The 60,588-nt window shown below is 46.0% G+C and overlaps 1 protein-coding gene and 1 long non-coding RNA gene across 4 annotated transcripts; both read right to left on the bottom strand.

The window, feature by feature from the left end:
- Positions 1-3,173: 3,173 nt before the first annotated feature.
- LOC142921858 (cordon-bleu protein-like 1) lies at positions 3,174-28,343 on the bottom strand. Its single transcript, XM_076063193.1, has 7 exons — positions 27,943-28,343; positions 19,930-20,104; positions 14,528-14,744; positions 9,220-9,451; positions 4,730-4,818; positions 3,830-4,172; positions 3,174-3,178 (listed from the first exon to the last, which is right to left on the bottom strand). The coding sequence occupies exons 2-7, from the start codon at positions 20,091-20,093 to the stop codon at positions 3,174-3,176; spliced, it is 1,050 nt and encodes a 349-aa protein (XP_075919308.1). The 5' UTR covers positions 20,094-20,104; positions 27,943-28,343.
- Positions 28,344-36,676: 8,333 nt separating this feature from the next.
- LOC142921764 (uncharacterized) lies at positions 36,677-41,873 on the bottom strand. Of its 3 annotated transcripts, none has more exons than XR_012939650.1 (6): positions 41,650-41,873; positions 41,229-41,275; positions 39,304-39,443; positions 39,083-39,160; positions 38,605-38,697; positions 36,677-37,587 (listed from the first exon to the last, which is right to left on the bottom strand). It is a non-coding gene; the product is annotated as an uncharacterized LOC142921764 (long non-coding RNA). The 3 variants fall into 3 exon arrangements; XR_012939649.1 differs by lacking the exon at positions 36,677-37,587 and adding an exon at positions 37,612-37,938; XR_012939651.1 differs by lacking the exons at positions 36,677-37,587; positions 41,229-41,275 and adding an exon at positions 37,612-37,938 and having other exon boundaries at positions 41,650-41,872.
- Between the last annotated feature and the right edge of the window lie 18,715 nt (positions 41,874-60,588).

Genomic DNA, 60,588 nt, shown 5'->3' with positions numbered 1-60,588 from the left:
AATTTCAACATACATAGATTAAATATTGTTTGGATTCAAACAGAACGTCACGTTAATGTCAATCACGTCTGGCTACGTACGGTGTGAAATAATTGCAACATACATACATTAAATATTGTTTGGATTCAAACAGAACGTCACGTTAATGTCAATCACGTCTGGCTATGTACGGTGTGAAATAATTTCTACATACATACGTTAAATATTGTTTGGATTCAAACAGAACGTCACGTTAATGTCAAACATACAATGCTTGACCTGTTTGTCCATTGGAAATCCAAATTCCAGTTTTACAAAACATCATCAACAACCAAACAATAAGGTAATGGTGTCGTTTAGAACATAGGTAGCCAATGAAATAAAAAAATAGAGCACTTGGTGGAGTATCCAAGAGCTTTCATTCCGAAATCTATAACGTACACTCACACTACCACTTTAAACGAGTTGAATATGTTACGTTACAAGCACCACAACTGCCCTTTAAACAAAGATTCACAGCTCAAACACAGGTTGAAAACATAACATACGTACGTGTTCAACATATGTATGAGCAGTTGTGTAAGATGATATACCTTATGAGATTCCACAAGAGATGTTTGACAGCCAGTTATATGTGCCAGCCAAATAAAAGATTTAAAAAAAATCCAATTGGTTGTCCTTGTTAAAGAGCCGCTGAGCTCAATTGGCTTTGCCAGCTGGAATAAAGTTAGTCTGAAATTGCATGGAACATATGTAAATTAATAATAATATGTAAATCACTAATTCGAATGTTTTTTTTGTTGGTATTTTGGCAGGCTGTTTGCTCCACAGCCTGTCAACATTTTCGTGGAAAAATGAGGACCGGGAAGGTTAAAGGACTTTCAAAAGATCCTTCAATTAATCCACACACTTTCAAAGGAAATGGTGCCCCTGCTGCAAGGTTATGCAGTTGTTTTACCTTGTAAGCATTATTCTGCAGTATGAAAGTCAATTTTATATCTGAATTATGCCCTAAAAAAACTCTTAATAAATAACATATTTTATCAAAGTAGCGTAATAATTAGCCAATTGTCGGAACACGATTACAATTTTGATCACAAGATATCTAAATGAACAACCATTTAAAGAAACAGTTTATTGGATTAAAATTACTTCTGGCCTCCATACTGCTTATACAGAGCCATCTATTCCAATGAAGCCGTGCATTTTACAATATTTACCTTCTTCATTTTCATCCTTTAACGGTAAGCGCCCAGAACTTTGAGCGGAGGCTGAGAAACACAAAACAACATTTCCATACATGTGAATGCCATTCATTAGCATCAGCACATTTGACTTACCCATAACCGGTCAAGTGAATTCTTTAAGGTTCAAACAGCAGCTGGCTGTTAATATAAAACATGTTCGTCACATGCATGCACGCACACACACATACACATAAGTACTCACATACACTCACTCACAATCACATATATACATATACACACTATGTACATGCTCACTGGACCAACTTGCTCACTGATTGGATGACTGTTGGATTGTGATGCCACCTGACTAACAAGAACACAACTGACAGCATGCAACTCCCATCACAACACATTGCACGGTACGATGCCATAGTGCGGCACATTTCTGTGTAATCTATCACAACAAGACAAGATTTCATCCATATAGTAATAGGTTTTACCCTTTTAACTGGCACAAAAAACTGACACCTTTATTCAACGCATCATGTTTGCAATAACCACAACACAAGCAGTCAAAATGCAAACAAAAAGACAACTCTGATAATATCAGAGTTGTCTTTTTGTTTGTTGTGGTTATTGCAAACACGATGCCTTGAATAAAGGTTTCAGTTTTTTGTGCCAGTTAAAAGGGTAAAACCTATTTCTTGTTACTGGCAAAGGAGGTCTCATAATGTAAAATATTTCATCCCTTTTACTGGCCATCTGTGAAAATGAGCTTCACAGTTCATCAGATTTCTCCAGTCTAAATAAAGATTCTGATGGCACCCCAAAATTGCAAAATGTCTCTCTTCACAATAATAAAAAAAATAATTTCGTTTGGTCGATGAACAATTCATCCCGGCCAAATCTCTTAAACATAATTCACTATTGCTTCGCGAGGACATTAAACCCCGGAAACATTACTGGGTTAGGCACTTTAACATTCCACGACTTCAACCCTTCATTAAGCGTAACAATGATGATACATTCTGTGTTGATGTCCTCAAAAATAAGTCGACAATTAAATATTTCACCTTGTCATCATATTACAAACGGTGCTTTGACTGACGACAGACATCGTGGGGCTCATAGACTCTTTGTGTTTCTTCGGTAAAGTCACGACGTAGGTAAAATAAAATAAATAAAACAACTACATTAAATCACGACGTTTCGGGGGCAACACCAAGCTTCCGTCTTCATGGGGAAACCGTCACGGCAAAATTGCTGCATCAACTCGATACATAAATTCAGGTGGAAACCGTCACGGCAACATTGCCGCATCAACTTGATACAGAAATTCAGGTGGAAACTATCACGGTAATATTGCTGCATCAACTTGATACAGAAATTCAGGTGGAAATCGTCACGGCAACATTGCTGCATCAACTTGATACAGAAATTCAGGTGGACACAGGTCACGGCAAAATTGCTGCATCAACTCGATACAGAAATTCAGGTGGAAACCGTCACGGTAAAATTGCTGCATCAACTTGATACAGAAATTCAGGTGGAAACCATCACGGTAAAATTTCTGCCTCAACTTCATACAGAAATTCAGGTGGAAATCGTCACGGTAAAATTGCTTGATACAGCTGTGACGGTTTCCACCTGAAGAAGGGAGCTTGGTGTTGCCACCGAAACGTCGTGATTTAATTTAGTTGTTTTATCATTTATTTGTTTTTTAACTATGTCGTTACTTTGCTGAAAAAAACACAGAGTGTGGTGAATCCTTGCAGTCAAGAAAGCTTCAAATCTGGAAATAGTGGGGCTCACAAGGTAAATGTGTAGCAGCAGAGGTCTTGTTGAAAGAAGACAGTTGAAGCCAAACAAAACCGCATGCACGATTGGAACGTGTTCGCTTACCGTCTCCCCTGTGTAAACATGATGTTGACAAATCGGCTAGGTGATGATACTGTGTAGGAACCTCCTGGTTACTACACCACCAGCCCACAGGAGATTATTATTGTGTCAGTCTGTCGCGCATCCAAACATGGGAGGGGTGGGGCTGGGTGGGGAGGGGAGGGTGGGGAGGGGCTGGTGGGGAGGGGCTGGGTGGGGAGGGGAGGGTGGGGAGGGGCTGGGTGGGGAGGGGCTGCGTGGGGGGTGGGGCTGGCTGGGGAGGGGCTGGTCACCCCGTGGTGCCCTTATAAAACTCAACGTTTAACCTACTCACGCCGGCTTGTGCCTGCCCTCAAAGTCGGGCATATTTACGGAACACACCACGTGGTGGTGCCGCCGTTGACCCTGGCCATTGACCGAGCAACCCAACAACGTTCCTACCAGCTCCTCCCTCCGCAGGAGAATGTGTTTAAGTTTAGGTATTGTGCCTAAGCAGTTCACTGCACTAAAAGCAATGGAATTTCACTTTTTGCTCCCCGAGATGCTTGCAGGTTGTTACCAAGACGAAACGAACAGAAGCTTTTTTTAGACATACTTTTTCGCTTAAATCAAAACGTTTGCCCGATGGCACAGCTTAAATTCCCGCATTTTGAACAGGGCCAAAAAGAGCCGCTCCGTCGTAAAAAAAAAAAATCGGCCTTGAATCGATAGAACTATAAAGGGCACTTGATAAAAATAAAAAAAATGGAAAATGTGAGCACGTGAGAGCCCTCTCTCTCTCTCACGTGCGGAGCTGCTCCGCCTTCGACGCTCGTTCTCCACGCCGGGCTGCACAGGAGGAGTGGATCCAGGCTGCGAGAACAACAACAACGCCGCCGGCCGCGCCTGTTCTGGGGCAGATCTCGGAAGCGGAGGCGGCGGCTCGGGGCCGGCAGCCTGCGTACCCCGGGCGGTGGTGGATGGGGGGGGAGGAGGAGGAGGAGGCGCACGGGGCTTGGTGCGACGCCGCAGCGTGCCGAGCGGCGACGTGGCTCCAGCGGCCCGGGTCGAAGGCGAGGCCAACGGTGCGTGAGGGGGTGACCGGCTTCTTCCGGTCTCCTGTGCGAGGCGCGGCTGGCCTGGAGGGCTCTGAGCAGGAAACACAAGGTTTACATCGTTAGACCTCCTTTGCCAGTAGCCAAAATGTAATAATAATAGGGGGTTTTTCAACCTTTTTTCTGGCAACAAAACTGAAACCTTTTACATTATGAGACCTCCTTTGCCAGAAACAAGATATAGGAATAGGTTTTACCCTTTTAGTACGCCTTTTGGCGTCTTCTGGTCCAACACCAGTGGAGACTAGGCTCTAAGAAAAGCCGTCTCGGGTGTGGACCAATCAAATTCAAGGACAGTGCCAATATTATTATTATTTTCAGAGTTGTCTCTTTTGTTTGCATTTTGACTGCTTGTGTTGTGGTTATTGCAAACATGATGCCTTGAATAAAGGTGTCAGTTTTTGTGCCAGTCAAAAGGGTAAAACCTATTACTATATCTTGTTACAAACATGTCTCCGTGTATCTACACATGACACTCCTCTCGACAAGAGAATAACACACCGTTTAATGAAGTCACAAGAGAACACCACGGCAAGAAAAACCACTGCTCAATTTCAAATACGCAGGGGTGCAAGTGTGTCACGTACTGACCTTCTTTATCTTTGGCCGCAAAAAGCTCCAAAGCCCTTTGTGTTTTTTCTCCGGGAGGTCTGCGTTGTCGTTCAGGTCATGGCCCAGCTCTGTAACGCAAAGAGAGCCACTCAATACATCCACAGGGTACTCTTTGGTTCTATTCGCTAAAGTCACGTAACAAGCAAAAAAATTAAAAATTCTCACAACGTTTCGGCCACAACGCAAGCGGCCTTCATCAGGTGAAGGGACCGTGCTGTCACGAGGACAGCGTTGGAGTGAAAACAGCCAAGCCCAGGTCGCGTACTTTAAGCTGTGTGGGAGGCTGTTTTCACTCCAATGCTGTCCTCATGACAGCACGGTCCCTTCACCTGATGAAGGCCACTTGTGTTGTGGCCGAAACGTCGTGAGAATTTTTCAATTTTTATTTTGTTGTTGTTTGTGACGTGACTTTACCGAATAGAACCAAAGAGTATGGATCATTGCAGTCGCGAAAGCTTCAAATCTAGAACATCCACAGGTGAAGGTTTCCATTACCTGAGCGTTAATGTGCATATAGCAACAGGGATGACACGCAGCGAATTCGCTTCACAGTGAACGGTCCGTAGTTTTTGCAGATGCAACACAAAGTTAAATTATCATTAGACCTCCTTTGCCAGTTCCAAAATGTAATAATAATAATAGGGTTTTTCCCCTTTTTGATGGCAACAAAACTGAAACCTTTTTACAAGGATTCATGTCTACTGCATTAACCACAATACCTGTGCACCAATCAGTTTCAAGCACAATGCACCATATATTATCATAGTATGTTTTTTGTTTGCATTTTGACTGCAGGTATTGTGGTTAATGCAGTAGGCATGAATCCTTGTTTAAAAGGTTTCAGTTTTGTTGCCAGAAAAAAGGGGAAAACCCAACTATTATTAAAGTTAAATTAATTAAGCCTTTCAATACGTGGTCTATTTTTTTATTAATTGTACGACGCTTGAAACCCAAGAAACTTCAAATTGCAAAAGGTGTACTATTTTCACGCACGTACCAAAATTATCAAGGTGTTTATTAAATGTTGATATAAACATGCATATTACACCATACTTGTGTATATAGATTTTTTTAGGTACACCTCTACGGAGCGTTCACATTGTTCATTGTAACAATACTTCTCCACTAGATGGCAGGATTGTAAAAAAATTAAAATATTTTACACTTAAATTTCGATTTAAAGCTTTCGTGACTGCAGTGATTCATATTCTTGGCTCTTTCGGTAAAGTCACGTTGAAGGGAAACAATAAAATAATAAAAATATATATCAAACAATAAAAATTCTCACGTTTTCACAACTGATGATGACCGTTTGTGTTATGGTCGAAACGTTGTGAGAATTTTTATTGTTTTATATATTTTATTATTTTATTGTTTCCCTTCAACGTGACTTTACCGAAAGAGCTAAGCTTATATATTTTACACTTCTTCAATTTCCCACCGGGTGGCGCTGGTGGCACACAAAATGCAGCAAAGCGCGCAGCAGAGAACGGCGCTGGTTGTGCCAAGGGGTTGAAACTTGCAGCCCGTCACGGTAACCATGGAGCTGTCCAAGCACGGACATTCTAAGCCTCCCAAGCCATTATTAATGCGGCCAAGAAGTCAGTTCACCCACATGGTGGCCGCACACGGGACGTGTGAACATTCCGTGCTCGATTCCAGCAGCCAGCAAGCCCAAACATGCAGCTCATAAACTCGCACGCACGCACGCACAAACAAATAACACGAACAATCCTCTGCATTAGTAATAGGTTTTACCCTTTTGACTGGCACAAAAACTGACACCTTTATTCAAGGCATCGTGTTTGCAATAACCACAACACAAGCAGTCAAAATGCAAACAAAAAAGACAACTCTGATAATAATATTGGCACTGTCCTTGAATTTGATTGGTCCACACCCGAGACGGCTTTTCTTAGAGCCTAATCTCCACTGGCGTTGGACCAGAAGACGCCAAAAGGCGTACAACTCAAAAACAGCGCACCATCAGAGTATTGAGGGCTCGGGGTGAGCATTTACATTATGAGACCTCCTTTGCCAGTAACAAGATATAGTAATAGGTTTTACCTTTTTAACTGGCACAAAAACTGACACCTTTATTCAAGGCATCGTGTTTGCAATAACCACAACACAAGCAGTCAAAATGCAAACAAAAAGACAACTCTGATAATAATATTGGCACTGTCCTTGAATTTGATTGGTCCACACGCGAGACGGCTTTTCTTAGAGCCTAGTCTCCATTGGTGTTGGACCAGAAGACGCCAAAAGGCGTGCAACTCAAAAACAGCGCACCATCAGAGTATCGAGGGCTCGGGGTGAGCATTTACATTATGAGACCTCCTTTGCTATGCATGGGTAGCCAAAAGAACGACAGAGAAATCCAATCACGGCGGCTTTAGGTTCGAAGCCAATTCATGCGCTTTGCCTACTGACACAAATTAGCACGAGGCAGAGGCGACTAAATTTCGATTTGAAGCCTTCGTGACTGCAAGGATTCATCTTCTTTGGTTCTTTCGGTAAAGTCACCATCAATAAAATTCTCACGACGTTTCGGCCATTCTACGTGGTGGTGGTGACTTTACCGAAGGAACCAAAGAAGATGAATCCTTGCAGTCACAAAAGCTTTAAATCGAAATTTAACCTCTACGGGGAGGGATTTCACACAACCTTAAGCACCTGAAGACGGCCTCTTGCGTTGTGGCCGAAACGTCGTGAGAATTTTATCGTGTTATTTTATTATCTTATTATTCTCATTCTACATGGTGGTGACTTTACCGAAAGAACCAGAGGCGACTAGACCGAGAGTGAGCAGACTGAGAGAGTTTGCCGGGCGGACTGATTTCAAGCAATGCTCACATCAGCATCTAACTAGAGATATTTGAGCAGGTGCCACGTGCACTATTTACTTTAAAAATGCTAGCAGTTATGAACACTGTCACAAAAGTAGGCACAGCAACTAGAATATACTTGTAAGAGACCTCTACATGGATAGCAAGGCTATTTATTATAGTGGAGGGGGGGGGGGTATCAAAACTGAAAGTCAGATGACCAGGGCATATTTCCAGGACGCTGACAAGTAAAATACCTTGAAACCCAAAAGATATACCGATGTCTGAAAACTTTAGAGGTGAAAAAATGAGTAGAATATCAAAAAATTAAAACTTCAGAAGGTGCACACGGTTTGAACCATCACCACATGGGGGTCCGCGATTCCAAATGAACTGTAATAATGATAAAAGTACGTGAAAGGAAGACAAGTGTCATTGCATTTGGAATCTCAGAAAAAAACCATAAACAGACCATAGACTATTCTTAGCTCTTTCGGTAAAGTCACGTTGAAGGGAAACAATAAGATAATAAAATATATTTTGTTTAAAATATATTTTATTGTTTCCCTTCAACGTGACTTTACCGAAAGAGCTAAGAATATGAATTACTGCAGTCACGAAAGCTTTAAATCAAAATTTAGACAATAGACTGTACATCAGAACGATTGAAATGAGAACAGAATTATTTCCAGGTATATCAGGGTAGTGTGGAAGGCATCAAAATGAAATGTAAAAAAAAATGTATTGCATGATGATATAAGAAACATTTTTACGCGTTATATGTAGGCCTGTAATGTACAAAATATAGTCGCACATGAACACATACACACATATATACAGACGTCTAAAACAAATTGTTATCTTAAAAGTCATACCGATAAAATAAACAATTCTAGGTCAAATTTCGATTTAAAGCTTTCGTGACTGCAAGGATGCATCTTCTTTGGTTCTTTCGGTAAAGTCACCACGTAGAATGAGAATAAAATAATCAATTAATAAAACACAATTAAATTCTTACGACGTTTCGGCCACAACACAAGTGGCCCTCTTCAGGTGAAAGGAACAGACCTGTCGTCTGACCTTTATTGTGTTATTTTATTTTATTAATTTATTATTTTATTCTCATTCTACGTGGTGACTTTACCGAAAGAACCAAAGAAGATGAATTCTAGGTCAATAACCAGGAGGTTCTATTGACAAGTCTAAAAGAAACTGCAGGGAAGGTAGGCTTTAAGCCAGCCTTATAAAGGACCGCCATGATAAAACGAATTTTTTATTCTTTGGTTCTTTCGGTAAAGTCACCACCACGTAGAATGAGAATAAAATAATAAATTGATCAAATAAAATAACAAAATAAAATTCTCACGACGTTTCGGCCACAACACAAGCGGCTCCAGCGCTGTCCTCCAGACAGTCTCGTCCCTTCACCTGATGAAGGCCGCTTGTGTTGTGGCCGAAACGTCATGAAAATTTTATTGTGTTATTTAATTTTATTAATTTATTATTTTATTCTCATTCTACGTGGCGGTGACTTTACCAAAAGAACCAAAGAAGGATGAATCCTTGCAGTCACGAAAGCTTCAAATCGAAACGAATTTTTTGTTCTTTTCCATCAGCTCAAAAGTAACGTTAAAACAAAACCTCTGCTCCTGTCGACGGCGTACACCTCCTTGACGCCGAGCTCGGACAGCGAGCACGACGTATCGAGCAGCTCCGTCTCGCTGGCGTCCCCGAACAGCGCCGTGTGGTGGACGTCAAGCTCGCACTCGTTGCAGATGTCGGGCAGCAGCGCTTGCAGGGCCACGCGCGGGCTCGCCAGAACTACGGTCTTCTTACGCGCTCGCGAGTAGTTCACCGTCAGCCGCACCGTTTGCTGAAAAACAAATTAAGTGATGTAATACTCTTTGCTTCTATTCGGTAAAGTCACGTAGGTAAAAAAAATCACGACGTTTCGGCCACAACAACACAAGTGGCCTTCATCAGGTGAAGGGACCGTGCTGTCACGAGGACAGCGTTGGAGTGAAAACAGCCAAGCCCAGGTCGCGTCCTTTAAGCTGTGTGGGAGGAAGCAAAACGCTTTGACAAAGGAATTAGTATAAACATGAGCACGATGTACGTAGGAGGTGCATGGGCCATGACCTGAGCTTGGCTGTTTTCACTCCAACGCTGTCCTCATGACAGCACGGTCCCTTCACCTGATGAAGGCCGCTTGTGTTGTGGCCGAAACGTCGTGATTTTTGTTATTTTATTTTTTACCTACGTGACTTTACCCAATAGAACCAAAGAGTATGGATCCTTGCAGTCACGAAAGCTTCAAATCTAGAATTAAGAGATTTAAGTAGAGGATCGACGAATTGAACGCTGTCGTTAACAAATCCCCTCTTCGTTTACCCTCTTAGGATCCAGCTGTCAACGTTCATCAAATTTCTCCATTTAAAAATGAAATACTGGGCTAGGCTGTGGATTAAGGGGGACTAAAACTGGGTTACACTTGGTCTGAATTACAGTATAAAACCTCACGATGTGCTGTAGTGGAGGTTCAATGGGACAGGAAGCCCACCTCTTCACACAAATAACAATGTTATTGTATTTGTCTCTCAGCCAATGGGGCCTCTGCCTTTGCAGGAAAACTCTGCACCAGTTTCGACCTTGTGGATTGCCCTTTTAAACAAATGCTGTTTCCAGCTGTTGAGAACAGCAGCACCATTAAAGCTATGGTGGATTTAGCAGCAGAAAACAGAAAAACTATACACAAACTCAAGTTTGTGGTGGAGGATCATGGGTAATGAATACATAATACACAGACTGTAAAATTATGTTTTGTCTTTCTGTTCCCCCCCTTGTACTGTGACTCTGTACTGGGCTCATGCTCAGTCCCAACAAAAACCTTTTTGTAATGATGTTTCATCCATTCTGCCTATGGACCTTCCAGACCAATATTTTCCAGCAGTGCAGACAAAGCATGATTTCAGAAAGTAAGCTGGTTTCGAATTTCTGGATCACATCACCAGTATATAACCTGCTTAACAAATGATGCTGTGTAATATTCCATATATCCTGGATGACAGGATGCATGCATTTGTACCCCTGGGGAGAGCCTCTAACTAAGCAAATTCATCGTGTAACTTGTATGATTCACGATAAAGGTTTTTGGGTGAGATCGCGTTATTTATAAATGTGTCGTAAAACCCTCCACCACCCAACATGGCCAAAGCAGTAAACATGTGTCACGTTCACAAAAGACAAAATATTCTAGATTTGAAGCTTTCGTGACTGCAAGGATCCATACTCTTTGGTTCTATTCGGTAAAGTCACGTAGTAGGTAAAAAAATAAAACAACAAAAATCACGACGTTTCGGCCACAACACAAGCAGCCTTCATCAGGTGAAGGGACCAGCCTGTCTAGAGGACAGCGCTGGAGTGAAACACAGCCAAACTTAAAGGTCGTAGTCTGAGCGTGGCTGTGTTTCACTCCAGCGCTGTCCTCGAGACAGGCTGGTCCCTTCACCTGATGAAGGCCGCTTGTGTTGTGGCCGAAACGTCGTGAGAATTTTATTGTTTTATTTTTTTACCTACGTGGTGACTTTACCGAATAGAACCAAAGAGTAAAAGACAATTAGTTCACTACTTTAGCCCATTTGCGCGTAGAAGAGTGAATCCACAACATAATTTACAACATTGTGAATACGACGTTTCGCTGGTGATTAGATCCAGCATCATCGGGCAATTCGCCAGAATGGTGAAGCCCTCTCCGCTTGCTCCCGGTCTTAAATAGAGCAGCAGTAGGGTGACGTCATCATTTAACTCATATCAGGCGCAGCGATTAGAGGTGGATAGGGGGAGGGTATTGTAATTATATAATAGATTGGTAATTATTCAATTGTTATTAATTACTAGTAGTTTCCCCTATAAGGAATTGTAGTTGCAATATATTTAATTTAACAATAAGGGTTACGACACGTTTATAAATAACGCGATCCAACCCAAAAGCCTTTATTATGAATGATATTGGTCGCGAAAGCCTACGTGTTAAACTTGTAAGATGAAAATAAATGCACCAAAGGTTATCGGTCTGTATCCAGCTATATGCCTCTGTGTCTAGTATACAATAAACAACCATCACAAGATAAAATCTAAGACGTTTTGTCATTTGGTAGAATATCAACTAATGTACCATGGCCTCTGGTACAATTGGGCTTTCACAACATTTACATACTCGCTAAACATTCTAAACTAGCCCCTGATCCTGGTGTACAATGCAAAGCCACCACAGGAGAGAAGATCAAGGCCTTGTTCACTGATCCCCAGGATTAAAGCACCTGCAGTTGCTAAGCATGCTTAAATTACATTTCAGACTAAACAATGCAGAGTAGAATTGGAAATACGTAATAGATTTGGATATCATGGAAAACACATGTCTCTAATTACCAATATCTATCCATATCTCTGTTTAAGAGCATTTCATTATTGTAATTTAATTGTACTTGTGTTGGTGTCAATAAAGTAGGAAATATGGAAACAGTTGCATAAAACTATGACAGTATAGGCTGACCTGGCTATAAATCAAAAGTAAACGCATCTATGCCTCTATGTAAGGAACGAGACAGGAAGACTTCTCCACAAATCTGGATGTCGCCTGATGAAGCTGGTTGTAATTACTGGCAAAACGTCGTACTCAGATTGTAAATGTTGTGGCTTGGCTCCCCAACACACCGGTGTGCTGTACTAGTACACTACACTATAAACTACACTATACACTACACTACTATACACTACACTATACACTACTAGACACTACACTATACACTACTATACACTACACTATACACTACACTACACTATACACTACACTATACACTGCTATACACTACACTATACACTACTATACACTACACTATACACTACTATACACTACACTATACACTACACACGAGTGCTGTACTAGTGACGAATCGTCCACGTTCTGTTTACGCGACAGCCCTTACTAGTTGGCTGTGTCGGGTGGTGGCGGGTTTTCACGACACAACATTTATATATTTATACGCGATCTAACCCAAAAACCTCTATGATGGATATTGGTCGCGAAAGCCTGCTACGTGTTAAACTGACCAACTCCAACTCTGCCTGACCACCACAGTCCTACTCAAATAGTCACACAAAGTGGCTGCATCTTAGCCCTTCGTATTATTCATAAGACTGCCGGTCTCCTTTTACCAATTGAAATCTTACTCCAACCATTCACATATTTCGAAGAGGAAATTTGACTTCCTCATTACTACCAAGTAACGAGGCAGTCAAATTTAAAAGATTTAACAACAAAAAGCATCGTACGCTTTTCGAAGCAGACTTCAACTTTGCACAGAAGAACGGAACGGTCCAACTCTATCTTCTCAATAAAGCCAAGTATGGCGCGTAAATACTTTGATCTAAAAGCAATCCATCCTTTTCACTGAATGCAAGTGATAAATATAATCACAGCCGGTGAAGTGACGAGAGGGAAATATTTTCCTTTAAAATTAATTAGGTTGCAATGTTTATACAAGTTGCTTAAAAGTAAAACATTTTTAAAATAAGAATGTTTGCATAGCATATTCCACCCATGGATAAGTATTATCATCATCATCCGCATCATCATTCAGTATAAATTTTCTACTGGATGAATGCTAAGTATAGCCTGGTAAAAACATGATCTGCAGGCGAACTGAGCCAAAGCAAAATGTAGTTACTCTTTGTTTTTTTATCAGTAAAGTCACGTATAAATAATAAATAATAAAATAACATAATAGCGTACGACGTTTCGGTTGCAACACAAGCAGCCATCATCAGGTACAGAAGAGCTAAGTTTACGAGAGAGAGGGGAGACACAACCTCAGATGTATACACAGACACCCAAGTAGGGGGGAACTAACACAGATACAACAGGGGACACAGAGAGAGAAGCATACCAGACAAACAGGGTTTAGCAACATTTGGAAACCATATAAAGCAACACAGTCGGTCGGTCAAAACACAATCAACGCGTAGTCCGGTTGATCACGCTATTTCAAAGATTGATAAATTGCAAGTTGTAAACTGGCGGGTAACACCAACCGGTGCATCCAGTGAGGCATGATGTGATAATGGCATTTCATCATGTTTCATTAGTCAAGATACCAAAATCCAACCAAATCCAGTCTCACAAATATTTCCATTCATAAGTAGATTTGACCCGAAGGGGTCAAGGTTTCCCGATGATAACTCATCGCGTGACGGTGTAGTCGGCAGCATGCGTGCAAGGTTCAGAAATGAATCCGGCACATTATCACAAAGGTCAAATCGGAGAGCCATGTATATAACATGGTAATCCACAGATGGACCCTAATACAAAACTGTACAAAATCCTTTTACCTGTAACAACACGTGAGACTTTCTACAAAGTGTCAACAAGCACGACACGGCCGAGGAAATGTGTGAAAGACGCCTAATGCAGAAGCTAACCAATTGAGGCAATGACGTCTAAAATGTACTTAAGGAGAATTTAACTAAAATTGTGTACTGACAATGTACACACATGCTGTGTTAACACACACCCATAGCCACACCTAGCTCAAAGTGTAGTTTCAAACTCTTATAATTCATCTAATAATAGTTATTTGCATGTACGCATGAACCGGGCCACTTTGCTTACACGTCCATTTTTCTAGTCAGCTTTGTCACTCCGAGATCTCTACGCAGGTTTCAGCGTGTTTCGACTGTACAAAGTCTTGTCTACGATGAGGCCGCGTCAGCGAATCAACGCTTTACCTCCGGGACAACGGGCTGCATCGGCTTCCTGAGTCGGTCATCAGTGGCGGGCCGAGGCTTTTTAGGAGGAAGGCCGTCACTCCAAGATCTCTACGCAGGTTCCAGCGTGTTTCGACTGTCAAAGTCTTACCTACGACGAGGCCGCGTCAGCGAATCAACGCTTTACCTCCGGGACAACGGGCTGCATCGGCTTCTCCAGTCGGTCATCGCCGGCGGGTCGAGGTTTGAGGAGGGCTGTCCCAGCACCGAGGGCCCCCAGCGGTGTGCTGGGCCCGTACTGTAGAGGCGATGCATCGTCCCTCGATAGCAGCTCCAGGGTGTGGCCGTCAGGGCTCAACCGGTAGGGACCGCAGAGTTCAACCAGGAGGTCCGTCACCGTCCTGCTGCTCACACAGCAACACGTGGGCAGCAGCAGCAGCTCCAAGTCAACGTCAAAGTGTGAGTCGTGCGTAAGGACATTTGTTGTTCCCGACTGAGGCCCGACTCGTAATTTAGAAACCAGAAAATTGTTCAAAAGATGCAGCGTGATATTCTTACAGCATGGCTATGAACGCTCGCGGATGCGTTTGTGTCATGTTTACATTCGATGTGTGGAGTGTAATTTAAATTACTGTTTACGGGGCCGTAGCAATGAGTATGGAATGTAAGTAAAAAATTGTACACAATGCATCTTCAAAACACTCACCATCCTAACGTATTACAAGGAGGGGGATCAATCATACGTCTTGCTCACACTCATGGATTTCAAACACGGCTTAACAAGTTAAAACGTGTTGCATGGATACAAAATATACTTTTAATGTTGTATTCAAAATGACCGTAAATGTTTTCCAAGAAATAAAATGGCGTGTTTATTATATCCATAGCGATTATTTGCGCATTTAACAAATCCCAAAAAAAATAACACACCGGCAGATGCAATCACCCAAAAGATGACCACATTACAGACAACTGGAAATAGCTCATTATAAAATTGCTTGCAAAGAGGGCAATTTGACCTCGCGGCCATGAAGATTTATGCTTCGTGAAAATAACACATTTATTTTAATGCATTTAAAACCCGCTGTGTGAGCACAGAAACATTCCACGTGGAGCCAGTTTTACCTGGGATCATTCGCCCACCCACGCAGCACGTCCACCACTCTCATTAAACTCCACTCACCACTCTTATTAAACTCCACTCACCACTCTTATTAAACTCCACTCACCACTCTTATTAAGCTCCACTCACCACTCTTATTAAACTCCACTCACCACTCTCATTAAACTCCACTCACCACTCTCATTAAACTCCACTCACCACTCTTATTAAACTCCACTCACCACTCTTATTAAACTACACTCACCACTCTTATTAAACTCCACTCACCACTCTTATTAAACTCCACTCACCACTCTTATTAAACTCCACTCACCACTCTTATTAAACTCCACTCACCACTCTCATTAAACTCCACTCACCACTCTTATTAAACTCCACTCACCACTCTTATTAAACTCCACTCACCACTCTTATTAAACTCCACTCACCGCTCTTATTAAACTCCACTCACCACTCTCATTAAACTCCACTCACCACTCTCATTAAACTCCACTCACCACTCTTATTAAACTCCACTCACCACTCTTATTAAACTACACTCACCACTCTTATTAAACTCCACTCACCACTCTTATTAAACTCCACTCACCACTCTTATTAAACTCCACTCACCACTCTTATTAAACTCCACTCACCACTCTCATTAAACTCCACACACCACTCTCATTAAACTCCACTCACCACTCTTATTAAACTCCACTCACCACTCTTATTAAACTCCACTCACCACTCTTATTAAACTCCACTCACCACTCTTATTAAACTCCACTCACCACTCTTATTAAACTCCACTCACCACTCTTATTAAACTCCACTCACCACTCTCATTAAACTCCACTCACCACTCTTATTAAACTCCACTCACCACTCTTATTAAACTCCACTCACCACTCTTATTAAACTCCACTCACCACTCTCATTAAACTCCACTCACCACTCTCATTAAACTCCACTCACCACTCTTATTAAACTCCACTCACCACTCTTATTAAACTACACTCACCACTCTTATTAAACTCCACTCACCACTCTTATTAAACTCCACTCACCACTCTTATTAAACTCCACTCACCACTCTTATTAAACTCCACTCACCACTCTCATTAAACTCCACACACCACTCTCATTAAACTCCACTCACCACTCTTATTAAACTCCACTCACCACTCTTATTAAACTCCACTCACCACTCTTATTAAACTCCACTCACCACTCTCATTAAACTCCACTCACCACTCTTATTAAACTCCACTCACCACTCTTATTAAACTCCACTCACCACTCTCATTAAACTCCACTCACCACTCTTATTAAACTCCACTCACCACTCTTATTAAACTCCACTCACCACTCTCATTAAACTCCACTCACCACTCTTATTAAACTCCACTCACCACTCTTATTAAACTCCACTCACCACTCTTATTAAACTCCACTCACCACTCTTATTAAACTCCACTCACTACTCTTATTAAACTCCACTCACCACTCTTATTAAACTCCACTCACCACTCTTATTAAACTCCACTCACCACTCTTATTAAACTCCACTCACCACTCTTATTAAACTCCACTCACCACTCTTATTAAACTCCACTCACTACTCTTATTAAACTCCACTCACCACTCTTATTAAACTCCACTCACCACTCTCATTAAACTCCACTCACCACTCTCATTAAACTCCACTCACCACTCTCATTAAACTCCACTCTCACGCCTTTCCAAATTGACATTTCAATGCTTGTGTAGCACCACAGATGGTACTACGGTACCACGTAGTGTAACACCACAGATGGTACTACGTAGTGTAACACCACATATGGTACTACGTAGTGTAACACCACAGATGGTACTACGTAGTGTAACACCACAGATGGTACTACTAGTGTAACACCACAGATAGTACTACTAGTGTAACACCACAGATGGTACTACGTAGTGTAACACCACAGATGGTACTACGTAGTGTAACACCACAGGTGGTACTACTAGTGTAACACCACAGATGGTACTACGTAGTGTAACACCACAGATAGTACTACTAGTGTAACACCACAGATAGTACTACTAGTGTAACACCACAGATAGTACTACTAGTGTAACACCACAGATAGTACTACTAGTGTAACACCACAGATGGTACTACGTAGTGTAACACCACAGATGGTACTACGTAGTGTAACACCACAGATGGTACTACGTGGTGTAACACCACAGATGGTAATACGGTACCACGTAGTGTAACACCACAGATGGTACCTCGTAGTGTAACACCACAGATGGTACTACGGTACCTCGTAGTGTAACACCACAGATGGTACTACGGTACCACATAGTGTAACACCACAGATGGTACTAGGGTACCTCGTAGTGTAACATCACAGATGGTACTACGTAGTGTAACACCACAGATGGTACCTCGTAGTGTAACACCACAGATAGTACTACGGTACCACGTAGTGTAACACCACAGATGGTACTACGGTACCAAGTAGTGTAACACCACAGATGGTACTACGGTCCCACGCAGTGTAACACCACAGATGGTACTACGGTACCACGTAATGTAACACCACAGATGGTACTACGGTACCTCGTACCGTCGGGGTGAAGGGCTACGGGGCTTCTAGGATCCCAGACAGCTGAGCCCCTCACTGGGCAAGGGGCATCAAAGGGGACCTCCCCCAGCCGATCTGGGACCAGTTGAAGACCGAAGCCGAAGACCGGTAGCAGCCAGACAGGACCCTGGGGCCCCTTGCAAGGGCCCTGGGGACGCCGTGCGGGCCGGTGGTGAGACTCTGGGCCGGTGGTGGGACTCTGGGCCGGTGGTGGACTCTGGGCCGGTGGTGGGACTCTGGGCCGGTGGTGGGACTCTGGGCCGCTGGTGGGACTCTGGGGCCAGTGGTGGGACTCTGGGCCGGTGGTGGGACTCTGGGGCCAGTGGTGGGACTCTGGGCCAGTGGTGGGACTCTGGGCCAGTGGTGGGACTCTGGGCCAGTGGTGGGACTCTGGGCCGGTGGTGGGACTCTGGGGCCGGTGGTGGGACTTTGGGCCGGTGGTGGGACTCTGGGCCAGTGGTGGGACTTTGGGCCGGTGGTGGGACTCTGGGGCCGGTGGTGGGACTCTGGGCCAGTGGTGGTGGGACTCTGGGCCAGTGGTGGGACTCTGGGCCGGTGGTGGTGGGACTCTGGGGCACTGGTAGTGGGACTCTGGGCCAGTGGTGGGACTCTGGGGCCAGTGGTGGGACTCTGGGCCAGTGGTGGGACTCTGGGCCGGTGGTGGGACTCTGGGGCTAGTGGTGGGACTCTGGGCCAGTGGTGGACTCTGAGGCCAGTGGTGGGACTCTGGGCCAGTGGTGGGACTCTGGGGCCGCTGGTGGGACTCTGGGGCCAGTGGTTGGACTCTGGGGCCAGTGGTGGGACTCTGGGCCAGTGGTGGGACTCTGAGGTCAGTGGTGGGACTCTGGGGCCGCTGGTGGGACTCTGGGCCTGTGGTAGGACTCTGGGGCCAGTGGTGGGACTCTGGGACTCCCCGGCCCTACGCCCTTATAAGGGCGAGGTCAGAGGAAGCCAGAGTGTAGACCCTGGGTCGGGGTCAGGGGTCAGCCCCCCCTTAGGGTGATCACAGCGGAGGAGCCGAGAGCGTTGCCAGCGTCACGGCACGCCGGGAGTAGGCCGTGTCCCTAGGGCTGTAGCAGCCCATCAGGACTGTCGGGGAGCGCTGTGTTGTAATAAAGGAGTTGTCTATACGAAGGTGTGTCTACGGAACCCATTACGCCTGTGCCAAACTTGGGCGGCCATAAAATGCTTACCCATCCATCGCTTGATCCCCGCAGGAATGGAATGAGTGTGCGTGTGTGTGTAGCGGTTAGCGCTACGCTGCGCTATGAACCTGGCGACCCGGGTTTGATTCCCGCTCACGGCCAACACCGGTGACAATTATCTGAACGGGTCCCGGGCCTCCCCTAGGTCGACTCAGCCTCAAATGAGTACCTGGTGCGGTGGATAAAAACATTGCCACTGGGGAGACAAAGGCGGTCGGGCGTGGTGCTGGCCACCCACCCCCTCGTGTACCGTTCCGGCCTTCATAAGTGCTCACTAACAGCACTTGCCCAACAGTCTGTTAAGGCTACACGGGGGATCTTTGTCTTTGTGTGCTGCTCGCTAACAGCACTTGCCCCTACAGTCTGTTACAGGCTACACGGGGGATCTTTGTCTTTGTGTGCTGCTCGCTAACAGCACTTGCCCCTAAAGCCTGTTACAGGCTACACGGGGGATCTTTGTCTTTGTGTGTGCTCGCTAACAGCACTTGCCCCTACAGTCTGTTACAGGCTACACGGTGGGGGATCTTTGTCTTTGTGTGTGCTCGCTAACAGCACTTGCCCCTACAACTCTGTTACAGGCTACACGGGGGATCTTTGTCTGTTTATCTTTGTGTAAATAATCCAAGTGCACGACAGGCACCTCCCGTCGACTCGGGCCACGTGGTGCACCCCGCCCGGCAGGATGACGTTGAGCTCCACATTGTCCACTGGGGGGCCGTCGCCACCGTCCGGTGGGTCTAAGCTGGGGGTCCCAGTCTGGGACTGGGACCGCATCAGCGGTGGTACCGGCGCACGGGGCTTCATCTTCCTGGCTGCTGCGGAACGACAACAAAATAAAGAGCAGTGGGACGTTGCGCTGCTAGGCCGTTTTAAGGATTTATATTGTTACATCAACAAGGGGGGTTGGGTGTGCAGTCAGGGTTGATGCAGGTACATTCGTTAGGTCAAGGCGAAGCCACTCATTCTCCAACGTCGGTGGACTGGCGTTTTGTTAGGAACAACGAATGATCGGCCACTTAAGAGATCACAAGGCAATGGGGATCAATGCGTCAACATTCAACCCTGACTTAAAACTGCAATTAATCAAGTGATAGGCGTGTGACCGCCCTTACACACATCACTTTCAGATCTCGCATGGCCACGTGCACCTATATTCACAAATTGAAAGGAAATTAATGTATTCATTTAGTGGTTAGCAGCAGTAATGGATGATCATGATGCTTTAAATAAATAAAACATTTCATAAAAACGAAGCAGATGGAACCATTATATTACAAACACAGTAGCTCCATGTGATGCTTATGTAAAACGCAATATCTACGTAAATGCAATTGCCAGTTCAACGTAACACGTTTGCTACTTTGTTGCATGCAATTTCACGTTCACTTAAAATTGGGCAGTGCTCTTTGAATACATCTTGCACTGACTGTGCAAGCCCTGTACCGCCATGAAATTACTACACAGAGAAGTGATATTAAATCACTCTTGACAACAGGATGTTGATGAGTGATTAGCACGTGATGAGTCATTCATTGATCCGTTCATTTTTTTTTAAATCATCTATCAGTATGGTGGGGGGGGGGGGTGTGGTCACTCCGTCAAGTAACCAGTTAACATTATCAAGACACACCTTAGTACATGACTTAAGTGAGTTTAGGGGTGTGATCAGTACGTACGATATAATTTTTGTTTGGGTGAATAATTATCCCGAATGTTTACGATCTGACCACTTACTGCATTCTTGGCGTAATGCAGTAAGAGTGTGAGTGTGTGTATGTGTGTGTATGTATGTGTGTGTCCGGCAAAACAACCCCCTACCTCCTCGCGGTGCCGGACGGGCAACTCTGTCGTGGACAGCGCTGTGGGGGGAGATCCAATTTTGATTGGCTCCTCCCCTCATGGCATATGTGTCCACCACAGGGGCTAAACGGGGGCTCTGGACGGGTGCGAGGGGCTGGTAACCCCTCCACCTTCAATTAATTACCACGAAACCACGAATTAAACTGAAATATGTAACAACTAAGCTTGTGCCGGAGGCCCCGGGGGGCCAGGCGTCTATGACGTCTCCTGGCCAAACCCCAATTGGCGGAGCCAGGAGATTGAATACCTACCCTCGGGGCTACTCCAGAAACAACGAAAAGCCACTACGGGTGGCCACGTGGAATGTTCGAACGCTCACTGCAGAGGAGAGGCTGCCACTCCTCTGTCGGGAGCTGGACCGGTACCGCCTGGATCTATGCGGCATTCAGGAGGTCCGGTGGACCGGCTCTGGCTCCTGCCACCATGAGGGGTGGACAGTCCTCTACTCGGGGCAGCAGACTGCCAAACAACAGGGTGTGGCTCTTCTTTTGAACAAAAGAATGAAGGGGGCGTGGGAGCGTGGCGGTGAGGTGTGGGAAGCTGTAAGCCCCAGGCTACTTTGCGCTCGCCTTCCCATCAACCGGAGGCGAGGAATGGTGGTCGTGGTTACTTATGCCCCCACCGAAGATGAACATCCGTGGAGGGATGCAGGCAAAGCCGATGAGTCAGATGCCTTCTATGACCTCCTGTCACAGGTGCTGGCTAAAGTGGCCCCTCGGGATAGAGTCATCATGTTGGGTGACTTCAATGCCCGAGTTGGTCATGATACTGGCACCTGGTCTGGAGTGATTGGAGGGCATGGGCCAGATCAGCTCAATAACAACGGTAGGAGGCTGCTAGATTTTTGTGCAGCCCATGGGCTTGTAATTACCAACACGCTGTTCCGGCATCGGCGCATCCACACAACATCATGGATGCATGCCAGGTCCAAGCAAGAACATCTGCTGGACTACATAGTGACGGACCAGCGAATGCGAGCCCATGTCCTTGACACCAGGACCTACCGTGGAGCTGATCTGCCCTCTGACCATCGACTAGTCATCTGTAAGATGCGCCTGCCATTCTTCCACTCCGGTGGTGGGTGTACACCCAGGACCCCATTCCAACCTAAAGTGGCCTGGTCTCAGTTATCTGATGAAAGTTGCAAGCGAGAATTTCATCATCGCTTGCGGCTGGGATTGGCATCGTCCCCGACTCCTCCTGATATCGAGGGTAAATGGGCGAGGTTTAGGACTGTGACTCATGCAGCTGCAATGGCTGCTCTGGGTACGTGGTCCAGACCTCCCCAGACACCCTGGATGACAGAGGAGTTGTTCAGGATGGTTGAGAAAAAGCGACAGGCCCACTGTCATCGGCTACAGAATCCCACGTCAGAGAATGAGGAGGCTTACCGCAGCCTTCGCTCAGAGGTTCGGAGAGCCGTGAGGCGCTGCAAGGATGGGTGGTGGTCGCGGGTTGCTGAGGAGATGGAGTCTGCCTCAGTGGCCCGTGATCACAAATCTCTATTTAACTCCATCAAAAAAGTAACCTGCAGCGCCACACCTATTACCATCATTAGGGGAAAAAACGGTGATCCAATTTCCGACCCCCAGGAACAGGTTCGCAGATTTGCTGAGCATTTCTGTGAGGTCCTGGGGGAGGGAAAATCCCTCAGCCAGGAAAACATCGTGGCACAAAGTGAGGATGACCCTGCTGAGGCTGCGGTGCCTCAAATATTGGATGAAGTCACCCCCTGTGAGTGGCTGGCTGAGGTGCCATCTGCTGAGGAAGTATTGAAGGCGATCCGGAGTCTGAGACCAGGAAAGGCAGCGGGCAGAGATGATCTCCCAAGCGAAATGCTGAGGGAGGGTGGCGTTTGTGCACAGACTGCCCTATATGACATCATAACAACAGTCTGGACCACTGGACGGGTTCCGCAGGATTGGAAGGATGCCCTGGTGGTCCCCCTTTTTAAGAAGGGGGACCGCACAGACTGTAACAACTACAGGGGCATCTCACTCCTCAGTGTGCCGGGAAAGGTCCTGGCAAGGATTATTCAGCATCGCCTTGCCAGGCACGCTGAGGAGAGGCTTGCGGAGCCCCAATGCGGTTTCAGGAAAGGGCGGTCCTGCACAGATGCCATATTTTCTGTCCGTCTGCTACAGCAGAGGTGTAGGGAATTCCAACAAGACCTACATCTCTGCTTTATTGACCTGGTCAAGGCCTATGATACCATCAGTAGGCCTGGGCTCTGGGTCGTTCTTCGTGCTTTTGGAGTACCTGACCCTCTGCTCACGATCATTAAGGACCTTCATGATGGTGAGCGGGCCCGGGTAAAACTACGTGGCCGGGAGTCAGAGCCATTCCCTGTACATCTTGGGGTGCGACAGGGATGTCCTCTGGCTCCCACATTATTTAACATCTATTTTGACCACGTAGTTCGTGAAGCCTTCAATAGCTGTACCGGGGGAATCTCCATATGGTACAGATATAATGGGAGGCTAATCGATGCCCGGGTGCGGTCAAGGGATGGCTCCCTATTGCTCAACCACGTTATGTATGCTGATGATTTGGTAATAGCTGCTCAGTCAGAGGAGGAGTTGGAGACGCTGCTGCTGAGACTGGAGCGTGCCACTAAGAGGTGGGGCCTTACCATCAGCCCCACCAAAACTAAGCACCTGCCTGGGTATTTTGTACCATCGGACACTCCACCCCCACAACTCCCAATCGGTGATGGGGCAGTTGTGGAGAGAGTGGAGAGTTTCCCATACCTGGGCAGTGTGCTTATGACTGGCTCCAGTTTAACATCAGAGGTCTCACTCCGAATCAGTCGAGCGGCAATATCTTTTCATCGGTTGCGTAACGCTGTGTGGAAGCTACCTGGTCTGTCGCTCCGCACTAAGCTTCAGGTCTTCTCGGCCACGGTCATTCCCTCCCTTCTCTACGCTTGCGAGACGTGGACCCCCCTGGTGGAACATCTTCGCCGGTTAGAAACATTTAGGCTGGCCTGCCTACGATCCATCCTGGGTTTAACCAGACTGGATTGTGTGAGGAGCTCACAAATCCTTGAAAGATCTGGGCAGGGTCCCATCGGTGAGCTCCTCCGGCAGGCAAGGCTGCGATGGCTGGGTCATGTAGCCCGCATGCCCAGCCACCGCATGCCGAAACAGCTTTTGTTTGGCCGGATTGAGGGGGCTGGGCGGGCGCGGCACGGGCTAGAGAAGAGATGGAGTGATGTGGTACAGGAGGACGTGGAGCTGAGTGGACTTGCCGATGACTGGTACCAGCGGTGTCAAGATCGGCCTCTGTGGAGGAGGCTCGTGAAGGATGCTACTGGGCAGTTGGAGGCAGTCGCCCTCCAACAACAACGGAGGGCGGAGGAGCGACGCTCACAACAGCGAACGGAGCGCCGGGTGGCTAAAGCACAGCAGGTTGGCACAGTAGGGGGCACAGGTGGTGCATCAGCCAATCATCTCAGTCAGTCGACCCGTGGCACCTGGGTCTGCCCCGTGACCTCCTGCCAGCGGGCGTTCGACACTTCACGTGGCCTCAGGGTGCACATAGCCTGGCACAAGCGTCGTGGTGACGTCACCGCCACTTAGTGGCGAATGGCGGTTGTTGTTGTATGTGTGTATGTGAGTGTGTATGTGTGTATGTGAGTGTGTATATGAGTGTGTATGTGAGTGTGTATGTGAGCGTGTATGTGTATATGAGTGTGTATATGAGTGTGTATGTGAGTGTGTATGTGAGTGTGTATGTGAGTGTGTATGTGAGTGTGTGTATGTGTGTGAGTATGTATATGAGTGTGTATGTGAGTGTGTGTGTATGTGAGTGTGTATGTGAGTGTGTATGTGTGTATACAGTCTGTTAAGGTAATATGGGGGATCTTTGTCGTTGTTGTGTATATGAGTGTGTATGTGTATGTATGTGAGTGTGTATGTGTATGTGAGTGTGTGTGTATGTATATGAGTGTGTATATGAGTGTGTATGTGAGTGTGTATGTGTGTATGTATGTGAGTGTGTATGTGAGCGTGTATGTGTATATGAGTGTGTATATGAGTGTGTATGTGAGTGTGTATGTGAGTGTGTATGTGAGTGTGTATGTGTGTATGTGAGTGTGTATGTGAGTGTGTATGTGAGTGTGTATGTGAGTGTGTATATGAGTGTGAATGTGAGTGTGTATGTGAGTGTGTATGTGAGTGTGTGTGTATATGAGTGTGAATGTGAGTGTGTATGTAAGTGTGTATGTGAGTGTGTATGTGTGTGTGTATATGAGTGTGTATGTGAGTGTGTATGTGTATGTGAGTGTGTACATGAGTGTGTATGTGTGTGTGTATGTCAGTGTGTATGTGAGTGTGTATATGAGTGTATATGAGTGTGTATATGAGTGTGTATGAGTGTATGTGAGTGTGTATATAAGTGTGTGAGTGTGTGTGTGTTTGTACAAGGATGTTGCAACCTGCTGTGTACGGTGTACACTGAAATTATTCTATGTGTAAGCACCTTGGCAGGAGTTTCAAAGGGGGAGGAACAACAACAACCTGCTTGCACACACACGGACACACACGGACACACACACGGATACACACACAAACATACACACACAGACACACACACACGGACACACACACACGGACACACACACGGACACACACACACAGACACAATACAACAATGAGTACACACGTGTCAGCCAGAGTGAGCGGACACTGCTCAGATGGATCAACGTTTTCCATCATTAGACCTCCTTTGCCAGTACCAAAATATAATAGTGTTTTTTCCCCTTTTTTCTGGCAACAAAACTGAAACCTTTTAACAAGGATTCATGTTACTGCATTAACCACAATACCTGCAGTCAAAATGCAAACAAAACACATACTATGATCATATATGATGCATTGTCCTTGAAACTGATTGGTCCACACCAAGAAAGCCATCCCTTGGTGTGGACCAATCAGTTTCAAGGATAATGCATCATATATTATCATAGTATGTTTTTTTTATTATCATAGTATGTGGTTAATGCAGTAACATGAATCCTTGTTAAAAGGTTTCAGTTTTGTTTTGCCGAATCGATTGTTAAAAAGCCACTCGCCATAACAATTACGTCATCCATTGTGATTCACAGCATCTCAATACTACATTGTTCAAGCGTTATGTAACATGCCCGTATTTGTATTCAGCAAGTTATTTAAACATGCGCTTGAGTGTCATAGATTTTACACGTATGTAGAAAATGCAAAGAAATGTGTCAGGCATATTATCACACGTCCTATTAAACCGCTCCCACCGTCTGTACACACACACGGTGGTGGTGGTACTTTATACTGTAAAACACAGCACTTATAATACACCTTTATAAATGACCGCAGTCGTAAATCGGCCACGTGTATTAACCACGTGGAGCTCATTAACACAGCCACGTTAGCCACGAAAAATCAGACACAGTCGTTCACTCGTAACTTAGAACTTGTAAAATCTATACACGTTACTTTTAAACTACGAATAAGAGTACCGTAATTACGGCAAAAATACATTAGAGGTGCTGTATATCAGAACAATAAATCAAACAATAACACAGCCACGTAAACCACAAACGCCAAAGGCCCCGTTCACCACCACAACTTGTGCTAAAATATTCTTGGTTCGTTCGGTAAAGTCACCACGTAGAAGGGAAACAATAAAACAATAAAAATATAAAACAATAAAATAATAAAAATATAAAACAATAAAATTATTATTCTTGGTTCTTTCGGTAAAGTCACATAGAAGGGAAACAATAAAATAATACAAATATAAAATAATACAATTCTCACGACGTATCGACTGCAACACAAGCAATCATCATCAGGTGTGAAAACCACAACAAAATATTCTTGCTGTGGTTTTCACACCTGATGATGATTGCTTGTGTTGCAGTCGAAACGTCGTGAGAATTTTGTGTTATATTTTTATTATTTTATAGTTTCCCTTCTACGTGGTGACTTTACCAAAAAGAACCAAGAATAAGAATCCCTGCAGTCACGAAAGCATAAAAATCAAAATGTAACTTGTGCCAAGTTATCAGAGTTACTCATCAATCCGACTTGTTCAACGTATAGCTGCTACGGCTTCAAAGATTATCACAAACAACAATCATTAAACATAAATAAGGGAGCCCAGAACACCCCACCACCAACAACCACAACAACCACGCCATCATCAACGTATAGCTGCTACGGCTTCAAAGATTATCACAAACAACAATCATTAAACATAAATAAGGGAGCCCAGAACACCCCACCACCACCAACAACCACACCACCATCAACGTATAGCTGCTACGGCTTCAAAGATCGTCACAAACAACAATCATTAAACATAAATAAGGGAGCCCAGAACACCCCACCACCAACAACAACCACACCATCATCAACGTATAGCTGCTACGGCTTCAAAGATTGTCACAAACAACAATCATTAAACATAAATAAGGGAGCCCAGAACACCCCACCACCACCACCAACAACCACAACAACCACACCATCATCACGGACGACATAAACTTGTTTACTTCACACCACGCAACAACTTTACAAAGTGTTGTTGTTTACGAATGCGACCTCGCAGAACCGCAAGAGTTTGTGACGCTGTGCAAGCAAGCAGCAGCATCACCATCTATTTATAATTAATATCGTGAACAAAACAAGTACAAACTTCTCCGTCTCTCTCCACTTCCACACTTGCAACCAACCCCACTTCCTCCACGTGCTGCTGCTGCTGCTCACACAGACAGCGACAACAGCAGCAGCGTGCGACAAAAGGTAGCCATTACCACGTGCTGGTGATCACGTGCTGGTGGTGGTGGTGCTGGTCACGTGGTTGTTTGTAGTCGTGGATTTTGTCTTAACGGGGTCTCCAGACAAAACCTTGTAACTCCACAGGCTGCTGGCTGCTGCTGCTGGCTGCTTGCCGTCTCTCACTCCTCCCTGGAAGCCGGGAGGCGGGCGGGCGGGGCGGGCGGGAGCGTGAACAGAACTCGACGGCAGTGTGGCCGGGACCTCGGTTACGGTCGGTCTCAGACGGGCCCCGTCACCGCTGCGTAGTCCCGTCGTCGTGTGCGCGAAGGGGCCCACGGAGCGGATGAGCGAGAGAAGGGGAGAGAGAGAGAAGGAGAGAGAGATTATGGGAGCTGTGAGAGAGAGAGCGAAGTGGAGTTGATGAGAGCGGCAGGAGGAGGGGGAGGGGAGGGACGAGGAGGGGGCGGTGCCGTAGTGGGCGGGGTCACACTACGGCACCGCCACCTCCTCGTCCCTAGTGTGACCCCGCCCACTACGGCTGAGACTTGAAGCCAACTCGGTGTGTGGGGGTGGGTGGTTACTAAAACAAACATTCAGATTTATTAGTGCAGCAAAGCGCTTCATAAACTCAAGCCGTGTTTAATTTTACCAGGGTAAGGCTCACTGGGCTCTGTTAGATCTGCTTTAATTTATTTCTCTTTCCAGAAGAGATCTGCATATCGTCGCAAATGATGGGTCAACCAAATTGGCTTATCGTGGGTAAATTTGTAAGACGCTAATGCAGGGTGGTTTAAAAAAATGTGGACCCAATTTCAAAGCGGTATATTTCACGATGGCAACAACACGTTACAATTACACAACAAGTTACAAACGTAACAGTAGGGGTCTTCCCCCTTTTTTCTGACAACAAAACTGAAACCTTTTTAACAAGGATTCATGTCTACTGCATTAACCACAATACCTGCGGTCAAAATGCAAACAAAAAACATACTATGATCATATATGATGCATTGTCATTGGTGTGGACCAATCAGTTTCAAGGACAATGCCACATATATTATCATAGTATGTTTTTGTTTGCATTTTGACTGCAGGTATTGTGGTTATGCAGTAGACATGAATCCTTGTTAAAAAGGTTTCAGTTTTGTTGCCAGAAAAAAGGGGAAAAACCCCTATTGTTACATTTTGGTACTGGCAAAGGAGGTCTAATGAAGTTACAAACGCTTTAATGAGTTATCAAGATTTACTAACCATTTTATAAATTCTCTATGTGCCCTCCACCAACATCGAGACGATAGTTGAATTCGTCCCAAACGCCTCTCAAAGCGAAGTCTTCTCTTCCACTGAAGTCACCGCTTGCCGTGATTCTGTTTTTGAGGTCATCCAGATGAGTCGCTGATGGTAGCACCAAAATCACTCTACGGGTCTTTGACGTATCACCACAAGGACAAGTCGCAGGGTGTGGCCGGTGAATGACTGAGGCTAGGGGATGTTTGTGCGCTGGCAGAAGCATCTAGCGGTTATCATTTTAAACTCTATGCCCCGCCGTTTCAAGTGGTATTGCCCGATGACGTTGGATGTAATTACCAGCGTAACGTCACAGTACTAATCAAACTGTAAATGTTGTGGATTCACTCTTCAACCACCACCGGTGTGGGGCTAAAGTAGTGAACTAATTGTCTTTTTTCAACGTGACGCTTTTTTTTGCTGATTGGCCGTGTCGGGTGGTGGAGGGTTACGACACAGTTATAAATAACACCATCTAACCCAGAAAACCTTTATTGTGGATTATTATGAAAAGTTCGTGGTTTGCAGAGATGTAGCGATTTCAAATCGGGTCAATGTATTTGAAACACCCTGCTCTAAAATCCTGACCTGAACCTTAATAACAATACGATTATATTAAAACATTATAGCAATGCATTGATAAAAATTACATATTTACAGTGGTGGTAAATATTCAACATGCAAAAATAATGTGCGGTGCTTCGAAAAGTATTGCATTTGCATCTTCCGGCATAATTATGAAGACAACCTAGACTGGATCAGCCCATCATCTGTCGGGGGTAGATACAATAGGTAACACACTGTGGAGGAGAAGTCAACAGTGGTTGCCTTTATGTGTTTACTTGCCCCCGCCATAGTAACGTCGAATTTCCACCACGTGGCTCAGAGCTCTTAAACGGGAGATGAGCACCGCCTAAATGCTCACTTTGTAAAAAAAATATTTTTGAGATCAGAACGCATCAGTACAAATACAATATTACAGTAGAGTTCACATTGCAGCAGTACACAGACAAGTCACAATCATTCATTGTTATTATTTTATCCAGGCGAGATTGCAGGATTCAATCCATGCAACCTATCTTGGCCACGGATCAGTAACGAAGGGATGGGGAACCTTACGACTTCGGCTGATTGTTGATCCTTCAACAACAGCCTTGTGCCATTGTAATGTTTTTTATTTAACGTAAAGGCATTTATGTTTTTTAACTTTATATTTTGAAAAGTAATGTCCGTTTGTGTTGACCCTGCAACCACAGCCTTCCGATTAATTATTAGACGGTTGGCTATTTTATCATTCGTTATTTTACAATAATTAACTTTACTTCTGAACAATCACTTCGCTGTCTCCTGTAAATCGTTCATTGAATGTTTTTGATCTTTTTATTCTGAATCTGCTCGTGTAAAATCGATGTTTTCATTTTATTAAAAAATTTGAGCGATGCATCAATGCGTTTGTTTTTGTCAATTTCCCCGTGTCTAATCGGCACCAGTGATTCTGTCAAATTCGCTTCAGAACGATGGACCCACAAATCAACTTTGGTTACAGCCTGCTTTGTCGAGTCTTAGAAGATGTGCAGTTTGTGGATTAACGCTCCACGATTAATTGGTGATGTACAGTGGGATGATGTATGAAGAAATATTTCATACTGTGGGAATTGCAGGTTAAACTTCACAGACTGTACCCAGTCTTTGGGGGGTAGGGGAGGGAAAATGTCCTTCCTTGTTATAGTAATAGGTTTTACCCTTTTAATTGGCACAAAAACTGACACCTTTATTCAAGGCATCATGTTTGCAATAACCACAACACAAGCAGTCAAAATGCAAACAAAAGCGACAACTCTGATAATAATATGCACTGTCCTTGAATTTGATTGGGTAAAACCTATTACTATATCTTGTTACTGGCAAAGGAGGTCTCATAATGTAAATCTTTCCTTGTTGTTAAACTCCAACCCTCGCTGTGACCCTGTTGAAGCAACGCTGGATGGCGCCCTATTCCCATTGTAGATCCTGAACTCGCGCTGTGCAGAGTGGTCCTGATGTCTTGTGACTCCCAAAATTAATTGACCCCTAACATATTTGTCATTTGCATGTTAAATGTTGGGTTTTAAATAAAGCCTCCCATTACAATATTAAGCTTTAGAGAATTCAATTAAGAACGCGAGACATTTGGACCACCCTGTATCTGTAGCCTGGAATTCCACGTTGCTGATGGTGGCCAGTTTACATTGGTTGGCTTCTCACAAAGTGATGCTCAATATACACAATAAATATGAAAATAATGGAAGATAAAAACATCTCGCATTCTGAAGGATTTCAGCTCAAAGTTCAGCTTTAAATGTGACCTGTTTTGTTGCCAGAAAAAAATGGGAAAACCTATTCTCATATAAATCAGCTAATGAACTGTCATTCCACTGAATTTGTATCTGAGATATAGACAGGGTTTTCATAATAAATTGATGGTGGATAAAACCAGCAAGTGGCAAATTCCGCAACAGGTTACTTTATAAATTTCTATAAATCTCGGAATGAAATGTGCGTGTGTGTTGCGGTTTTTCTGTTTAATTTTTGTTAAAAAAAAGTTGCTTATTAACTTTGTACCCAGTGGTGTTGACAAGAATCAATGATCAAAGTTAATGACACACCCACAAATGAAAAGACGGCTGATAAGTTAAAGAGCCAAGCTCCATACTCTTTGGTTCTATTGGGTAAAGTCACGTAGGTAAAAAAATAAAATAACAAGCCAAGCTCCATTGGAAGTCGACAGTGACCAGTCATTTTATTGTCGAGATACGTTACACAAGTGCGCTACTTGGCGGGCTGCAGGCCAACAGTGGCCGTTGAAGATGAGATCAGATTGCTTCATTGATGTTTTGTTTCATCATTAGACCTCCTTTGCCAGTACCAAAATATAATAACAGGGGTTTTCCTCCTTTTTTTCTGGCAACAAAACTGAAACCTTTTTAACAAGGATTCATGTTACTGCATTAACCACACACAATACCTGCAGTCAAAATGCAAACAAAAAAACATACTCTGATAATATATATGTGGCATTGAAGCCTCGACCCAATTGGTGCTCGACCAGATGACGCCAAAAGGCTCAAAAGAAAGCCGTCCCTTGGTGTGGACCAATCAGTTTCAAGGACAATGCATCATCATATATTATCATAGTATGTTTTATTTTTGCATTGAGACTGCAGGTATTGTGGTTAATGCAGTAACATGAATCCTTGCAAAAAGGTTTCAGTTTTGTTGCCAGAAAAAAGGGGGAAAACCCCAATTATTATTATTATAGTTGTTTTGTTATTACTGGATTGGAGTCTCTCTCGGAGCCATGCCAGCATCACCACAGTTTAAACACTCGCACACAGATCATACATTCGAGATTTTGCCTCTACGGTGCAGTGTTCTTTAGATGGAAGCTTTCAATTTACGTGTGTACAGAATGTGAAAATTCCAGTAGCTAAATATATATTTGTGTGTGTGTGTAAAGAAGGATGACCATTGTGTGGGTGGAAGGCACCTAGCCCTGAAAGACACTGGTAACTGTCAGTCGATAAGGTATGTTACAATATACAGGAGTACTATCTGTATACTTGATGTATACTGCACGTACAAAACCCCTTTTGGCAATGTGCTGTTTGGATGAGGGCCCTCTCCACGCTGTCTGGGTCATGGACACGATTTTGCAGGATGGTAAAGGCAGGGAGTCATAGACGTGGCAGTTTTAGAAGTGCAGCACAATTTATTTTACTTCGCTGTCATTTGCTGCCCACAAAACTCGTCTTTAATAAGTGTCGTTTGTTTTTTATTAACATAAAATAGGCACGTTCCACAAGGTGCTCCAGATGTCTTGTGACCCCCCCCCCCCCACACACTTAATTATCTTCATACGGTATATATTTTATGTAAGGTTTATTTAGAAACAGAAATTAATACGCAAATGAAACACATTTTCCGGGGTCAGTTAATTGGGGGTTATAAGACATCTGGACCGTCCTGTATAGTACACAACAGAGAGTCTGCTGTATTGTCACGTGGCTAAACTCTTAGTACTGGTCCTGATTTAAGATGGTATATACAGCATGGGGCAGTAAAGACACATTTGAGAAAAGCATACTGTATACAGTAGTGTATTGTTAAAGTTAATTAAAATAACATACAGTATATCTCCATATATATAAAGGGCAAAGTTGTGATTGTGTCAGTTTAACACGTAGCAAGCTTTCGCGACCAATATTATTCATAATAAAGGTTTTTTTTAGTTAGATCGCGTTATTTATGAATGTGTCGTAACCCTCCACCACCCGACACGGCCAATCAGCAAATAAATTAGTGAACTAATTGTCTTTTGTCAACGTGACACTTATTTTTTGCTGATTGGCCGTGTCGGGTGGTGGAGGGTTACGACACAGTTATAAATAACGCGATCTAACCCAGAAAACCTTTATTGTGGATTATTATGAAGAGTTCGTGGTTTGCAGAGATGTAGCGATTTCAAATCTGGTCGACCTATTTGAAACACACTGCTCTAAAATCCTGACCCGAACCTTAATAACAATACGATTGATTAAAACATTATAGCAATGCATTGATTAAAATTACATATTTACAGTGGCGGTAAATATTCAACATGCAAAAATAATGTGCGGTGCTTCGAAAAGTATTGTATTTGCATCTTCTGGCATAATTATGAAGACAACCTAGACTGGATCAGCCCATCATCTGTCGGGGGTAGATACAATGAGTAACACACTGTGGAGAAGTCAACAGTGGGGTTACTTGCCCCCGCCATAGTAACGTCGAATTTCCACCACGTGGCTCAGAGCTCTTAAACTGGAGATGAGCACCGTCTAAATGCTCACTTTGGAAATTTTTTATTTTCGAGATCAGAACGCATCAGTACAAATACAATATTACAGTAGAGCTCACATTACAGCAGTACACAGACAAGTCACAATCATTCATTATTATTATTTTATCCAGGCGAGATTACAGGATTTAATCCATGCAACCTATCTTGGCCACGGATCAGTAACTAAGGGATGGGGAACCTTACGATTTCGGCTGATTGTTGATCCTTCTACAACAGCCTTGTGCCATTGTGATGTTTTTTTTAATGTAAAGGCATTTATAATGTTTTTTAACTATATATTTTTAAAAGTAATGTCCGTTTGTATTGACCCTGCAACCACATCCTTCCGATTAATTATTAGACGGTTGGCTATTTTATCATTCGTTATTTACGATAATTAACTTTACTTCTGAACAATCACTTTGCTGTCTCCTGTAAATCGTTCATTGAATGTTTTTGATCTTTTTATTCTGAATCTGTTCGTGTAAAATCGATGTTTTCATTTCATTAAAAAATTTGAGCGATGCATCAATGCGTTTGTTCTTGTCAATGTCCCCGTGTCTAATCGGCACCAGTGATTCTGTCAAATTCGCTTCAGTACGATGGACCCACAAATCAATTTTGGTTACAGCCTGCTTTGTCGAGTCTTAGAAGATGTGCAGTTTGTGGATTAACGCTCCACGATTAATTGACGATGTACAGTGGAATGATGTATGAAGAAATATTTCATACTGTAGGAATTGCAGGTTTAACTTCACAGACTGTACCCAGTCTTTGGGGGGTAGGGGAGGGCAAATGTCTTTCCTTGTTATAGTAATAGGTTTTACCCTTTTAACTGGCACAAAAACTGACACCTTTATTCAAGGCATCATGTTTGCAATAACCACAACATAAGCAGTCAAAATGCAAACAAAAGCGACAACTCTCATAAAAATATGCACTGTCCTTGAATTTGATTGGGTAAAACCTATTACTATATCTTGTTACTGACAAAGGAGGTCTCATAATGTAAATCTTTCCTTCTTGTTAAACTCCAACCCTCGCTGCGACCCTATTGAAGCAACGCTGGGTGGCACCCTATTCCCATTGTAGATCCTGAACTCGTGCTGTGCAGAGTGGTCCTGATGTCTTGTGACTCCCAAAATTAATTGACCCCGAACATATTTGCATATTAAATGTTGCGTTTTAAATAAAGCCTCCTATTACAATATTAAGCTTTAGAGGAGACATGAGACATTTGGACCACCCTGTATCTGTAGCCTGGAATTCCACGTTGCTGATGGTGGCCAGTTTACATTTTTTGGCTTCTCACAAAGTGATGCTCAATATACACAATAAGTATGAAAATAATGGAAGATAAAAACATCTCACATTCTGAAGGATTTCAGCTCAAAGTTCAGCTTTAAATGTGACCTGTTTTGTTGCCAGAAAAAAAATGGGAAAACCTATTTTCATATCAATCAGCCAATGAACTGTCATTACACTGAATTTGTATCTGAGATATAGACAGGGTTCTCATAATAAATTGATGGTGGATAAAACCAGCAAGTGGCAAATTCTGCAACAGGTTACTTTATACATTTCTATAGATCTCGGAATGAAATGTGCGTGTGTGTTGCGGTTTTTTCTGTTTAATTTTTGTTTAAAAAAATTGTTACTTATTAACTTTGTACCCAGTGGTGTTGACAAGAATCAATTATCAAAGTTAATGACACACCCACAAATGAAAAGACGGCTGATAAGTTAAAGAGCCAAGCTCCATTGGGAGTGGACAGTGACCAGTCATTTTATTGTCGAGATACGTTACACAAGTGCGTTACTTGGCGGGCTGCAGGCCAACAGTAGCCGTTCAAGATGAGATCAGATTGCTTCATTGATGTTTTGTTCATCATTAGACCTCCTTTGCCAGTACCAAAATATAATAATAGGGTTTTTCCTCTTTTTTTCTGGCAACAAAACTGAAGCCTTTTTAGCAAGGATTCATGTCTGCATTAACCACAATACCTGCAGTCAAAATACAAACGAAAAAACATACTATGATAATAAATATGTGGCATTGAAGCCTCGACCCAATTGGTGCTCGACCAGATGACGCCAAAAGGCTCAAAAGAAAGCCGTCCCTTGGTGTGGACCAATCAGTTTCAAGGACAATGCATCATCATATATTATCATAGTATGTTTTATTTTTGCATTTTGACTGCAGGTATTGTGGTTAATGCAGTAGACATAAATCCTTGTTCTATGGGAGCCTTTAACATTGAAGTCTATGGGAGCCTTTAGCATTGAAGTCTATGGGAGCCTTTAACATTGAAGTCTATGGGAGCCTTTAATATTGAGGTCTATGGGAGCCTTTAACATTGAAGTCTATGGGAGCCTTTAACATTGAAGTCTATGGGTGCCTTTAACATTGAAGTCTGTGGGAGCCTTTAACATTGAAGTCTGTGGGAGCCTTTAACATTGAAGTCTATGGGAGCCTTTAACATTGAAGTCTATGGAAGCCTGTAACATTGACGTCTATGGGAACTTTTAACATTGAAGTCTATGGGAGCCTTTAATATTGAAGTCTATTTGAGCCTGTAACATTGAAGTCTGTGGGAGCCTTTAACATTGAAGTCTATGGGAGCCTTTAACATTGAAGTCTGTGGGAGCCTTTAACATTGAAGTCTATGGGAGCCTTTAACATTGAAGTCTATGGGAGCCTTTAACATTGAAGTCTATGGGAGCCTTTAACACTGAAGTCTATGGGAGCCTTTAACATTGAAGTCTATGGGAGCCTTTAACATTGAAGTCTATGGGAGCCTTTAACATTGAAGTCTATGGGAGCCTTTAACATTGAAGTCTATGGGAGCCTTTAACATTGAAGTCTATTGGAGTCTTTAACATTGAAGTCTATGGGAGTCTTCAACATTGAAGTCTATGGGAGCCTTTAATATTGAAGACTATGGGAGCCTTTAACATTGAAGTCTATGGGAGCCTTTAACATTGAAGTCTATGGGAGCCTTTAACATTGAAGTCTATGGGAGCCTTTAACATTGAAGTCTATGGGAGTGTTCTATGTTGAACTTCTTTCGCTCCGTACGTGGCCAGCCATGCAAACCCACTGGCGGCATTCACAAAACAGACCCAGCACCCGTACCTCTGATTAGCACGGTTGGCCACGTAGGGTGCGAAAGAAGTTCAGGGCACGTACAGCCCTCGCGACAGGGAGCTTCGAGGCGCGTCGTCAGGGCCGTCGTTTGCGACATGGCCGGATAGCTTCTGAAAAACAGCTGCACGGCTCGGTGGGCATCAGGCGGTGAAATAAACAAAAAGAGTCTCCAGCGAGCGGAGAGCGAGAGGAGAGGCGGAGAGGGACGGACGCTCAGGCGCGGCGTTCGGTCTCACCACAGGATGGTGGCGGGCGGCCACACCAACACCGAGCACTCCATGTACACCGCCTCTCCCTCTCTCGCTCTGTACATCCTGTCTGGCTCCGACAGCATCTGCGGGGCGCTGGCTGTGTGAGGCTGTCGTCGGGGGGCTGCCGCGTCCCCCCCTACGAGTCGTGGAGGGGGGGGGGGGTCATAGAAGGCGATTCGCACAAAGTGGGTTTTTTAAAAATATAAAAAAATCGATTTTCAGAACCCTCTCTCTCTCCCTCTCGCCTGCAAGGTTCTGCGGCTCGGAGTGGTTGTTTCTCGCGTTGGCCTCTCGTCACCGTGGCGGTCGCGTGGATTTCTCCCTCCGGGTCCTTCCGGGCGTCTCTCCCCCCACGCCGCACTCAGAATCGACGTCGCGCGTTTCAAAGCGTTTGGGCCGCAAAACAAAAAAATGTCCGCGCCCGCTGACGACGGCGACGGCCCGGTCGCCGGTGAAAAAGCGCCACGTAGCTCGGTGGGGCCCTTACCTGCCGGTCAAACACAAAAACAAAGTTTTTCGCAGTTTTAGTTTTCCTAACGAGGGGACGCCGGCCCGGCCCCCGGGGGTCGACGTGGGGGGGGTCACGCTGGGGTCGCGGGTCGTGAGCGACAACTCCGTTGTTGTCCGCCCGGCGGTGGGAGTGAGCTCACCGCGGTGCTTCCCGTCTAGGCGGGTGGCACGTGGTGGGGTGAAGTGTGGGACACTTCAAGAGGTTTGGCTGGCGTGGCGGAGGAGTGGGGTCCAACGTGCCCTGCCTAGAGGGGAGCTCCCTACAGCGCTCTGTGCAGTGAAGGACCTCCTCCTTATCCTCCTCCCCCTCCTCCTCCTCGTCCTCCTCATCCTCCTCCTCATCCTCCTCCCCCTCCTCCTCCTCCTCCCCCTCCTCCCCCTCCTCCTCATCCTCCTCCCCCTCCTCCCCCTCCTCCTCATCCTCCTCCTCCTCATCCTCCTCCCCCTCCTCCTCCTCATCCTCCTCCCCCTCCTCCTCCTCCCCTTCCTCCTCCCCCTCCTCATCCTCCTCCCTCCTCCTCCTATTCCTCCTTCCGCCAACAGGGGCACGAGCAAGTACTTGCAGTGCTGCACCTTAACAAACTGCGTACTCAACTGGGCCCTGTACATGTGTATGTGTGTGTGTGATGTCGCAACCGTGCACCTTTCCGTCGTGTGTCCGGAGGTTGCTGCTTTGCTGCATACACCTGATGTGAGCTTCTTTGGTACCGTACGTGGCCAGAGATGATAACCGCAGCTGTGGGCGAAAATACAGCAGAGTGTTAGTAGGGTCTCTGTGTGAGTAGTGTGTGGGTCTCTGTGTGAGTAGTGTGTGGGTCTCTGTGTGAGTAGTGTGTGTGTCTCTCTGTGAGTAGTGTGTGGGTCTCTGTGTGAGTAGTGTGTGGGTCTCTGTGTGAGTAGTGTGTGTGTCTCTCTGTGAGTAGTGTGTGGGTCTCTGTGTGAGTAGTCTGTGGGTCTCTGTGTGAGTAGTGTGTGGGTCTCTGTGTGAGTAGTCTGTGGGTCTCTGTGTGTGAGTAGTGTGTGGGTCTCTGAGTGAGTAGTGTGTGGGTCTCTGTGTGAGAAGTCTGTGGGTCTCTGTGTGTGAGTAGTGTGTGTAGTGTGTGTGTCACACAGATACCTACAAGTGTTTCGAGTACTCGGCCCCGCTTGAACGTCGAAGTGCTTCGTTGAAGCCATCATTTGCAAGAGCCGGAGCGCTTCTGAAAAAAAAAAGCGCCACGAAGCTCAGTGGGCATTGCCTGGTGAAGTCAAAAGAGTCGAGTTTAGTCGATGGCCTTTAGTGGGAGTAGCGTTGAGAGGGGGCATCGTCTCAAGTGTGGTAGCGGCGCTGTTTGCTACTCACGGTCAAGGGGCAGGGCGAAGGGGTTGTGACGACGGTCGCCCAGCACAACGACCAGCAAGGCCACTAAACGGGTGGTGGTGGAGAAAGTCTCCATTGGGGGGAGGTGGCAGATGGTCGGCCTGGCGGCTTCCTTCACTTGGCTAGGAGGGGTGAAGGGGAGGGAGTAGGAGGAGCAGTGGGAATGATATTTATTTAGACTGCAAGAGGAGGAATCCAAAGCGCTACGAAGCTCTTTTTGTCACAGATGTCCAGCTGTGGCACTGGGTCAGAACATGACAACAAACACAAAACAAAAACACGGCGTGAGTGCAGAGTTACAGGAAGAGTAAAACAAATCACTTTAAAAATATATATACTAATAAAACTAACCAATGTTTAATGTTGCCACGGGAAGCACACCACCGTGCTACATAGCTCTTTTTTAAGAAGAGACCTTGGCCCATAAATGGTGGGCTGATATCAAGTGGACATTCAGGGCAAAATACTCTAAACGCGTGGCGTTTCGGAATGCGGAGGGGGAAAAACCGGAGGACTCTGGGAGAAAAATCCACGCGGCCGCGGGGAGCGAGAAACGTCAACCCCAAAGAAAGAGCAGGGAGTGTCAGGGTCGGTATCAAACCCCACGACCTCCTGTACACCAGGTGACAACCATGCCGGGTTAAAGACCTCCTCCTTCACAAGGGACAATTGGATGCATGCCTAAGGCTCCCTCACTGATGGACACGTTCCTCCTGTGTTGAGCAAAATGTTTAGGTTCTCATCGTTTCGCAGAGGCTGCATTTTTTGCCACCGCAGAAAACGAACGTTGGGGGAAACGCCTCCTCGCATCGGACTCTTTCTTTTTTTTTTGCTAAAGTCACGTAGGTAAAAAAAATATCTATAAAATAAATAAATGAAAAAAACAACTCAATTAAAATCACGTTTCGGAGGCAGCAGCACAAGCTTCCGTCTTGAGGTGGAAACCATCACGGCAAAATTGCTGCATCAGGTGAAGAGAACTCTAAGACACCCGAGATTGTATACAGGTTAAGGGGGGGGGGAGAGACAAGAAGGGCCGTGGGGGGGGCTAAGTTAAGCCACCTTCTGTTATGCTGCAGGGGGTTGGGGACGGAGAGATGGCCGTGTGCAGGTTGAAGAGCGTTACACACGTGAACCAGAGGCAGAAGGCAGTAGTTAAGCTGACAAACTGGTTGCCTTGCGGAGCATACTGCTGTAAACTATAAGGCTGCTAAAGTTTAACTTGGGTTTAACTTTATTTTTTTTACCAGCGCGACTTTACCGAAAAAAAGCTAAAGACTATGAATCCTTGCACATCACGAAAGCTTCAAATCTAGCGCCTCACATCGTGTTAGTTTGGCACCGATGTTCGTGCTGATGTTTTAAACTAGATCAATAAAACAACATTGATTACAGCCCCAGCTCAGGTTATTTTCCCATCAATGAAACAGCCCCTGGAGTGAGAGCACCTTCCAGGATATAAACCAACACTGCCGCACGTCTGTCCAAGAGCTGTGTAAAAAAACAATTGAGTTGAAAAAAATGTCAAGCCGACAGGGAAAGGGGCTCCTGGCAAGTGTGACCACCAGCCAGGTCGATGTATTGGTAATGAGAATGTGCAATTGTTTTTGTCCTTGGAAACACGAACTATGAATAAAACGAGATATTCTTAGCTCTTTCGGTAAAGTCACGTTGAAGGGAAACAATAAAATAATAAAATATATATAAAACAATAAAATTTCTCACGACGTTTCGACCATAACACAAACGGTTGTCATCAGGTCGAAACGTCGTGAGAATTTTAATTATTTTATATATATTTTATTATTTTATTGTTTCCCTTCAACGTGACTTTACCGAAAGAGCTAAGAATATGAATTACTGCAGTCACGAAAGCTTCAAATCAAAATTTAAAACGAGATACTCACAGAGTTTACGCTTCTGAATGTGCCCTTGTTCAAGCGGTTCACTCGGCCTAAGAGGCAGACGCACGGTAAATTATTGGGCGGCACTTTGTAAGCTGCTAAGGTAGACAAAGTGAGCTTGAACACGACGCGCTCGAGTGAAGTCTTTGAGCGACGCATCACCACGTTGACACGCGTGCATCGCAAACAATTAAAGTTTAAAACACGCAGCAAAGATTCGTTACAAAAAGCCGAGCGGCAGCCTTCACGCATCCTTTGGAAGCTTGCTAACCCACAACATAACCTAGAGACCATCTTCCAGGTCTCCATGGAGACCATCGCATGACAGCGGCATCTGTAGCCGGCCAAAGTGCCGCCTCGGCCGGCTGGGCAATCTAGCCGAGACCGGTGACACTCCCGGAATAGGCCTCAACGCGGCACTCACCAGCGCAACGCTGCGTAGGTGCTGGGGAGGGGGTCTTGAGCTATATCCTCCTTCGTGGTGAGGTTACAAACAAAACAATGTCCTCGTGTGGTCGTGGTGGAGGAGGAGATTCGACGTTCCGTGCCTCGAATCACGGGCAGGCGACTCGGCGGGGCTGTTATCACGTGAGGCCTTAGCAGGGCGCTTTTATAAATCGTAGTGTGGATAGGCGAACACGCAGTGCGAGCGAGGCTCAGATTCTGTAGAATTGATAAACACTGCCCATAGACTCAGCACTGCCCATAGACTCAACACTGCCCATAGACTCAGCACTGCCCATAGACTCAGCACTGCCCATAGACTCAACACTGCCCATAGACTCAACACTGCCCATATACTCAACACTGCACCATAGACTCAACACTGCACCATAGACTCAGCACTGCCCGTAGAGTCAACACTGCCCGTAGACTCAACACTGCCCGTAGACTCAACACTGCCCATATACTCAACACTGCCCATAGACTCAGCACTGCCCATAGACTCAACACTCCCCATAGACTCAACACTGCACCATAGACTCAACACTGCACCATAGACTCAGCACTGCCCGTAGAGTCAACACTGCCCGTAGACTCAACACTGCCCGTAGACTCAACACTGCCCATATACTCAACACTGCCCATAGACTCAACACTGCCCCATAGACTCACCACTGTGATCTCTACATTGGGTCAAACTTAACATATCTTAATGTTCGACGGCTTGTGCACCAGATCTTATTTATTCACGATGTACTTACAAAAAATTCCGCAGACTACCTACTGGATCTCCTCTCTGTTTCAAAGAACAAATTTGACCTCAGGTCTTCGCTCATTTACCAGCTTCACATTCCCTATTGCCGTACAAAAACAGGAGGAAGGGCCTTTGCTATTGATGCCCCCAGGGTCTGGAATGCTATTGCCAATAAACTGCAACTTGAATCACTACCTATGAGATCTTCACTCAAAACTGCTCTAGAGGAGTTGTACACCCCTAGCTGCCACTGCTATTCAGTGGCCTAAAATATGGCTCTAGATTTTGGTGTTATAATTTATTTATGTAGTTTATTGTTAAAAATTCGGTCACAGTCCCTATGATCACTGTTACATTGCATTTATGGCTTTTATTTTGGTGATTTCGAAAAGTTTTTATTTTATTTTTGGCCATGTTTTTGTTTATTGTAGTACGGAGTTAGACTGATGGCCTTAATCTTAGTTGTCTTGTGGTTGTTGTTGTTGTTTGACTTGCATCCCACTGGGATTTTTTGCACACAGCGTTGGTGTACGGTGCTATTTCAGGAATATTTTTGATTTTTTTTCCTGTATTTTCTGTTTGCACAGTCACACATAATCACTTTAAGATGTTTTCATGTTCATGTTTTTTTGTTTGTTGAGGTTGCACCCGATTCAAGAGCCGAATGGCTCACAGGGCTATACCAAATAAATGAAACTATGAACTACGACCTCCTGTAGACCAGGCGAGGTTTTTCAAATTTCCCGCGCTTTTTTTGACTCCGGGTCACGTGGCCCCGGCTGCCCCCCCCCTCGCGCCCTCGGCAGCGCCTCTCAGTCCCTGAAGGCCACCGCGAGGTTGTTTTAACAAAGTAAATAATCTCCTCATCGTGTAAATGTACACACGCGTGTGTATAGAGAGAGAGTGAGTCACGAGTGATAGATAATTAATAATTAAGCTGAAGTTAGCCGTCCAAGTGGGAACGTGAAGAGTTTGCGGTGTTGGTTTTGGTGACGGTTTGTTTTTGGCGGGAAAAGTGGAAACGGCTGCCCTGGGGGCTCGCGTGAGGTAAACTTTTAATTAAACACAACTCTTAAATTACACGCCCAATGTTTATTTTATCATCGTAATATACACGGCATTTAATATTTGCGCAGGTTGAGCACGTTTTGGGCAAAGGGGGGAGCGGTGGCACAATGGTTAGCACGCATTGACCAGCGTGGTGAAGTATGGTCAGGTCACATTGACCAGCGTGGTGAAGTATGGTCAGGTCACATTGACCAGCGTGGTGAAGTATGGTCAACCCACATTGACCAGCGTGGTGAAGTATGGTCAGGTCACATTGACCAGCGTGGTGAAGTATGGTCAGTACACATTGACCAGAGTGGTGAAGTATGGTCAGTACACATTGACCAGAGTGGTGAAGTATGGTCAGTACACATTGACCAGAGTGGTGAAGTATGGTCAGTACACATTGACCAGAGTGGTGAAGTATGGTCAGTACACATTGACCAGAGTGGTGAAGTATGGTCAGTACACATTGACCAGCGTGGTGAAGTATGGTCAGTCCACATTGACCAGCGTGGTGAAGTATGGTCAGGTCACATTGACCAGAGTGGTGAAGTATGGTCAGTACACATTGACCAGCGTGGTGAAGTATGGTCAGTACACATTGACCAGCGTGGTGAAGTATGGTCAGTACACATTGACCAGCGTGGTGAAGTATGGTCAGGTCACATTGACCAGCGTAGTGAAGTATGGTCAGGTCACATTGACCAGAGTGGTGAAGTATGGTCAGTACACATTGACCAGCGTGGTGAAGTATGGTCAGTACACATTGACCAGCGTGGTGAAGTATGGTCAGTACACATTGACCAGCGTGGTGAAGTATGGTCAGGTCACATTGACCAGCGTGGTGAAGTATGGTCAGGTCACATTGACCAGAGTGGTGAAGTATGGTCAGCACACATTGACCAGCGTGGTGAAGTATGGTCAGTACACATTGACCAGCGTGGTGAATTATGGTCAGTACACATTGACCAGCGTGGTGAAGTATGGTCAGGTCACATTGACCAGCGTGGTGAAGTATGGTCAGTCCACATTGACCAGCGTGGTGAAGTATGGTCAGTACACATTGACCAGCGTGGTGAAGTATGGTCAGTACACATTGACCAGCGTGGTGAAGTATGGTCAGTACACATTGACCAGCGTGGTGAAGTATGGTCAGTACACATTGACCAGCGTGGTGAAGTATGGTCAGGTCACATTGACCAGCGTGGTGAAGTATGGTCAGTACACATTGACCAGCGTGGTGAAGTATGGTCAGTACACATTGACCAGAGTGGTGAAGTATGGTCAGTACACATTGACCAGGGTGGTGAAGTATGGTCAGTACACATTGACCAGGGTGGTGAAGTATGGTCAGTACACATTGACCAGAGTGGTGAAGTATGGTCAGGTCACATTGACCAGGGTGGTGAAGTATGGTCAGTACACATTGACCAGCGTGGTGAAGTATGGTCAGTACACATTGACCAGGGTGGTGAAGTATGGTAAGTACACATTGACCAGGGTGGTGAAGTATGGTCAGTACACATTGACCAGAGTGGTGAAGTATGGTCAGGTCACATTGACCAGGGGGGTGAAGTATGGTCAGTACACATTGACCAGCGTGGTGAAGTATGGTCAGTACACATTGACCAGGGTGGTGAAGTATGGTCAGTACACATTGACCAGGGTGGTGAAGTATGGTCAGGTCACATTGACCAGGGTGGTGAAGTATGGTCAGTACACATTGACCAGAGTGGTGAAGTATGGTCAGGTCACATTGACCAGGGTGGTGAAGTATGGTCAGTACACATTGACCAGGGTGGTGAAGTATGGTCAGTACACATTGACCAGGGTGGTGAAGTATGGTCAGTACACATTGACCAGGGTGGTGAAGTATGGTCAGTACACATTGACCAGGGTGGTGAAGTATGGTCAGGTCACATTGACCAGCGTGGTGAAGTATGGTCAGTACACATTGACCAGCGTGGTGAAGTATGGTCAGTACACATTGACCAGCGTGGTGAAGTATGGTCAGTACACATTGACCAGCGTGGTGAAGTATGGTCAGGTCACATTGACCAGAGTGGTGAAGTATGGTCAGTACACATTGACCAGCGTGGTGAAGTATGGTCAGTACACATTGACCAGCGTGGTGAAGTATGGTCAGTACACATTGACCAGCGTGGTGAAGTATGGTCAGGTCACATTGACCAGCGTGGTGAAGTATGGTCAGTACACATTGACCAGCTTGGTGAAGTATGGTCAGTACACATTGATCAGCGTGGTGAAGTATGGTCAGTACACATTGACCAGCGTGGTGAAGTATGGTCAGGTCACATTGACCAGCGTGGTGAAGTATGGTCAGGTCACATTGACCAGAGTGGTGAAGTATGGTCAGTACACATTGACCAGCGTGGTGAATTATGGTCAGTACACATTGACCAGCGTGGTGAAGTATGGTCAGGTCACATTGACCAGCGTGGTGAAGTATGGTCAGTACACATTGACCAGCGTGGTGAAGTATGGTCAGTACACATTGACCAGCGTGGTGAAGTATGGTCAGTCCACATTGACCAGCGTGGTGAAGTATGGTCAGTCCACATTGACCAGCGTGGTGAAGTATGGTCAGTCCACATTGACCAGCGTGGTGAAGTATGGTCAGTCCACATTAACCAGAGTGGTGAAGTATGGTCAGGTCACATTGACCAGCGTGGTGAAGTATGGTCAGTCCACATTGACCAGCGTGGTGAAGTATGGTCAGTACACATTGACCAGCGTGGTGAAGTATGGTCAGTACACATTGACCAGCGTGGTGAAGTATGGTCAGTCCACATTGACCAGAGTGGTGAAGTATGGTCAGGTCACATTGACCAGCGTGGTGAAGTATGGTCAGGTCACATTGACCAGGGTGGTGAAGTATGGTCAGTACACATTGACCAGAGTGGTGAAGTATGGTCAGGTCACATTGACCAGCGTGGTGAAGTATGGTCAACCCACATTGACCAGCGTGGTGAAGTATGGTCAGGTCACATTGACCAGCGTGGTGAAGTATGGTCAGTACACATTGACCAGAGTGGTGAAGTATGGTCAGTACACATTGACCAGAGTGGTGAAGTATGGTCAGTACACATTGACCAGAGTGGTGAAGTATGGTCAGGTCACATTGACCAGCGTGGTGAAGTATGGTGAGTACACATTGACCAGGGTGGTGAAGTATGGTCAACCCACATTGACCAGGGTGGTGAAGTATGGTCAGTACACATTGACCAGAGTGGTGAAGTATGGTCAGTACACATTGACCAGAGTGGTGAAGTATGGTCAGTACACATTGACCAGCGTGGTGAAGTATGGTCAGTCCACATTGACCAGCGTGGTGAAGTATGGTCAGGTCACATTGACCAGAGTGGTGAAGTATGGTCAGTACACATTGACCAGCGTGGTGAAGTATGGTCAGTACACATTGACCAGCGTGGTGAAGTATGGTCAGTACACATTGACCAGCGTGGTGAAGTATGGTCAGGTCACATTGACCAGCGTGGTGAAGTATGGTCAGTACACATTGACCAGCGTGGTGAAGTATGGTCAGTACACATTGACCATCGTGGTGAAGTATGGTCAGTACACATTGACCAGCGTGGTGAAGTATGGTCAGGTCACATTGACCAGCGTGGTGAAGTATGGTCAGGTCACATTGACCAGAGTGGTGAAGTATGGTCAGTACACATTGACCAGCGTGGTGAAGTATGGTCAGTACACATTGACCAGCGTGGTGAAGTATGGTCAGTACACATTGACCAGCGTGGTGAAGTATGGTCAGGTCACATTGACCAGCGTGGTGAAGTATGGTCAGGTCACATTGACCAGAGTGGTGAAGTATGGTCAGCACACATTGACCAGCGTGGTGAAGTATGGTCAGTACACATTGACCAGCGTGGTGAATTATGGTCAGTACACATTGACCAGCGTGGTGAAGTATGGTCAGGTCACATTGACCAGCGTGGTGAAGTATGGTCAGTCCACATTGACCAGCGTGGTGAAGTATGGTCAGTACACATTGACCAGCGTGGTGAAGTATGGTCAGTACACATTGACCAGCGTGGTGAAGTATGGTCAGTACACATTGACCAGCGTGGTGAAGTATGGTCAGTACACATTGACCAGCGTGGTGAAGTATGGTCAGGTCACATTGACCAGCGTGGTGAAGTATGGTCAGTACACATTGACCAGCGTGGTGAAGTATGGTCAGTACACATTGACCAGAGTGGTGAAGTATGGTCAGTACACATTGACCAGGGTGGTGAAGTATGGTCAGTACACATTGACCAGGGTGGTGAAGTATGGTCAGTACACATTGACCAGAGTGGTGAAGTATGGTCAGGTCACATTGACCAGGGTGGTGAAGTATGGTCAGTACACATTGACCAGCGTGGTGAAGTATGGTCAGTACACATTGACCAGGGTGGTGAAGTATGGTAAGTACACATTGACCAGGGTGGTGAAGTATGGTCAGTACACATTGACCAGAGTGGTGAAGTATGGTCAGGTCACATTGACCAGGGGGGTGAAGTATGGTCAGTACACATTGACCAGCGTGGTGAAGTATGGTCAGTACACATTGACCAGGGTGGTGAAGTATGGTCAGTACACATTGACCAGGGTGGTGAAGTATGGTCAGGTCACATTGACCAGGGTGGTGAAGTATGGTCAGTACACATTGACCAGAGTGGTGAAGTATGGTCAGGTCACATTGACCAGGGTGGTGAAGTATGGTCAGTACACATTGACCAGGGTGGTGAAGTATGGTCAGTACACATTGACCAGGGTGGTGAAGTATGGTCAGTACACATTGACCAGGGTGGTGAAGTATGGTCAGTACACATTGACCAGGGTGGTGAAGTATGGTCAGGTCACATTGACCAGCGTGGTGAAGTATGGTCAGTACACATTGACCAGCGTGGTGAAGTATGGTCAGTACACATTGACCAGCGTGGTGAAGTATGGTCAGTACACATTGACCAGCGTGGTGAAGTATGGTCAGGTCACATTGACCAGAGTGGTGAAGTATGGTCAGTACACATTGACCAGCGTGGTGAAGTATGGTCAGTACACATTGACCAGCGTGGTGAAGTATGGTCAGTACACATTGACCAGCGTGGTGAAGTATGGTCAGGTCACATTGACCAGCGTGGTGAAGTATGGTCAGTACACATTGACCAGCTTGGTGAAGTATGGTCAGTACACATTGATCAGCGTGGTGAAGTATGGTCAGTACACATTGACCAGCGTGGTGAAGTATGGTCAGGTCACATTGACCAGCGTGGTGAAGTATGGTCAGGTCACATTGACCAGAGTGGTGAAGTATGGTCAGTACACATTGACCAGCGTGGTGAATTATGGTCAGTACACATTGACCAGCGTGGTGAAGTATGGTCAGGTCACATTGACCAGCGTGGTGAAGTATGGTCAGTACACATTGACCAGCGTGGTGAAGTATGGTCAGTACACATTGACCAGCGTGGTGAAGTATGGTCAGTCCACATTGACCAGCGTGGTGAAGTATGGTCAGTCCACATTGACCAGCGTGGTGAAGTATGGTCAGTCCACATTGACCAGCGTGGTGAAGTATGGTCAGTCCACATTAACCAGAGTGGTGAAGTATGGTCAGGTCACATTGACCAGCGTGGTGAAGTATGGTCAGTCCACATTGACCAGCGTGGTGAAGTATGGTCAGTACACATTGACCAGCGTGGTGAAGTATGGTCAGTACACATTGACCAGCGTGGTGAAGTATGGTCAGTCCACATTGACCAGAGTGGTGAAGTATGGTCAGGTCACATTGACCAGCGTGGTGAAGTATGGTCAGGTCACATTGACCAGGGTGGTGAAGTATGGTCAGTACACATTGACCAGAGTGGTGAAGTATGGTCAGGTCACATTGACCAGGGTGGTGAAGTATGGTCAGTACACATTGACCAGCGTGGTGAAGTATGGTCAGTACACATTGACCAGGGTAGTGAAGTATGGTAAGTACACATTGACCAGGGTGGTGAAGTATGGTCAGTACACATTGACCAGAGTGGTGAAGTATGGTCAGGTCACATTGACCAGGGTGGTGAAGTATGGTCAGTACACATTGACCAGCGTGGTAAAGTATGGTCAGTACACATTGACCAGGGTGGTGAAGTATGGTCAGTACACATTGACCAGGGTGGTGAAGTATGGTCAGTACACATTGACCAGCGTGGTGAAGTATGGTCAGTCCACATTGACCAGCGTGGTGAAGTATGGTCAGTACACATTGACCAGAGTGGTGAAGTATGGTCAGTACACATTAACCAGCGTGGTGAAGTATGGTCAGTGCACATTGACCAGCGAGGTGAAGTATGGTCAGGTCACATTGACCAGAGTGGTGAAGTATGGTCAGTACACATTGACCAGCGTGGTGAAGTATGGTCAGTACACATTGACCAGCGTGGTGAAGTATGGTCAGTACACATTGACCAGCGTGGTGAAGTATGGTCAGGTCACATTGACCAGCGTGGTGAAGTATGGTCAGTACACATTGACCAGCGTGGTGAAGTATGGTCAGTACACATTGACCAGGGTGGTGAAGTATGGTCAGGTCACATTGACCAGCGTGGTGAAGTATGGTCAGTACACATTGACCAGCGTGGTGAAGTATGGTCAGTACACATTGACCAGCGTGGTGAAGTATGGTCAGTACACATTGACCAGCGTGGTGAAGTATGGTCAGGTCACATTGACCAGAGTGGTGAAGTATGGTCAGTACACATTGACCAGCGTGGTGAAGTATGGTCAGTACACATTGACCAGCGTGGTGAAGTATGGTCAGTACACATTGACCAGCGTGGTGAAGTATGGTCAGGTCACATTGACCAGCGTGGTGAAGTATGGTCAGTACACATTGACCAGCTTGGTGAAGTATGGTCAGTACACATTGATCAGCGTGGTGAAGTATGGTCAGTACACATTGACCAGCGTGGTGAAGTATGGTCAGGTCACATTGACCAGCGTGGTGAAGTATGGTCAGGTCACATTGACCAGAGTGGTGAAGTATGGTCAGTACACATTGACCAGCGTGGTGAATTATGGTCAGTACACATTGACCAGCGTGGTGAAGTATGGTCAGGTGACATTGACCAGCGTGGTGAAGTATGGTCAGTACACATTGACCAGCGTGGTGAAGTATGGTCAGTACACATTGACCAGCGTGGTGAAGTATGGTCAGTCCACATTGACCAGCGTGGTGAAGTATGGTCAGTCCACATTGACCAGCGTGGTGAAGTATGGTCAGTCCACATTGACCAGCGTGGTGAAGTATGGTCAGTCCACATTAACCAGAGTGGTGAAGTATGGTCAGGTCACATTGACCAGCGTGGTGAAGTATGGTCAGTCCACATTGACCAGCGTGGTGAAGTATGGTCAGTACACATTGACCAGCGTGGTGAAGTATGGTCAGTACACATTGACCAGCGTGGTGAAGTATGGTCAGTCCACATTGACCAGAGTGGTGAAGTATGGTCAGGTCACATTGACCAGCGTGGTGAAGTATGGTCAGGTCACATTGACCAGGGTGGTGAAGTATGGTCAGTACACATTGACCAGAGTGGTGAAGTATGGTCAGGTCACATTGACCAGGGTGGTGAAGTATGGTCAGTACACATTGACCAGCGTGGTGAAGTATGGTCAGTACACATTGACCAGGGTGGTGAAGTATGGTAAGTACACATTGACCAGGGTGGTGAAGTATGGTCAGTACACATTGACCAGAGTGGTGAAGTATGGTCAGGTCACATTGACCAGGGTGGTGAAGTATGGTCAGTACACATTGACCAGCGTGGTAAAGTATGGTCAGTACACATTGACCAGGGTGGTGAAGTATGGTCAGTACACATTGACCAGGGTGGTGAAGTATGGTCAGTACACATTGACCAGCGTGGTGAAGTATGGTCAGTCCACATTGACCAGCGTGGTGAAGTATGGTCAGTACACATTGACCAGAGTGGTGAAGTATGGTCAGTACACATTGACCAGCGTGGTGAAGTATGGTCAGTGCACATTGACCAGCGTGGTGAAGTATGGTCAGGTCACATTGACCAGAGTGGTGAAGTATGGTCAGTACACATTGACCAGCGTGGTGAAGTATGGTCAGTACACATTGACCAGCGTGGTGAAGTATGGTCAGTACACATTGACCAGCGTGGTGAAGTATGGTCAGTACACATTGACCAGCGTGGTGAAGTATGGTCAGTACACATTGACCAGCGTGGTGAAGTATGGTCAGGTCACATTGACCAGCGTGGTGAAGTATGGTCAGTACACATTGACCAGCGTGGTGAAGTATGGTCAGTACACATTGACCATCGTGGTGAAGTATGGTCAGTACACATTGACCAGCGTGGTGAAGTATGGTCAGTACACATTGACCAGCGTGGTGAAGTATGGTCAGTACACATTGACCAGCGTGGTGAAGTATGGTCAGTACACATTGACCAGCGTGGTGAAGTATGGTCAGGTCACATTGACCAGCGTGGTGAAGTATGGTCAGTACACATTGACCAGCGTGGTGAAGTATGGTCAGTACACATTGACCAGAGTGGTGAAGTATGGTCAGTACACATTGACCAGGGTGGTGAAGTATGGTCAGTACACATTGACCAGGGTGGTGAAGTATGGTCAGTACACATTGACCAGAGTGGTGAAGTATGGTCAGGTCACATTGACCAGGGTGGTGAAGTATGGTCAGTACACATTGACCAGCGTGGTGAAGTATGGTCAGTACACATTGACCAGGGTGGTGAAGTATGGTAAGTACACATTGACCAGGGTGGTGAAGTATGGTCAGTACACATTGACCAGAGTGGTGAAGTATGGTCAGGTCACATTGACCAGGGGGGTGAAGTATGGTCAGTACACATTGACCAGCGTGGTGAAGTATGGTCAGTACACATTGACCAGGGTGGTGAAGTATGGTCAGTACACATTGACCAGGGTGGTGAAGTATGGTCAGGTCACATTGACCAGGGTGGTGAAGTATGGTCAGTACACATTGACCAGAGTGGTGAAGTATGGTCAGGTCACATTGACCAGGGTGGTGAAGTATGGTCAGTACACATTGACCAGGGTGGTGAAGTATGGTCAGTACACATTGACCAGGGTGGTGAAGTATGGTCAGTACACATTGACCAGGGTGGTGAAGTATGGTCAGTACACATTGACCAGGGTGGTGAAGTATGGTCAGGTCACATTGACCAGTGTGGTGAAGTATGGTCAGTACACATTGACCAGCGTGGTGAAGTATGGTCAGTACACATTGACCAGCGTGGTGAAGTATGGTCAGTACACATTGACCAGCGTGGTGAAGTATGGTCAGGTCACATTGACCAGAGTGGTGAAGTATGGTCAGTACACATTGACCAGCGTGGTGAAGTATGGTCAGTACACATTGACCAGCGTGGTGAAGTATGGTCAGTACACATTGACCAGCGTGGTGAAGTATGGTCAGGTCACATTGACCAGCGTGGTGAAGTATGGTCAGTACACATTGACCAGCTTGGTGAAGTATGGTCAGTACACATTGATCAGCGTGGTGAAGTATGGTCAGTACACATTGACCAGCGTGGTGAAGTATGGTCAGGTCACATTGACCAGCGTGGTGAAGTATGGTCAGGTCACATTGACCAGAGTGGTGAAGTATGGTCAGTACACATTGACCAGCGTGGTGAATTATGGTCAGTACACATTGACCAGCGTGGTGAAGTATGGTCAGGTCACATTGACCAGCGTGGTGAAGTATGGTCAGTACACATTGACCAGCGTGGTGAAGTATGGTCAGTACACATTGACCAGCGTGGTGAAGTATGGTCAGTCCACATTGACCAGCGTGGTGAAGTATGGTCAGTCCACATTGACCAGCGTGGTGAAGTATGGTCAGTCCACATTGACCAGCGTGGTGAAGTATGGTCAGTCCACATTAACCAGAGTGGTGAAGTATGGTCAGGTCACATTGACCAGCGTGGTGAAGTATGGTCAGTCCACATTGACCAGCGTGGTGAAGTATGGTCAGTACACATTGACCAGCGTGGTGAAGTATGGTCAGTACACATTGACCAGCGTGGTGAAGTATGGTCAGTCCACATTGACCAGAGTGGTGAAGTATGGTCAGGTCACATTGACCAGCGTGGTGAAGTATGGTCAGGTCACATTGACCAGGGTGGTGAAGTATGGTCAGTACACATTGACCAGAGTGGTGAAGTATGGTCAGGTCACATTGACCAGGGTGGTGAAGTATGGTCAGTACACATTGACCAGCGTGGTGAAGTATGGTCAGTACACATTGACCAGGGTGGTGAAGTATGGTAAGTACACATTGACCAGGGTGGTGAAGTATGGTCAGTACACATTGACCAGAGTGGTGAAGTATGGTCAGGTCACATTGACCAGGGTGGTGAAGTATGGTCAGTACACATTGACCAGCGTGGTAAAGTATGGTCAGTACACATTGACCAGGGTGGTGAAGTATGGTCAGTACACATTGACCAGGGTGGTGAAGTATGGTCAGTACACATTGACCAGCGTGGTGAAGTATGGTCAGTCCACATTGACCAGCGTGGTGAAGTATGGTCAGTACACATTGACCAGAGTGGTGAAGTATGGTCAGTACACATTGACCAGCGTGGTGAAGTATGGTCAGTGCACATTGACCAGCGTGGTGAAGTATGGTCAGGTCACATTGACCAGAGTGGTGAAGTATGGTCAGTACACATTGACCAGCGTGGTGAAGTATGGTCAGTACACATTGACCAGCGTGGTGAAGTATGGTCAGTACACATTGACCAGCGTGGTGAAGTATGGTCAGGTCACATTGACCAGCGTGGTGAAGTATGGTCAGTACACATTGACCAGCGTGGTGAAGTATGGTCAGTACACATTGACCATCGTGGTGAAGTATGGTCAGTACACATTGACCAGCGTGGTGAAGTATGGTCAGGTCACATTGACCAGCGTGGTGAAGTATGGTCAGGTCACATTGACCAGAGTGGTGAAGTATGGTCAGTACACATTGACCAGCGTGGTGAAGTATGGTCAGTACACATTGACCAGCGTGGTGAAGTATGGTCAGTACACATTGACCAGCGTGGTGAAGTATGGTCAGGTCACATTGACCAGCGTGGTGAAGTATGGTCAGGTCACATTGACCAGAGTGGTGAAGTATGGTCAGTACACATTGACCAGCGTGGTGAAGTATGGTCAGTACACATTGACCAGCGTGGTGAATTATGGTCAGTACACATTGACCAGCGTGGTGAAGTATGGTCAGGTCACATTGACCAGCGTGGTGAAGTATGGTCAGTACACATTGACCAGCGTGGTGAAGTATGGTCAGTACACATTGACCAGCGTGGTGAAGTATGGTCAGTACACATTGACCAGCGTGGTGAAGTATGGTCAGTACACATTGACCAGCGTGGTGAAGTATGGTCAGTACACATTGACCAGCGTGGTGAAGTATGGTCAGTACACATTGACCAGCGTGGTGAAGTATGGTCAGGTCACATTGACCAGCGTGGTGAAGTATGGTCAGTACACATTGACCAGCGTGGTGAAGTATGGTCAGTACACATTGACCAGAGTGGTGAAGTATGGTCAGTACACATTGACCAGGGTGGTGAAGTATGGTCAGTACACATTGACCACGGTGGTGAAGTATGGTCAGTACACATTGACCAGGGTGGTGAAGTATGGTCAGTACACATTGACCAGGGTGGTGAAGTATGGTCAGTACACATTGACCAGCGTGGTGAAGTATGGTCAGTCCACATTGACCAGAGTGGTGAAGTATGGTCAGGTCACATTGACCAGCGTGGTGAAGTATGGTCAGGTCACATTGACCAGGGTGGTGAAGTATGGTCAGTACACATTGACCAGAGTGGTGAAGTATGGTCAGGTCACATTGACCAGGGTGGTGAAGTATGGTCAGTACACATTGACCAGCGTGGTGAAGTATGGTCAGTACACATTGACCAGCGTGGTGAAGTATGGTCAGGTCACATTGACCAGAGTGGTGAAGTATGGTCAGTACACATTGACCAGCGTGGTGAAGTATGGTCAGTACACATTGACCAGCGTGGTGAAGTATGGTCAGTACACATTGACCAGCGTGGTGAAGTATGGTCAGGTCACATTGACCAGCGTGGTGAAGTATGGTCAGTACACATTGACCAGCTTGGTGAAGTATGGTCAGTACACATTGATCAGCGTGGTGAAGTATGGTCAGTACACATTGACCAGCGTGGTGAAGTATGGTCAGGTCACATTGACCAGCGTGGTGAAGTATGGTCAGGTCACATTGACCAGAGTGGTGAAGTATGGTCAGTACACATTGACCAGCGTGGTGAATTATGGTCAGTACACATTGACCAGCGTGGTGAAGTATGGTCAGGTCACATTGACCAGCGTGGTGAAGTATGGTCAGTACACATTGACCAGCGTGGTGAAGTATGGTCAGTACACATTGACCAGCGTGGTGAAGTATGGTCAGTCCACATTGACCAGCGTGGTGAAGTATGGTCAGTCCACATTGACCAGCGTGGTGAAGTATGGTCAGTCCACATTGACCAGCGTGGTGAAGTATGGTCAGTCCACATTAACCAGAGTGGTGAAGTATGGTCAGGTCACATTGACCAGCGTGGTGAAGTATGGTCAGTCCACATTGACCAGCGTGGTGAAGTATGGTCAGTACACATTGACCAGCGTGGTGAAGTATGGTCAGTACACATTGACCAGCGTGGTGAAGTATGGTCAGTCCACATTGACCAGAGTGGTGAAGTATGGTCAGGTCACATTGACCAGCGTGGTGAAGTATGGTCAGGTCACATTGACCAGGGTGGTGAAGTATGGTCAGTACACATTGACCAGAGTGGTGAAGTATGGTCAGGTCACATTGACCAGGGTGGTGAAGTATGGTCAGTACACATTGACCAGCGTGGTGAAGTATGGTCAGTACACATTGACCAGGGTGGTGAAGTATGGTAAGTACACATTGACCAGGGTGGTGAAGTATGGTCAGTACACATTGACCAGAGTGGTGAAGTATGGTCAGGTCACATTGACCAGGGTGGTGAAGTATGGTCAGTACACATTGACCAGCGTGGTAAAGTATGGTCAGTACACATTGACCAGGGTGGTGAAGTATGGTCAGTACACATTGACCAGGGTGGTGAAGTATGGTCAGTACACATTGACCAGCGTGGTGAAGTATGGTCAGTCCACATTGACCAGCGTGGTGAAGTATGGTCAGTACACATTGACCAGAGTGGTGAAGTATGGTCAGTACACATTGACCAGCGTGGTGAAGTATGGTCAGTGCACATTGACCAGCGTGGTGAAGTATGGTCAGGTCACATTGACCAGAGTGGTGAAGTATGGTCAGTACACATTGACCAGCGTGGTGAAGTATGGTCAGTACACATTGACCAGCGTGGTGAAGTATGGTCAGTACACATTGACCAGCGTGGTGAAGTATGGTCAGGTCACATTGACCAGCGTGGTGAAGTATGGTCAGTACACATTGACCAGCGTGGTGAAGTATGGTCAGTACACATTGACCATCGTGGTGAAGTATGGTCAGTACACATTGACCAGCGTGGTGAAGTATGGTCAGGTCACATTGACCAGCGTGGTGAAGTATGGTCAGGTCACATTGACCAGAGTGGTGAAGTATGGTCAGTACACATTGACCAGCGTGGTGAAGTATGGTCAGTACACATTGACCAGCGTGGTGAAGTATGGTCAGTACACATTGACCAGCGTGGTGAAGTATGGTCAGGTCACATTGACCAGCGTGGTGAAGTATGGTCAGGTCACATTGACCAGAGTGGTGAAGTATGGTCAGTACACATTGACCAGCGTGGTGAAGTATGGTCAGTACACATTGACCAGCGTGGTGAATTATGGTCAGTACACATTGACCAGCGTGGTGAAGTATGGTCAGGTCACATTGACCAGCGTGGTGAAGTATGGTCAGTACACATTGACCAGCGTGGTGAAGTATGGTCAGTACACATTGACCAGCGTGGTGAAGTATGGTCAGTACACATTGACCAGCGTGGTGAAGTATGGTCAGTACACATTGACCAGCGTGGTGAAGTATGGTCAGTACACATTGACCAGCGTGGTGAAGTATGGTCAGGTCACATTGACCAGCGTGGTGAAGTATGGTCAGTACACATTGACCAGCGTGGTGAAGTATGGTCAGTACACATTGACCAGAGTGGTGAAGTATGGTCAGTACACATTGACCAGGGTGGTGAAGTATGGTCAGTACACATTGACCAGGGTGGTGAAGTATGGTCAGTACACATTGACCAGGGTGGTGAAGTATGGTCAGTACACATTGACCAGGGTGGTGAAGTATGGTCAGTACACATTGACCAGCGTGGTGAAGTATGGTCAGTCCACATTGACCAGAGTGGTGAAGTATGGTCAGGTCACATTGACCAGCGTGGTGAAGTATGGTCAGGTCACATTGACCAGGGTGGTGAAGTATGGTCAGTACACATTGACCAGAGTGGTGAAGTATGGTCAGGTCACATTGACCAGGGTGGTGAAGTATGGTCAGTACACATTGACCAGCGTGGTGAAGTATGGTCAGTACACATTGACCAGGGTGGTGAAGTATGGTAAGTACACATTGACCAGGGTGGTGAAGTATGGTCAGTACACATTGACCAGAGTGGTGAAGTATGGTCAGGTCACATTGACCAGGGTGGTGAAGTATGGTCAGTACACATTGACCAGCGTGGTGAAGTATGGTCAGTACACATTGACCAGGGTGGTGAAGTATGGTCAGTACACATTGACCAGCGTGGTGAAGTATGGTCAGTACACATTGACCAGCGTGGTGAAGTATGGTCAGTACACATTGACCAGCGTGGTGAAGTATGTTCAGTACACATTGACCAGCGTGGTGAAGTATGGTCAGGTCACATTGACCAGCGTGGTGAAGTATGGTCAGTACACATTGACCAGCGTGGTGAAGTATGGTCAGTACACATTGACCATCGTGGTGAAGTATGGTCAGTACACATTGACCAGCGTGGTGAAGTATGGTCAGGTCACATTGACCAGCGTGGTGAAGTATGGTCAGGTCACATTGACCAGAGTGGTGAAGTATGGTCAGTACACATTGACCAGCGTGGTGAAGTATGGTCAGTACACATTGACCAGCGTGGTGAAGTATGGTCAGTACACATTGACCAGCGTGGTGAAGTATGGTCAGATCACATTGACCAGCGTGGTGAAGTATGGTCAGGTCACATTGACCAGAGTGGTGAAGTATGGTCAGTACACATTGACCAGCGTGGTGAAGTATGGTCAGTACACATTGACCAGCGTGGTGAATTATGGTCAGTACACATTGACCAGCGTGGTGAAGTATGGTCAGGTCACATTGACCAGCGTGGTGAAGTATGGTCAGTCCACATTGACCAGCGTGGTGAAGTATGGTCAGTACACATTGACCAGCGTGGTGAAGTATGGTCAGTACACATTGACCAGCGTGGTGAAGTATGGTCAGTACACATTGACCAGCGTGGTGAAGTATGGTCAGTACACATTGACCAGCGTGGTGACGTATGGTCAGTACACATTGACCAGCGTGGTGAAGTATGGTCAGTACACATTGACCAGCGTGGTGAAGTATGGTCAGTACACATTGACCAGTGTGGTGAAGTATGGTCAGTACACATTGACCAGGGTGGTGAAGTATGGTCAGTACACATTGACCAGAGTGGTGAAGTATGGTCAGTACACATTGACCAGCGTGGTGAAGTATGGTCAGTACACATTGACCAGCGTGGTGAAGTATGGTCAGTCCACATTGACCAGCGTGGTGAAGTATGGTCAGTACACATTGACCAGCGTGGTGAAGTATGGTCAGTACACATTGACCAGGGTGGTGAAGTATGGTCAGTACACATTGACCAGCGTGGTGAAGTATGGTCAGTACACATTGACCAGCGTGGTGAAGTATGGTCAGTACACATTGACCAGGGTGGTGAAGTATGGTCAGTACACATTGACCAGAGTGGTGAAGTATGGTCAGGTCACATTGACCAGGGTGGTGAAGTATGGTCAGTACACATTGACCAGCGTGGTGAAGTATGGTCAGTACACATTGACCAGCGTGGTGAAGTATGGTCAGTACACATTGACCAGGGTGGTGAAGTATGGTCAGGTCACATTGACCAGCGTGGTGAAGTATGGTCAGTACACATTGACCAGCGTGGTGAAGTATGGTCAGTACACATTGACCAGCGTGGTGAAGTATGGTCAGTACACTTTGACCAGGGTGGTGAAGTATGGTCAGTACACATTGACCAGCGTGGTGAAGTATGGTCAGGTCACATTGACCAGCGTGGTGAAGTATGGTCAGTACACATTGACCAGGGTGGTGAAGTATGGTCAGGTCACATTGACCAGGGTGGTGAAGTATGGTCAGTACACATTGACCAGGGTGGTGAAGTATGGTCAGTACACATTGACCAGCGTGGTGAAGTATGGTCAGTACACATTGACCAGCGTGGTGAAGTATGGTCAGTACACATTGACCAGGGTGGTGAAGTATGGTCAGTACACATTGACCAGAGTGGTGAAGTATGGTCAGTACACATTGACCAGGGTGGTGAAGTATGGTCAGTACACATTGACCAGCGTGGTGAAGTATGGTCAGTCCACATTGACCAGAGTGGTGAAGTATGGTCAGGTCACATTGACCAGCGTGGTGAAATATGGTCAGGTCACATTGACCAGGGTGGTGAAGTATGGTCAGTACACATTGACCAGAGTGGTGAAGTATGGTCAGGTCACATTGACCAGGGTGGTGAAGTATGGTCAGTACACATTGACCAGCGTGGTGAAGTATGGTCAGTACACATTGACCAGGGTGGTGAAGTATGGTCAGTACACATTGACCAGGGTGGTGAAGTATGGTCAGTACACATTGACCAGAGTGGTGAAGTATGGTCAGGTCACATTGACCAGGGTGGTGAAGTATGGTCAGTACACATTGACCAGCGTGGTGAAGTATGGTCAGTACACATTGACCAGGGTGGT

Source organism: Petromyzon marinus, unplaced genomic scaffold (genome assembly GCF_048934315.1).
Source record: "Petromyzon marinus isolate PM22_M1 ecotype Great Lakes invasive population unplaced genomic scaffold, UKy_Petmar_22M1.pri1.0 PM_G_Scaffold_9, whole genome shotgun sequence".
Classification (NCBI taxonomy): domain Eukaryota; kingdom Metazoa; phylum Chordata; class Hyperoartia; order Petromyzontiformes; family Petromyzontidae; genus Petromyzon; species Petromyzon marinus.
The sequence above is the reverse complement of the archived record's forward strand: the minus strand, read 5'-3'. Positions and strand labels throughout refer to the sequence as shown.

Excerpts from the sequence above, each read along its gene's own strand:
- LOC142921858 (XM_076063193.1), bottom strand. The coding sequence starts at position 20,093 with ATGAAGCCCCGTGCGCCGGTACCACCGCTGATGCGGTCCCAGTCCCAG. Across the intron at positions 14,745-19,929 it reads GTGGCCCGAGTCGACGGGAG|CAGGACGGTGACGGACCTCC; the intron begins GTGCCTGTCGTG and ends CTGTGTGAGCAG. Across the intron at positions 4,173-4,729 it reads TGCGGCCAAAGATAAAGAAG|AGCCCTCCAGGCCAGCCGCG; the intron begins GTCAGTACGTGA and ends TTTCCTGCTCAG.